This window comes from Salvelinus namaycush, chromosome 8, assembly GCF_016432855.1.
Source record: "Salvelinus namaycush isolate Seneca chromosome 8, SaNama_1.0, whole genome shotgun sequence".
Lineage (NCBI taxonomy): Eukaryota > Metazoa > Chordata > Actinopteri > Salmoniformes > Salmonidae > Salvelinus > Salvelinus namaycush.
In genome coordinates this window covers 26919017-26991105 of record NC_052314.1, presented here as the reverse complement: position 1 = coordinate 26991105, position 72089 = coordinate 26919017, and the positions used below count along the sequence as shown (strand labels likewise).

The 72089-nt window shown below is 42.0% G+C and overlaps 2 protein-coding genes, 1 long non-coding RNA gene and 1 pseudogene across 5 annotated transcripts; 3 read left to right on the top strand and 1 right to left on the bottom strand.

The window, feature by feature from the left end:
• Positions 1-24955: 24955 nt before the first annotated feature.
• On the top strand, positions 24956-25587 carry LOC120052087 (annotated as a pseudogene).
• A 105-nt stretch (positions 25588-25692) lies between these two features.
• Positions 25693-27845, top strand: LOC120051857. Its single transcript, XR_005477329.1, has 5 exons — positions 25693-25885; positions 26040-26223; positions 26430-26589; positions 26945-27013; positions 27102-27845. It is a non-coding gene; the product is annotated as an uncharacterized LOC120051857 (long non-coding RNA).
• A 2350-nt stretch (positions 27846-30195) lies between these two features.
• LOC120052569 (F-box/LRR-repeat protein 5-like) lies at positions 30196-47038 on the top strand. 3 transcript variants are annotated; one of them, XM_038999552.1, is made up of 11 exons: positions 30196-30340; positions 31540-31755; positions 33541-33636; positions 34502-34694; positions 35186-35368; positions 35532-35657; positions 37752-37900; positions 39797-39879; positions 39996-40685; positions 40844-40992; positions 45684-47038. In XM_038999552.1, the coding sequence occupies exons 1-11, from the start codon at positions 30257-30259 to the stop codon at positions 45758-45760; spliced, it is 2046 nt and encodes a 681-aa protein (XP_038855480.1). In that variant the 5' UTR covers positions 30196-30256; the 3' UTR covers positions 45761-47038. The 3 variants fall into 3 exon arrangements, with proteins under 3 accessions (XP_038855480.1, XP_038855481.1, XP_038855482.1); XM_038999553.1 differs by lacking the exon at positions 31540-31755; XM_038999554.1 differs by lacking the exons at positions 30196-30340; positions 31540-31755 and adding an exon at positions 32973-33329.
• A 9140-nt stretch (positions 47039-56178) lies between these two features.
• LOC120052086 (complement C1q tumor necrosis factor-related protein 7-like) lies at positions 56179-69586 on the bottom strand. Its single transcript, XM_038998941.1, has 3 exons — positions 69538-69586; positions 63152-63391; positions 56179-56807 (listed from the first exon to the last, which is right to left on the bottom strand). Exons 1-3 carry the CDS (start codon positions 69584-69586, stop codon positions 56179-56181), a joined length of 918 nt encoding a protein of 305 aa, XP_038854869.1.
• Between the last annotated feature and the right edge of the window lie 2503 nt (positions 69587-72089).

The following is a 72089-nucleotide window of genomic DNA, read 5'->3' as shown; positions in this document are numbered from 1 at the left end:
ATGCAACCAGTCAGAATGCTCTCGATGCTGCAGCTGTAGAACTTTTTGAGGATCTGAGGACCTATGCCAAATCTTTTCAGTCTCCCGAGGGGGATGACAGTTTGTTGGTGATGTGGACACCAAGGAACTTGAAGCTCTCAACCTTCTCCACTACAGCTCTGTCGATGAGAATGGGGGCGTGCTCGGTCCTCCTTTTCCTGTAGTCCACAATCATCTCCTTTGTCTTGATCACGTTGAGGGAGAGGTTGTTGTCCTGGCACCACAGGTCTCTGACCTTCTCCCTATAGGCGGTCTCATCGTTGTCGGTGATCAGGCCTACCACTGTTGTGTCATCGGCAAACTTAATGATGGTTTTGGAGTCGTGCCTGACCATGCAGTCATGAGTGAACAGGGAGTACAGGAGGGGACTGAGCACGCACCCCTGAGGGGCCCTCATGTTGAGGATCAGCATGGCAGATGTGTTGTTACCTACCCTTACCACCTGGGGGCGGCCCATCAGGAAGTCTAGAATCCAGTTGCAGAGGGAGGTGTTTAGTTCCAGGGTCCTTAGCTTAGTGATGAGCTTTGAGGGCACTATGGTGTTGAACGCTGAACCTGTAGTCAATGAATAGCATTCTCACATAGGTGTTCCTTTTGTCCAGATGGGAAAGTGCAGTGTGGAGTGCAATAGAGATTGCATCATCTGTGGATCTGTTGGGGTGGTATGCAAATTGGAGTGGGTCTATGGTTTCTGGGATAATGGTGTTGATGTGAGCCATGACCAGCCTTTCAAAGCACTTCATGGCTACAGACGTGAATGCTACAGTTCGGTAGTAATTTAGGCCGGTTACCGTAGTCTACTTGGGCACAGGGACTGTGGTGGTCTGCCTGAAACATATTGGTATTCCAGACTCAGTCAGGGACAGGTTGAAAATGTCAGTGAAGACACTTGCCAGTTAATCATTGCATGCTCCAAGTACACGTCCTGGTAATCCATCTGGCCATGTGGCCTTGTAAATGTTGACCTGTTTAAAGGTCTTACTCACATCAGCTACATAGACATGATCACACAGTCATCCGGAACAGCTGGTGCTTTCATGCCTGTTTCAGTGTTACTTGCCTCGAAGCGAGCATAGAAGTAATTTAGCTCATTTGGTAGGCTCGTGTCACTGGGAAGTTCGCGGCTGTGCCTCCATTTCCCATTACTTGAAGACATGAAGCTCAGTCAATACGGATCATTTCAAGAACTTTGAAAGTTTCTTCAAGTGCATTCACAAAAACCATCAAGCGCAATGATGAAACTGGCTCTCATGTGGACCGCCACAGGAAAGGAAGACCCAGAGTTACCTCTGCTGCAGAGGATAAGTTCATTAGAGTTACCAGCCTCAGAAATTGTAGCAGTTAACTCTAATGAACGTATCCTCTAGACCTTTATGTCTTAAAGTAATGACGGACTGTCGTTTCTCTTTGTTTATTTTAGCTGATCTTGCCATAATATCGTCTTGGTCTTTTACCAAATAGGGCTATCTTCTGTATACCAACCCTACCTTGTCACAACACAACTGATTGGCTCAAATGCATTAAGAAGTAAAGAAATTCCACAAATGAACATTTAACAAGGCACACCTGTTAACACATTCCAGGTGACTACCTCATGAAGCAGAGATGCAGAGTTGAGTTGCAAAGAAAAAGACATATCTCACACTGGCCAATAAAAAGAAAAGATTAAGATGGGCAAAAGAACACAGACACTGGACAGAAGAACTCTGCCTAGAAGGCCAGCATCCTGGAGTCGCCTCTTCACTGTCGATGTTGAGACTGGTGTTTTGCGGGTGCTATTTAATGAAGCTGCCAGTTGAGGACTTGTGAGGCGTCTGTTTCTCAAACTAGACACGCTAATGTACTTGTCCTCTTGCTCAGTTGTGCACCGGGTCCTCCCACTCCTCTTTCTGTTCTGGTTAGAGCCAGTTTGCCCTGTTCTGTGAAGGGAGTAGTACACAGCGTTGTACGAGATCTTGAGTTTCTTGGCAATTTCTCGCATGGAATAGCCTTCATTTCTCAGAACAAGAATAGACTTGTTCAGAAGAAAGTTCTTTGTTTCTGGCCATTTTGAGTCTGTTATCGAACCCACAAACGCTGATGCTCCAGATACTCAACTAGTCTAAAGAAGGCCAGTTTTATTGCTTCTTTAATCAGTACAACAGTTTTCAGCTGTGCTAACATAATTACAAAAGGGTTTTCTAATGATCAATTAGCCTTGTAAAATGATAAACTTGGATTAGCTAACACAACGTGCCATTGGAACACAGGAGTGACGGTTGCAGACAACGGGCCTCTGTACGCCTATGTAGATATTCCATAAAAAAATCGGCATGGCCGATTAATTAGGGACGATTTCAAGTTTTCATAACAATCGGTAATCGGCATTTTTGGATGCCAATTATGGCCGATTACAATGCACTCCACGAGGAGACTGCGTGGCAGGCTGCCCACCTGTTACGCAATTGCAGCAAAGGTAAGTTGCTAGCTAGCATTAAACTTATCTTATAAAAAACAATCAATCTTAACATAATCATGAGTTAACTACACATGGTTGATGATATTACTAGTTTATCTAGCTTGTCCTGCGTTGCATATAATCATTGTGGTGCCTGTTAATTATCATCGAATCACAGCCTACTTCGCCAAATGGTTGATGATTTAACAAGCACATTCGCGAAAAAAGCACTGTCATTGCACCAATGTATACCTAACCATAAACATCAATGCCTTTCTTAAAGTCAACACACAAGTATATTTTTTAAAACCTGCATATTTAGTTAATACTGCTAACATTAATTTATTTTAACTAGGGAAATTGTGTCACTTCTCTTGCGTTCTGTGCTAGCAGAGTGTAACGATCGTCTGTTGAAGAAGGATCGGCCCAAAGCGCAGCGTGGTAAGTGTTCATGCTTTTTATTATAACTGAACACTAATAACAAAAATAACAAAGAGAATGAACGAAAACCGAAACAGTCCTGTCAGGTGCAGAAACACAAAACAGAAAATAACTACCCACAAAGCATCGGTGGGGAAAAGCTACCTAAGTATGATTCTCAATCATAGACAACGATAGACAGCTGCCTCTGATTGAGAATCACACCCGGCCAAACACAAAGAAATACAAAACATAGAAAATGAACATAGAATGCCCACCCAAATCACACCCTGACCAAACCAAAATAGAGACATAAAAAGCTCTCTACGGTCAGGGCGTGACACAGAGTCAGGGTATATGCAGCAGTTTGGGCCGCCTGGCTCGTTGCGAACTGTGTGAAGACCATTTCTTCTTATTAACAAAGACCGTAATTAATTTGCCAGAATTGTACATAATTATGACATAACATTGAAGGTTGTGCAATGTAACAGCAATATTTAGACTTAGGGATGCCACCCGTTAGATAAAATACGGAACGGTTCCGTATTTCACTGAAAGAATAAACGTTTTGTTTTCGAAATGATAGTTTCCGGATTTTACCATATTAATGACCCGAGGCTCGTATTTCTGTGTGTTTATTATATTATAATTAAGTCTATGATTTGATATTTGATAGAGCAGTCTGACTGAGCGGTGGTGGGCAGCAGCAGGCTCGTAAGCATTCATTCAAACAGCACTTTCCTGCGTTTGCCAGCAGCTCTTCGCTGTGCTTCAAGCATTGCGCTGTTCAAGCATATCAACTCCCGAGATTAGGCTGGCAATACTATAGTGCCTATAAGAACATCCAATAGTCAAAGGTATATGAAATACAAATGGTATAGAGCAGGGGTGTCAAACTCATTCCACGGAGGGCCGAGTGTCTGCAGGTTTTTGGTTTTTCCTTTCAATAAAGCCCTAGACAACCAGGTGTGGGGAGTTCCTAACTAATTAGTGATGTTAATTCATCAATCAAGTACAAGGGAGGAGCGAAAACCCGCAGACACTCGGCCCTCCGTGGAATGAGTTTGACACCTGTGGTATAGAGAGAAATAGTCCTATAATTCCTATAATAACTACAACCTAAAACTTCTTACCTGGGAATATTGAAGACTCATGTTAAAAGGAACCACCAGCTTTCATATGTTCTCATGTTCTGAGCAAGGAACTTAAACGTTAGCTTTCTTACATGGAACATATTCCACTTTTACTTTCTTCTCCAAAGCTGTGTTTTTGAAATATTCAAACCAAATTGAACATGTTCCATTATTTATTTGAGACTAAATGTATTTTATTTATGTATTATACTAAGTAAAGATTAAAGTGTTCATTCAGTATTGTTGCAATTGTCATTATTCCAAATATATATATCAAAATCGGCCGATTAATCGGTATCGGCTTTTTTTGGTCCTCCAATAATCGGTATCGGTATCGGCGTTGAAAAATCATAATCAGTCGACCTCTAGTTTCCAGCTACAATAGTCATTTACAACATTAACAATGTCGACACTGTATTTCTGATCGATTTTATGTTATTTTAATGGACAAAAAGAATGGCTTTTCTTTCAAAAACAAGGACATTTCTAAGTGACCCCAAACTTGTAAACGTTATATATAAACGGCATGATCAAAAGTATGTGGACACATGCTCGCCGAACATCTCATTCTAAAATCATGGGCATTCATATGGAGTTGGTCCCCCTTTGCTGCTACAACAGCCTCCACTCTTCTGGGAAGGCTTTCCACTAGATGTAGGAACATTGCTGTGGGCACTTGCTTCCATTCAGCCACAAGAGCATTAGTGAGTTTGGGCACTTATGTTGGGCGATTTGGCCTGGCTAGCAGTCTGCGTTCCAGTGCCTTCAGAAACTATTCACACCCCTGGACTTTTTCCACATTTTGTTGTGTTACACACTGAATTTGAAATGGATTAAATAGAGATTTTCATTTCATAATGTCAAAGTGGAATTATTTTAGAAATGTTTAGAGATTTAATTAAAAATGAAAAGCTGAAATGTCTTGAGTCAATAAGTATTCAATCTCTTTGTTATTGCAAGCCTAAATATCGTAAGTTCAGGAGTAAACATTTGCTTGAGTCACATATTAGGTTGCATAGGCTCACTCTTTGTGCAATAATAGTGATTAATGTGATTTTTGAATGACTACCTCATCTCCGTACCCCACACATACAATTATCTGTAAGATCCCTCAGAGCATTGAATTTCAAACACAGATTAATCCGCAAAGACCATGGAGGTTTTCTAATGCATTGCAATGAAGGGCACCTATTGGTAGATTGGTAAAAAAAAGCAGACATTGAATATCCCTTTGAGCATGGTTAAGTTATTAATAACATTTTTGGATGGTGTATCAATACACCCAGTCACTACAAAGATACAGGCATCCTTTCTAACTCAAATGCCTGAGAGGAAGGAAACAACTCCGGGATTCCACCATGAGGTCAATGATGACTTTCAAACAGTTACAGATTACAGATGGCTGTGATAGGAGAAACCTGAGAATGGATCAACCACTTTGTAGGTATTGTACTCCAAAATACTAACCTAATTGACAGAGGGCAAAGAAGGAAGCCTGTACAGAATACACATATTCAAAAACATGCATCCTGTTTGCAACAAGGCACTAAAGTAAAACTGCAAAAAATGTGGCAAAGCTTCTTGTCTAGAATACAAAGTGTTATATTTGGGGCAAATAAAACAACACATTACTGAATACCACTCTCCATATTTTCAGGCAGAGTGGTGGCTGCATCTTGTTATGGGTATGCTTGTAATCAATATGAACTGGGGAGTTTTTTGGGGATAAAAAATTACCGGAATGAAGCTCAGCACAGGCAAAATCCTAGAGGAAAACCTGGTTCAGTCTGCTTTCCACCAGACACTGGGAAATGAATTAACCTTTCAACAGGACGATAACCTAAAACACAAGGCCAAATCTACACTGGAGTTGCTTACAGTACCAAGAAGACAGTGGATGTTACTGAGTGGCCGAGTTACAGTTTTGACTTAAATCTCCTTGGAAATCTATGGCAAGACCTAAAAATGGTTGTCTAGAAATGATCAACAACCAATTTGACAGAGCTTGAATAATTTTGAAAGAAATAATGGTAAAATCTTAGAGACTTACCTAGAAAGACTCACAGCTGTAATCGCTGCCAAAGGTCCTTCTACAAAGCATTGAGTCAGGGATGTGAATAGGGATATAGATAGGTGCAGTGAAATGTGTTGTTTTACAGGGTCACCCATATGGCAGCCCTGGAGCAAATTAGGGTTAAGTGCCTTGCTCAGGGGCACAGCATGATGTTTCACCTTATCGACTGGGGTATTCAAACCAGCAACCTTTCGGTTACTGGCCCAACGCTCTAAACGCTAGGCTACCTGCCGCCGACTAGTTCTCATGACAAATATAAACATGTGAAAAGCAATATCACAACATTTCACATAACTTAAGTAAGGAATATATTATTCACATTAGTGATGGAAAATTGAATAATTTCAAGAACTAGTGGTGGAGTAGCAAACACATTACACTTTGCACTGTCAAAATGTATCGACTTTTCTAAGAGAACTACATACAAGATTACTTTAAATGAATGAATAGCTAATTCATTAATTTGGGGGAAATGCTCTTTGAATTTTGAGAAGAACATTTCACAAATGATATCCTTAATTCAATAGTGCACTTATTTATTCATACAACACAGAGGTAATTTCCAATAGAAAATGAGTAGTACAGATTTGACGCAAAGGTCTGTGTAGATTAATTTAAACTAGAGCAGAGGTTAATTGAAATGTAGTACTAAAAATCATTAAACATCTGTTGGGTTTAACAAAAAAATATCCAACATTCATTTATTTGCGAAAAGATCACTTTTAAGAGATCTCCATCTGTATTAACTTGATAAAACGTTCTAACTCAACACCACATCCTGGGGCAAAAGCTTTCAAATTAGATTTGGGATCAGAGCCGAATGTCAATGAATGCTGGATGTGTGTGTGAACATGTGTGTCAGTGTATTAGCTTCTCCTCTGAGAGCTGAGATTCAGCTAATCAATGGCCTTGTGGGAAATTCAACCAAGAAATCAATTAACTTCACTCCAGTGATACTGTCAATTATGGGATAGGTGAATATGGAACAGCAACCTAGTAACAATAACTCCTTTTATCTGTCTTTTTGATCTCCTCATAAATACTACTACTATTAGAATTCCCTCTAGTATGGAGATAGAGTTTGCCCTAATAGTAGACATTGCAGGATAGAGTTAGTGGAGCTGTTGAGGGGCCTTGGACAGGAGTACGATCTATAGCTCTCATCAGGGGCCCCTCTTTCAAGTCTCTGACTTGAAAGAGTTTCATGGTTTTATTGCCATAAGGGGTAAAATGACAGCAGGTGTTGGCTGGACTTCAAGTAATAAAAAGCCTGCATTTGAAGGCTATATATGATAGACATACACAGAATAAATATTAATTCAATCATAGACATAAAACGACTAAATTACCACCTGCAGTTCTATAACAAAGAGTATAAAAAAGAATCCTAGACATACACAAAACAGTTTGTAATCTGAACATGAATTTAATTTGTTGAGATAATAAGGAGATATCAAGGTGAGTGTGACTGTGGATGGAATTCTTTTCAGAAAATCAAGACACACATTTATCAAATAGACAATGCAGAATGATGGAAGGTGATATTCTCATCATGTATGCTCCTCAATTCCACCACTTTTCGACCTCATTTTTATTATCTCCAGCACAATACCAACGTCTACATGTGTGAAATGGTGCATGTCTTTGTTGTAGAAGAACATAAAAAAAAGGTTCTACCTGATGACACCATCAAAAGTTCAAACATAAAAAAAGGGAATTTCAAACACTGAGCTTTGCAGTGATGAGGAGAGCAATAAAATACCCTCCCTCTAGCTAGTAACTTGTTGCAGGTTTTGAACATCATAGTTTTTCTAACTTTTAATCCTACCTCTGTGATGTCACAGAGAAGCATTTTTGGGGGGATCTTTCTTCTCAACTTTTTACACAGATCATAGAAATGTATCGTTTTCACATACACTACATGACCAAAGGAATCTGGACACTGGGTCATCGAACATCTAATTCCAAAATCATGGGCATTAATATGGAGTTGGTCCCCCCTTTGCTGCTATAACAGCCTTCACTCTTCTGGGAGGAAGGCTTTCCACTAGACGTTGGAACATTGCTGCGGGGACTTGCTTCCATTCAGCCACAAGATCATTAGTGAGGTCGGGCACTAATGTTGAGCGATTAAGCCTGGCTCGCAGTCTGTGTTCCAATTCATCCCAAAGGTGTTTGATGGGGTTGAGGTCAGGGCTCTGTGCAGGCCACTCAAGTTCTTCCACACCAATCTCGACAAACCATTTCTGTATGGACCTCGCTTTGTGCACGGAGGCATTGTCATGCTGAAACAGGATTGGGCCTTCCCCAAACTGTTGCCACGAAGTTGGAAGCACAGAATTGTCTAGAATGTCTTTGTATACTGTAGCATTAATATTTCCCTTCACTGGAACTAAGGGGCCTAAACGAACCATAAAAAACAGCCCCAGACCATTATTTCTCCTCCACCAAACTTTACAGTTGGCACTATGTATTGGGGCAGGTAGAGTTCTCCTGGCATCCGCCAAACCCAGCTTTGTCCGTTGGACTACCAGATAGTGAAGTGTGATTCATCACTCCAGAGAACGCGTTTCCACTGCTCCAGAGTCCAATGGTGGCTAGCTTTACACCACTCCGACACTTTGCATTGCGCATGGTGATCTTAGGCCATGGAAACTCATTTCATTAACCTCCTGACAAACAGTTCTTGTGCTGATGTTGCTTCCAGAGGCAGTTTGGAACTCAGTAGTGAGTGTTGCAACCGAGGACAGATGATTTTTACGCACTACGCGCTTCAGCACTCGGAGGTCCCATTCTGTGAGCTTTTGTGGCCTACCACTTCACGGCTGAGCCGTTGTTGCTCGTAGACGTTTCCACTACAGAATAACAGCACTTACAGTTGACCGGGGCAGCTCTAGCAGGGCAGAAATTTGATAAACTGACTTGTTGGAAAGGTGGCATCTTATGACAGCGCTATGTTGAAAGTCACTGAGCTTTTCAGTAAGGCCATTCCACTGCCAATGTTTACCTATGGAGATTGCATGGCTGTGTGCTCTATTTTATACACCTGTCTGCAACGGGTGTGGCTGAAATAACCAAATCCATTCATTTGAAGGGGTGTCCACATACTTTTGTATATATAGTGGATATAGACACTGGTATGGTGCTGGAGATAATGAATAAGAGGTTGAAAAGTGTTGGAATTGCCCTTCAAATTATCTCCTTCAGCAATCCACCCTTACACAATAAATTCTCCAATAGTTTGCTGTTACATTTGGCAAATGAACAGGTACAGATGTAGTATCTCAATTTGATCACTCTTTTGGTACTGAGAATTTTTCTGCACCGCAGGAAATGCAGATGAGCTTCGTGATTTACATAAATTCCCTGAAAATCCAAACCAACACACGGTTATATTAACAGTATTGCATTTTTCATGTAGCCTACTTTTGGCCAGCTAATAACACGTTCAAATCCCGTTGCTGCAGGATTATTTAGCTGTGACAATATATGTAAAATTAAGATCCAACATCTGTACCTCCATTTATTATAATAATAATTTATTCATTTCTATAGCGCTTTTCATAGAATCTCAAAGCACTTCAAGAGTAAAAAAACAAACAAGCAATATATCATGACAGGTCAACCAACTCTTTGAAAGCTGCATCCTCCGAAGATGGAGAGGGTCAGTTCATGGCTTGAGTGGAGAGAGCTGGTCAGAGGATGGTAGATGAAAGTGATGGAGTCTGCTGATGATCTTGTAGAGGGCAAATCTGGGAACCAGTCTGACTCTTATAGCCACTGGAGTTCACCTCTTCCACTCTGTGTAACACCCACTTGGCACTTATTTGCCACTTCAGCTCGTGGAATGTAATTAACTTGGGAAGATAAAACAACCACCTAATGCAATTCAGATAGCAGCAGACTTGAAATGGAATTCCTAAATTAGAAATGGGATGACAAACAAATAAACATGATAACAGTATAAATATTGAATGCGCTGCTTGCTGGTGGCCAGCACACTAATCTATAGCAATTTCCATCACACTCCTGGCTCCTGGCACTGGAATAAAGCTCTATTAGAGGATGGGTGAGAGGACTGGGGGAGTGAGGACAATGTACATTCTGGCTCTGTGATACACAGATAAATCACACCATTATAGGGTGTAGAACATGAGCTAGGAACAGGGCTGTATGGAATTTTTATTACATTTTTAACTTTATTTTTATTGGGATCCCCATTAGTCTGTTAGAGGATGGGTGAGAGGAATGGTGACAGCTAGTCTTACTGGGGTCTGACACATTACGAAAAAGACATTACAGACTAAATCTTTGACAATTTACATACATTTAAAAACATAATGTAGTGTGCCTATATCAGTTACACATACACGTCAGTACATGTACACAAAAAGTAGTCCACATGGGGGAGAGGCGTTGTGCTTTATTTGCTTTTTGAAAACAGGTTTGCTGTTTACTTGCGTATTCCTCCAAAGCTCAGCTGTCCTGAGTCTGCACAACTCTGTCAGGACCTAGGATCAAGAGAGACACTTAAGTGTTTTGGTTCTATATCTCTTGACACAATGATGAAAATAATCATGGCCTCTGAACCTTCAAGCTGCATACTGGACCCTATTCCAACTAAACTACTTAAAGAGCTGCTTCATGTGCTTGGCCCTCCTATGTTGAACATGATAAATTGCTCTCTATCCACCGGATGTGTACCAAACTCACTAAAAGTGGCAGTAATAAAGCCTCTCTTGAAAAAGCCAAACCTTGACCCAGAAAATATAAAAAACTATCGGCCTATATCGAATCTTCCATTCCTCTCAATTTTTTTTGAAAAAGCTGTTGCACAGCAACTCACTGCCTTCCTGAAGACAAACAATGTATACGAAATGCTTCAGTATACTTGTGAAGGTGGTAAATGACCTTTTAATGGCGTCAGACCGAGGCTCTGCATCTGTCCTCGTGCTACTAGACCTTAGTGCTGCCTTTGATACCATCGATCACCACATTCTTTTGGAGAGATTGGAAACCCAAATTGGTCTACACGGACAAGTTCTGGCCTGGTTTAGATCTTATCTGTCGGAAAGATATCAGTTTGTCTCTGTGAAGGGTCTGTCCTCTGACAAATCAACTGTACATTTCAGTGTTCCTCTAGGTTCTGTTTTAGGACCACTATTGTTTTCACTATATATTTTACCTCTTGGGGATGTCATTCGAAAACATAATGTTAACTTTCACTGCTATGCGGATGACACACAGCTGTACATTTCAATGAAACATGGTGACGCCCCAAAATTGCCCTCGCTAGAAGCCTGTGTTTCAGACATAAGGAAGTGGATGGCTGAAAATGTTCTACTTTTAAACTCGGACAAAACAGAGATGCTTGTTCTAGGTCCCAAGAAACAAAGAGATCTTCTGTTGAATCTGACAAATAATCTTGATGGTTGTAAAGTCGTCTCAAATAAAACTGTGAAGGATCTCGGCGTTACTCTGGACCCTGATCTCTCTTTTGACGAACATATCAAGACTGTTTCAAGGACAGCTTTTTTCCATCTACGTAACATTGCAAAAATCAGAAATTTTCTGTCCAAAAATGATACAGAAAAATGTATCCATGCTTTTGTTACTTCTAGGTTAGACTACTGCAATGCTCTACTTTCCGGCTACCCGGATAAAGCACTAAATAAACTTCAGTTAGTGTTAAATACGGCTGCTAGAATCCTGACTAGAACCAAAGAAAATTATCATATTACTCCAGTGCTAGCCTCCCTACACTGGCTTCCTGTTAAGGCAAGGGCTGATTTCAAGGTTTTACTGTTAACCTACAAAGCGTTACATGGGCTTGCTCCTACCTATCTTTCCGAGTTGGTCCTGTCGTACATACCTACACGTACGCTACGGTCACAAGACGCAGGCCTCCCAATTGTCCCTAGAATTTCTAAGCAAACAACTGGAGGCAGGGCTTTCTCCTATAGATCTCAATTTTTATGGAATGGTCTGCCTACCCATGTGAGAGACGCAGACTCGGTCTCAACCTTTAAGTCTTTACTGAAGACTCATCTCTTCAGTGGGTCATATGATTGAGTGTAGTCTGGCCCAGGAGTGTGAAGGTGAACGGAAAGGCTCTGGAGCAACGAACCGCCCTTGCTGTCCCCTCTCTCCACTGGGATTCTCTGCCTCTAACCCTATTACAGGGGCTGAGTCACTGGCTTACTGGTGCTCTTCCATGCCGTCCCTAGGAGGGGTGCGTCACTTGAGTGGGTTGAGTCACTGACGTGATCTTCCTGTCTGGGTTGGCGCCCCCCTTGGGTTGTGCCGTGGCAGAGATCTTTTGTGGGCTATACTCGGCCTTGTCTCAGGATGGTAAGTTGGTGGTTGAAGCTTTCCCTCTAGTGGTGTGGGGGCTGTGCTTTGGCAAAGTGGGTGGGGTTATATCCTTCCTGTTTGGCCCTGTCCGGGGGTATCATCGGATGGGGCCACAGTGTCTCCTGACCCCTCCTGTCTCAGCCTCCAGTACTTATGCTGCATTAGTTTATGTGTCGGGGGGCTAGGGTCAGTTTGTTATATCTGGAGTACTTGTCCTGTCTTATCCGGTGTCCTGTGTGAATTTAAGTATGCTCTCTCTAATTCTCTCTTTCTCTCTTTCTTTCTCTCTCTCAGAGGACCTGAGCCCTAGGACCATGCCTCAGGACGACCTGACATGATGACTCCTTGCTGTCCCCAGTCCACCTAGCCGTGCTGCTGCTCCAGTTTCAACTGTTCTGCCTGCGGCTATGGAACCCTGACCTGTTCACTGGACGTGCTACCTGTCCCAGACCTGCTGTTTTCAACTCTCTAGAGACCGCAGGAGCGGTAGAGATACTTAATGTTCGGCTATGAAAAGCCAACTGACATTTAGTCCTGAGGTGCTGACTTGCTGCACCCTCGACAACTACTGTGATTATTATTATCTGACCATGCTGGTCATTTATGAACATTTGAACATCTTGGCCATGTTCTGTTATAATCTCCACCCGGCACAGCCAGAAGAGGACTGACCACCCCTCATAGCCTGGTTCCTCTCTAGGTTTCTTCCTAGGTTTTGGCCTTTCCAGGGAGTTTTTCCTAGCCACCGTGCTTCTACACCTGCATTGCTTGCTGTTTGGGGTTTTAGGCTGGGTTTCTGTACAGCACTTTGAGATATCACCTGATGTACGAAGGGCTATATAAATACATTTGATTTGATTTTGATTTGATATGAGATGGAAGGGAGTTCCGTGCAATCGTGGGGCTGTATAGTACTGTATGTTTCCTGGAATTTGTTCTGGACCTGGGGACTGTGAAAAAAGTTGACTATGCAAACAATTTGGAATTCCCAACACAATGTTTCTTATAAAACAAGAAGCGATGCAGTCAGTCTTTCCTCACCCCTTAGCCAAGAGAGACTGGCATGCATAGTAATATTAGCCCCCTGATTACAATGAAGAGCAAGATGCGCCACTCTGTTCTGGGCCAGCTGCATATGACTCGACAATAATCAAGATAAGATAAGACTAGAGCTCACAGGACTTGCTTTGTGGAGTATGGTGTCAAAAAAGCAGAGCATATTTTTTATTACGGACACATCTCTCCCCATCTTTACAACCATTAGATCTATATGTTTTGAACATGACAGTTTACAAATTTAGTCTCTAATTTAGTCTCCTCAACTTGAAAGCCACACCATTCATTACCAGATTCAGCTGAGGTCTAGAACTTAGGGAATGATTTGTACCAAATACAATGCTCTTAGTTTTAGAGATTTTCAGGACAAATTTATTACTGTCCACCCATTCCAAAACAGACTACAACTCTTTGTTAAGGGTTTCAGTGACTTCAATAGCTGTGGTTGCTGATGCGTATATGGTTGAATCATCAGCATACATGGACACATGCTTTGTTTAATGCCAGTAGCAGGCCATTGGTAAAAATAGAAAAGAGTAGAGGGCCCAGTGAGCTGGCCTGCGGTACACCACACTTTACATGTTTGACATTAGAGAAGCTTCCATTAAAGAAAACCCTCTGAGTTCTATTTGAATCAATAGCTCTGAATCCACGATATGGCAGAGGTTGAAAAGCCAAAACACATACACTACCGGTCAAAAGTTTTACAACACTTATTGTAGAACAATATTGAAGACATCAAAACTATGAAATAACATATATGAAATCATGTAGTAATCAAAAAAGTTGTAAACAAATCTAAATATATTTTATACAGTATTTGAGGTTCTTCAAAAAGCCACCCTTTGCCTTGATGACAGCTTTGCCTTCACTATTATTCTACAATGTAGAAAATAGTAAAAATAAATAAAAACCCTGCAATGAGTAGGTGTGTCCAAACTTTTGATTGGTACTGTACTTCCATACATTTTTTCAACTGGTACCATGGGACCTTCAGACGAGTCTCTCGAGTCCTAGAGCAAAACAACATGTACGTGTTCGGGAGAGTCTCACCTTTGTACAGGGGTCATATTAGTGTTTCGCCAAAACTGTTTGGGCGCTACAAACGATTTTGTGAGAAGACCGATTTTCAGGATGTCTCATGGTCTGACAAACACCACTCTAGCTTTTTCACATTTCACCACATATGCGGAAATGCTACATAGGCAGATGTGGTGGATTGAGATGTATTCAATGCAAAAAAAACATATCTTTATTTTAAACAGACAGATTTTTAAGGTAATTAGATTTCAGCGGGGTCACGGACATCGACCTTTGGGGGGTTTTAACAGGTGTTCATCAATAATTGGAAAAAGCAATTTCATTAATGCAGCATCTGGAAACTCATAATCAATCACATCAGACCAACAAATATTTTAACATCATCCACATAAGAGTCACAGCAAATACTTTTGTATTATCTTTTATATACACTACTTTAGGCCCAACTTTTGGAACCTTGGCTTTTGTCATGTTGTATAATGATAGGAGACAGGCGCAGGAATAAGAAAATATGTGTTTTTATTTCCCTAACCAAAATATAGTACATCATGAAAATGACGGGGACAAAGCCCAAAACAAACACACACATATATATAAAAACACAGGGATGTAACCCAAACAAAAGAGCGAGGTGTAAACCTCCAATAAATACACGGCACGAGACCCGTAATACAATACACGGGAACAGAGGGCAAAACTATACACATACTAATCAGGGGGAATGGGAATGATGGTGGTAATGATCCAATTCAGTGACGCCTAGAAGGCCGGTGACATTGACCTCCAGAACTGGTGAACGGAGTGAGCAGCAGTACCGGGGGGATCCGTGACAGCTTTCCTGGATATAGCCACTATATTGTGATCACTGCATCCAATGGGTATGGATACAGATTTGGAGAAAAGTTCTACAGTGTTAGTAACAGGTAATCAATACATGTGGATGATATAGTTCCTGTAGTGTTTGTAAACACCCTGGTAGGTTGATTAATAACCTGAACCAGATTACAGGCACTGGTTACAGTGAGCAGTTTCCTCTTGAGCAGGCAGCTTGAGGAAAACCAGTCAATATTCAGATCCCCAAGAAAGTAGAGAAGTCTGTTTACATCACGTACACTATCAAGCATTTCACACACATTATCAAGATATTGACTGTTAGCACTTGGTGGCCTATAGCAACACACTAAAATAATAGGCTTTAGATGAGGCAGGTGAACCGGCAACCACAACACTTCAATAACACTTGACATGAGATCTTCTCTAAGCATTACCAGGATATGGCTCTGAATATACCGTATACAGCAACATATAGACTAGAAGCAGCATCCTCATTTTTATAGGACAATAAGGGGGGCTAGTATAATCTCAAAAGCACTTGAAAAAGAAGCTATGGGGAGTGATTTAGCCAGCATACTGTATCATATTACTCCTTAACAGAAGCCAGTAGTTTTGTACACTGATCCCCATTTCATATCCACATCAAACGCATTTAGTTTCCCTGTGAAACATAGCTGTCGCATATTGTTCTTTGTAAACTGCCTGAGAATATCTGATCAGGTGAAATCCACACTAGGGTTCTCCCACTGTGTTCTGAACACAGCTGCACACCAGTCCCTGACGGAGACAACACAGGTCCACACAACAAAGATTATAAAAAGTTAAGCGTTTATTTTTTATATTATAAAGATGCACAAGATTTTCTTTCTTATAAAATAAGAATGCTTTAAAATCAATATCATTACCATTCATTTATATCTTTACAATTCTCTTCAGAGTAGCAATCTAACGACATACCGCATAACACACACGCATAACACTCCGGTGCAGCTGCTACACAACATCCTCACACAAAATGTCATCTTACATTTTGAGCTGAAGACGGACGGAACCGGTAAGAAATTTAAAAAAAAATGACACCATCTTTAACCTTTTACTGTATGAAAAAGTGAGTAAGAAAAGGAGGTCCATCTGGTTTTTATGGAATCTTAACAAGGTTGAAAATAAGTTTTGCATGTAGAAGTTGACCTGGTTTGTATTCTGAGGATGGTGACCGGGTGGTCCTAACCTCAACGTTGTGAAGAGCACCCGACGTTCGGAGGTATAATCACCTGTTTGACCAGGTTGCTGTAGTAGACCCTTAACAGACCATTTAACATGGTGCTATTAACCATTAAAGGTACATTTCTAAATTGCTCAACTTCATATGCATCATCTCCAGCACCACCCCAACCTCAACATATGTGAAAACTGCACATTTCTATGTTTTGTAGTAAAAAAGATAGAAAACCAAGTTTCCAATGACATCGTGTGATTTTAACCAATTATGAGTAGGCATTGCCTACTAATTGGTTGACGATATCATTGGAAACCTATCTTCCTCTGCGGTTTTTACTCCAAAACATAGAAACGCGCAACTTTCACATGTTGATGTTGGGGTGATGCTGGAGATAATGAATATGAAGTATTTTTTTTTATTTTATGTTCCTTTAAGTACTGGTCTATGAATATATTCCAACAGATACAGACATAAAGATATACGTTTGACGAAACCTTCCATTTAACTTTGGTTACCAGAAAGTATTACTTGATAATACCCTTTTATATGAACATTAAGTTAGACAAGAGTGTCAGGTGTTGGAAGTGGAAGTAGGAAAAACAGACATCAAGTGTACTAGTTAGCCTATTCAATCATGCAAGTGTGCCTGGGCCAGGCTCCAACCCCTCTCAGATCCATCTATGGCCCCAACCCTCCATGCAGAGAGTCATCTACCATACGCAGTGCACCATCGGAAGACATCGGATGGCTAGTAGATTGTCAAAGGTTGCCAGCGGCTTGGACACACATCCCAATTTCATCATTATCTAAAAGACAAAGAGGAAGAGGGGACGGGGAGAGAGAGATGGGGATCATGTTAAAACCAAAGATTCATTAGATTGCAGTAGCCCGAGAGAGTCGTTGAGTACACTCAGAGCCCAGGAGTCACAGGTCAAATTATCTTTCTTCATTTGACGGGATGGGCGAGAAACTGAGCACATCACTTTCGCAGTCATATTACTAAATTGCCATTTCCATGAACCCAAGCCAGTGACCTTTGACCCTGAACACTAAAGTACAGAGGGGGGATAGAGGTCATACACTTGAATCTGGCACATGCAAAACACAAAACAGCCATACAACAGCATTCAGCAGGATCACCATTTAAGCATAAATGGAGACAAGTTGCTCGAATCTTCAGCGACAGGTTAGACTAATTCCCATTACAGACAAGTTTAAAGCAGCAGAGTAAAAGCGTTGGAAATCAGAAGCCTTCAGCTTCACCCTCCTGCCTGTGCCTAGCTCCATTAACATTACCCTCTCTGCTCTCATTGCCTAAATGAAAGGGCTTGCGGCACACACAAGATCAAATAAAAATGGATCGAACAGCAAGGCTGTTAGAGACAAACAGGCCAGCACTGGAAGTCTAGACAGAACAGTCTAGACAGCGTGGTAGGGAGGGAGAGAAAGACAAGTGTTTATTTTATCCAAAGAGTAAGAAGAGGGAACAAAACACAGAGAGCAGAGAGACAGTCCAGAGAGATTGAGAGCTTTGTCTGAAGCCTCTGCTCTCATGTCCTGGGGGAGTTCCGTTCCGTTCTGTCAGACACAAATTAAACTCTTCCCCCCTACACCTCCCCAGTGTTTGACAGCTGACTTGGCACAGGAGTCTGGTTGTGTGTGTGTGTGTGTGTGTGTGTGTGTGTGTGTGTGTGTGTGTGTGTGTGTGTGTGTGTGTGTGTGTGTGTGTGTGTGTGTGTGTGTGAATGTGTGTGTGTGTGTGTGTGTGGGGGGGGGGGGGGGGGGGGGTCTTTAGGGTGTGTTTCACATCGCCACAGTCCAAGTGACTGGGTAGAGCTGTGGGGGCGTTAGGAGAGAATAGCAGATTGGGCAGATTAGATTAAAGGGTTTAGTGGCTCTCTCACACAGTCTAGAGCTGTGGGAGAACCTGTTTTAGAGGCATTCAGCATACTGGCTCAACACAAGAATTAATAGAAGAACACATCATGCATGCCTGTGATTTAAACATGAGGGAAAATAGATCTGTCAAAACAAAGGGCAAATAAGTGAAGGTGGGATGCAGAGTGGAGAGAGACAGAGAGAGAAAAGGTCTCTGATACTAACCCTCTTGGTAGGCTCCATCAGCCATGACCAGGTGAAGGATGTTGGGGTACAGGTGCTGGTGCTCAGTCCCCAGGATGTTGTTCAGTAACATGTCGATGTTCTCATCCTCAACCTCATGAATTGCCTTTAATGGTACAATGACATGAACATTCAATTACCATCCGTAATTTCTGGACGATAGATCATAAATGACATCATGAGGGTAGAGGGTAAGCAGGTCCCATCCATACCTTGATCTTGTTGTAGGCCTCTATAAAGTTCTCAAAGCCTATCTCCTGCTCCAGGTTCAAACGCAGCTCCTCCAGACGGCTGTAGATGCTGTTCAGCTTCAACATCCTCCTCCTCACCACGGTCGTCTGGTGTTCACACACACACAATCCTATTGACAATCTGGTTCTGACTGCGTGCATTGTAACTATTGTGCGTGTGGATAAAAGAAGGATTACTAAATGTACCTGATTGCCATTCTTCATGGAGCTGGCTCTCACTGCTGTGGTGCTCCTCTTCTTCCATTCTTCATGGAGCTGGCTCTCACTGCTGTGGTGCTCCTCTTCTTCCATTCTTCATGGAGCTGGCTCTCACTGCTGTGGTGCTCCTCTTCTTCCATTCTTCATGGAGCTGACTCTCACTGCTGTGGTGCTCCTCTTCTTCCATTCTTCATGGAGCTGGCTCTCACTGCCGTGGTGCTCCTCTTCTTCCATTCTTCATGGAGCTGGCTCTCACTGCCGTGGTGTTCCTCTTCTTCCATTCTTCATGGAGCTGGCTCTCACTGCCGCGGTGCTCCTCTTCTTCCATTCTTCATGGAGCTGGCTCTCACTGCTGTGGTGCTCCTCTTCTTCCATTCTTCATGGAGCTGGCTCTCACTGCTGTGGTGCTCCTCTTCTTCCATTCTTCATGGAGCTGGCTCTCACTGCCGTGGTGCTCCTCTTCTTCCATTCTTCATGGAGCTGACTCTCACTGCCGTGGTGCTCCTCTTCTTCCATTCTTCATGGAGCTGACTCTCACTGCCGTGGTGCTCCTCTTCTTCCATTCTTCATGGAGCTGGCTCTCACTGCCGTGGTGCTCCTCTTCTTCCATTCTTCATGGAGCTGGCTCTCACTGCCGTGGTGCTCCTCTTCTTCCATTCTTCATGGAGCTGGCTCTCACTGCCGTGGTGCTCCTCTTCTTCCATTCTTCATGGAGCTGACTCTCACTGCCGTGGTGCTCCTCTTCTTCCATTCTTCATGGAGCTGGCTCTCACTGCTGTGGTGCTCCTCTTCTTCCATTCTTCATGGAGCTGGCTCTCACTGCTGTGATGTGCCTCTTCTTCCAGTCCGTTTGTGAGTGTGTGTCCTGCCTCTTCATCACCTGGATTCCCATTAGAACTCTCCTCCTCATCCTCAGCCATCCCGTTCAGCTCCTCCTCTAACTCAGCAGAATCGTCATCATCATCACCATCATCATCATCCAAAGCAGGGTTGCCGTTGAAGCAATCTCCTCCCTCTTCCTCTGGAGGGCTCCCGTTAAGACCCAGAGCCCACCTCACCACCTTCATCATCCCTCTGCTCTTCCTCGCTGCGCTCCTCTTGTAGGAGTCTCTCCATGGAAGCCCTTAGCTCCCTCAGGTCATCATCCTGATACACACAGAGAACACAGGTCATATTACTCACAGCTTCATTGTACACATGGTTTCATACTGCACAAAGCATGTTCCTCATGACACAGAGAAGTCAACTTAAGTGTCTATGTATCAAACATATACTCATGGTGTTTGTGTGTGTGTGTAGTGCAAGTGTGTCGCAGTGTCTTACTCCTCATTCTCTGATTGTTCATCCTCCTTGGCCTCTTCTTCCTCCATTGTCTCTATCTCCAGGTTGTTGTTGTTGTCGTTGTCAGGGGCAACAGCCCCGTTGACTCCTCCTGCCTCCTCTAATGAGCTGAACAGTCTGCTGAGGTCTGGGAGAGAACAGGTCCGCAGCATCTGAGGACACACACACCACACAGCCACCAAGTCACACTCCTATACACCCACCGTGACTAACTAAATATCACACATGCAAATTCTTAGCGCCAGCTCAAGACTTTCATAACTCAAAAGTTTACACCAGGATTTTTTTTGTTACACCAGGATTTTTTTGTTGTTGCCTTAAATAAGTTGTAGTGCAGCCAGGTCAGGTGCCCAGAAGCTCAAGAAACCGAATAGAATTGTAATATGTGAAAAATGCCTTTAACTACTGGATCAGCATCCCGAAATCAGGACAGTTGCTGCTCAATATGCGATATTTGACTAGAAAGGCGTTGTAAACAAAAGGCAAGTTTCCGGGACATCATTTTAGGCGGAAATTGAGATGATGGGTCCGATCATGTTTGAGGACATGGGTGTGCATGTGAGTGTGTGTGTGCGCATGCGTGAGTGAGTGAGTGTGTGAGGCAGGCCGGTGGAGTGGCCTCTGGTATGATGACACATCAGGGATGTGGAAGAATCGCATTAATAACGCTGTGTCCAGGGAGAGCCATCGCTGAAAACACACATGCAGGGCTCCGACCTGGACCTGAGCGTGCAGGCACACACACACACACACACACAGTTCAAAGTTGGAACTCTGCACAGACACACACAGTCCCTACAAAAATAACAGGGAACTTCGCCTGTCTCTCCCTGGGCCTCTCCCCGGTAGAGGTTATGAAAGATGCAGGAAGGTAAATGTCCTCTCTCTCCCATCAGGCTCTCTTCCAGAACATGCGATTAATGGGGCTGGCTCCATTCCAGAGCCCTTTATTATTAAAGACTGAATCAGAGCCTAAAAATACCACAGAACCTCCGCATTTCATCAGGCACAGTCAGAAAGGTCCGAGTACATTTTCTGAACATCTACCACAGCTGTGCATCACATCACTGTAGAGGACAGAATAATAGATCTCATATGACTGGAAGGCCCTGCGATAGACCAGCGTCCTGTCCAGAGGGTGTACTTGTACATCAAGCTGCCTCACGCTACCGAAACAGGAGACTGATCCTACGAGTCGTTCTGGCTCGCACAAGTCAAGGCTCGTACAAGGCAACTTACTTACGGGAGCGGCAAGTAACCTAGCGGTTAAGAGCATTGGGCCAGTAACCGAGAGGTCGCTGGTTCGAATCCCCAAGCCGACTAGTTGAAAAATCAGTCATTGTGCCCTTAAGCAAGGCACTTTGCCCTAATTGCTCCTATAAGTCGTTCTGGATAAGAGAGTCGGCTGAATGACTAAAATGTAAATTGTGATTTATATATGATACTGGCTGATAGAAATGAGCCATTTCATTTATTCATTTTATGAAGGAAATATGCTTGTTACTTGTGTTGTGATTGTGTACTATTATAGAAGGATGTTCAGGGACAGGGTTACAATATTAATACGACTATGAGAATGTTATTACTTCGTTATTCATAATATTTCCTTTATAATTCCACATCCATCCACTCTCTTTAGTTATTATCCCCAGTCTCCATGAGGAGAAGTGTTGTTATTCACCTTGGGGTTGTTGGCGTCGAACTGGCCCACGGAGAGGCCGATGAAGAGGGCGTTGTGGTGTTTGGAGCGGAGCGGAGTGGAGCGGAGAGACTGAGCGAGAGCGTGAGGCCAGAGAGGAGGACGAGTTCTCCATGGACGACTGGGCTGACATAAGAACCAGAGTTGCAGTACGACGGTGGGCCGGCGAGGATCACAGCTTCACAAACAGAGGTTCCTCACACACTGGCACAATAGCTATACGGAGGGAGGGAAAGAGAAAGAAAGAGGAAAAGGCAGCTGAGCATGGGACACCAGCTTCACCGAAAAGGCAGTCTAGTTGTAGCAGTGTCTCTCTCAGTTTACCTGACGATTTGGGTTGTTTCTCTGCCCTCTCCCCAACCCCCTTGGTTTCTGTTGGTGTTACTCTGCCCTCTGGTGGCCTAATAGGGAAGTCACACACAAAATACAACGCAAGTATCCATTAGGAATTCTGTATTCATAAGGCTGGTTTTGCAAGACATAATTCTTTATAATTGAGTTTCATGAACATGTCCTAAATAATCCAAGAAAATGGCTAAACTTCATTACAGTTCAAGTCACATTTTAGTCTAGAGGTTTTTAATCCAATGTTAATAATGTCAATGAAAATCACATTAGGTCACTTGGAATAGGCATATACTTGGATTAGATGTATGTCATGTCGCTCCAGTGGAGGCAGTAAACCCTCACGTTAGCAGCAGGGCCTGTTTCCATGCCTGCTCTACGCCAGCTGGGGGATTTGCAGCCCGCTTTTGGCCCTCCTCCAGGACCACTCACTCCAAGTCTGCTGGATCTGGAAAGAACACCAGAACATCTGCCTGAGTGATTTAGATGGGCTGATATATTCCACTGCCTGTATGTCTCTGGATAAAGAGTGTCAGTAACTGATAACCTGTACAGTACGTAACCCACTCACCCCTCTCTCTATAGGTTTGGGTGGCGTCTTCAGCATCTCTTCTAACATAGTCTGCCTCTTCTCCTGACCTGTCACTTCTACTAAGGTCGCCCCCACTTCCTGACCTTTGGCCTCTGTGTTCTGAATAACAGGTGCCACAGCAGGTGGGCTTGGCTCTGGGCGCATCACTTGCTTAGACCCACTCACACCACCCATCTCAGCCATTCGCTTAAAGTTGTCTTGGGAACCAATCAGAATCATTAGCAGAGTCGTTAATACTTAGGCGTCGAGTCTGTACTGGATGTGTATGGTGATAGTGAGTGTGTGTGTTGGTGGGTAAATGAAGGACTCACCGGTGAGTTTCTCTTCACAGATGCCGACGTTCCCCAGCAGCTGAGAAACGCTTTTCTGGGGACATCGTCCATCCGAATGACCTCGCCCACTGTCTGCTCTACAACACAAACAGACAGCCATTAGGATACATGTAAGTATCTAGTGTGGATGTAGGAGATATTGTCCTGGGATGCATATAGTTTATTCACCAGCGGTCCTGATACACGTCTCATCTATGGTCTGCTGAGCTACGGAGAGAATGGGTGGAGGTCCAGCCTCCCATTTCTTCCTGTCCCCACCAGAGGACAATCTCTCTTCTGGAGACCGAGCCTGAAAGCCTGGGGAAAGGGGAGAGGAAGAGAGATGGAGCTTCAAGGGATAGCGTCAAAGAGGTGAGAATACAGTGCACAGAGTAAAGATCCACTGCTGCCATTAATCCACGAACTCCAACAGGTGTTAGTCTTTTCTGTAGCGGATGAGGGTCTATTTAAGAGTCAGGTTGGAGGAAAGGCAGATGGTGTAACTCACCAGTCGTTCTGATACAGGTCTATTCTGAATACAAGAAAGCATACAGTATCACTGTGTACTTTGCTAAACTTTAAAGAAACAAAAGAAATAGAAACATACACTTCAAAAAAATCACACAAAATTGTACCTAGTAGTTCAGGGATGACTATTTCCGTTTTAAAATGAACTGGTCATTGAAGTTGTTGCAGCTCCAGTTTCTGTGGACCTTTCGTTGTTGAAGTTGACCCTATTATTAAACAAACCAATTCAGAACAGCATTCTTGGTAGCTGTGAGCAGTCAGAGAGCAGTATATATATTTTGTTGAATTCTAGCGCTAAGAGAAAATCTATAACTTATCGTTGAGCATAGCCGACTAGTACACATTCAAGCCCCAGATGGAGAACTTGATAAAAATTGCTTCTTCTTTTATGGTACTATGACGGTTCGCAAACAAAAGTACTCGATTGTAATACTTGAGTAAAAGTAGAAATGACATTTTATACATAAAATTCCTATTAAGCAAACCAGATGGTATGGTTTTATTTTTTTTCTGGAAAGACAGGGGCATGCTCCAACACTCAGACTTTAGTGAGTCTGCCAGATCAGAGGCAGTAGCGATGACGTGTTATATTAATAGGTACATGAATTGGACCATATTGCTGTCCTGCCTGAGCATTCAAAATGCAACTAGTTCTTTTAGGTGTCAGGGAAAATGTATAGGAGTCAAAGTACATATTTTCTTTAGGAATGTGGTGGAGTAAAAGTTGTCAAAAATATAAATAGGGTACAGATACACCAAAAAACAACTTAGTAGTACTTTAAAGTAGTTTTTCTTAAGTGCTTTACACCACTGGCTGCCACCTACTGTACCACACCACTCAGCTGTGCAGACAAAACAGGACATGTCATTTTTCAGAACGAATAGGAATTCAGATCGTTGCACTATACCCGAACCAGCCCTGACACCCAAGATAAACATTAGTCTCGGCCACAATCTCTAAAATGGCTGAGGCTTGTTCATTATTTGGTGAAGAACAATTCACTTGTTCAATTTGTCTGGATCTACTGAACGAGCCTGTGACCATTCCTTGTGGACACAGTTACTGCATGGGCTGTATTAAGGGACTACTGGAGTCTAAATGACCAGACACGTGTCTACAGCTGTCCTCAGTGTAGACAGATATTCACCACAAGGCCTGCTCTGAACAAAAATACCATGCTTGCAGAGGTAGTGGAAAGACTGAAGAAGACTGAAGAACTCCAAGCTGACCCTTCTCTTCCTAGTTATGCTGAACCAGGGGATATTGTGTGTGATGTCTGTACTGGGAGAAAGCAGAAAGCCATCAAGTCTTGTCTTCTGTGCCTGGCCTCGTACTGTGAAACACACCTCAAGCTTCATGACAAGCTAAACCCAGGAAAAAGACAGGCTTGAGGAAGCCTCCATACAGCTTCAGGAGAAGATCTGCTCCCAGCATGAAAAACTGCTGGAGGTTTACTGCCGTACGGATCAACTTTGTATCTGTTATGAGTGTTTGATGGTTGTACACAAAGGCCATGAAACTGCTGAAAGCACAGAAAAACAGGAAAGCTCTCTGAGACTGCTTCTACATGTTTTGTATGACTTTTTTTTTTAAGTCCTGAATTAAACATTTGAAACTGTAGCCTATGCTTCAGTATCCACACTGATAAAAAAGATAGGACTTAGTCTGAAGTCCACATAGCAAATAAACAGTAGCTAGAGAGTAAACAAAACACCGCCCTAACCTCCCAAGGTTTAAAGCACCATTCCAATGAAATCGCATATAATTTTTACTCATAAGAGTTTTGGATCTACAGAAAGAACTGAAGGATGCTCACAAGAAATTCAAGCAAGTAATCAAGAGGAAAGAGAAGGAGCTATTGCGGTTGAAGCAGGCCATGGAGTCTCTCACAGTGAGTATTGATGAGAGAACTTCAACTTCTGACAACTGAAACTCTTCTCCAACCAATCATCTGATAAGTTCAGTGTTCAGAGCTGTATGAGAGGTCTGTATGAGAAGACTGCTGCTCTCTCACCCACTCTCTATTTGTGTGTGCCTCCCTACAGTACTCAGCAAAGGTAGCTGTTGAAGATAGTGACAAGGTCTTTGATGAAATGATCCGCTCTGTTGAGAAGTGGCACTCTGATGTGAAAAGACTGATCAGATCACAGGAGATTGCTGCTGTGGGCCAGGCTGAGGAGCAGGTTGACCAGTTGCAAAAGGAGATTGCAGAGTTGAGGAGGAGAGATGGTGAGCTTGGGCAGTTGTCAAAAACAAAAGATTCTATTATTTTCCTCCAGGTAATATTGGCACTATCAAGACTCCTGGATACAATGACTCTTCATTAAAATGTTTTTTTTTTGCCAAATTCACACAGAATTCCTCTGGTACTTTGTTTCACTTTGAATTTGTCAGGATCCAACTTGTATATTAAGATTGCCTGTCTGTGTCTATAGAGCTGTCAATCAATCCTAGCCCTCCCTGGATGCGGAGACTCATGCAGCATCAATGTCAGCCAACAAGTGTCTTTTGAAGACGTGAAGAACTCTGTGGCTGAGCAGAAACAGCGATTGGAGGACATCTGCAAAGGGACCTTCGTAAAAATCTCTAAAAAAGGTTTGCAACAAACAAACCAAACTTGTCAAATCCCTTGTTACACTCAAACCATCTCCACTGACCAATCAATAGCTTTCCTTCATTTAATTGAGTAAACCTAATTAAAAAAAAACAAATTAACAGACTTCTGTATACATACCTGAATCTGTATAGAATGGCTAAATTACATTGTTATACTCACTAGGACTATATATCCATTTCCACAGTACAGGATGTTCATATACTGCAGACATCAAAGCCCAGTCCACATGAGCCAATTTTCACCACACAATTACATCAGCACAATCACAGTTTATCTTGAGACTAATGCAACATAACTTACTGTCTTTAGTTCATTATTTCTGTATCCCTCTAGCTCTACCCCAAGTAAAAGAAAAGGTTGTGGAGAGTAAAGTACCAACAACAAGGGAGGAGTTTTTGAAATGTAAGTATGGAAGACAAACAACAGACAGACAGGCAGACAGATCAATAATTTTTGTACGGGTTCATCATATCTGATTTCTTACCATCAGATGCCTGTCAGCTCACATTGGACCTAAACACCGCACATAAAAACCTCCTTCTCTCCAAAGACAACAAAGAGGCTGTATGGAAGGATGTGGCGCTGCCTTATCCTGACCACCCAGAGAGATTTGTAAACAATGCTGTAGTACTGTGTAGAGGCTCTGTCAGGCCGCTGTTACTGGGAAGTTGAATGGAGTGGAGGACAGGTTATTATGGGTGTTGCATATAAAGGGATAAACAGAAAGAAGTGTCCTAGTCATGATCATTTTGATTGGATTTTAAACTTTCATGAACAGACCTGGAGTTTGGATGTGTTTGGTCGCTGTGTTAAACAGACTAAACAACTACCTTTTTGTCCCTCTAAGAAAATAGGGCTCTACTTGGATCACAAGGCTGGATCGCTAACGTTCTATAACATTACTGACACAATGACCCTCCTCTATAGAGTACAAACTACATTCACTCAACCACTCTATCCTGTTTCCTGGATAAAAATACAGTCCAGGATGAAATTGTGCCGCATGAAATAAATGAAAATGATTATTACAAAAATATGATGCTTTTGTGAAAGCAAGGCTAGACAGAACGTGCAGTGTAGCAAACAAGGAAGTTTGAAATCCTCTTTTTACATTGAAAAGAAGTATGGGGGTTTGTCTGTTGGGGATTATAAACGGCACCCACTTCTAACGGCAATCATTTACACCAAATTATACAAATTAAATGCTGTATGAGTAAGAAAGAAGTATACCAATTGCATATAAGAATGAATAAGAAATAAATTAATAGTAATATCTGTGTCAATGTTCTTTAATTCTCAAAAAGCAAAGCTTATATTTGAGAATTTAGGCCTCAGGCTATACAACATTGGTTATAAATCTTCTTATTTATTTATTTAGTATTTATTTATTATAAAACAGATATACTGTACGTTCCAATGTGATACAGAGTTGCTGAGAATTAATAACTTAAGATGTCTCACCAAACTAGACTAGTAGTACATGATGATACAGTAAAATGAAAATGCCCATCACCTCACCTGCACAAATAGTTGAATAGTTGGGGAGGACCGTTGCCTACTGACCCACACTAGAAACGACATGTTTTATTTTAACCTTCATTTAACTAGGCAAGTCAGTTAAGAACAATTTCTTATTTACAATGACAGCCTAGGAACAGCGGGTTAACTGCCTTGTTCTGGGGCAGAACGACAGATTTTTACCTTGTCAGCTCAGGGATTCGATCTAGCAACCTTTCGGTTACTGGCCCAACGCTAGGCTACCTGCCGCATCAAATGTAAGTCAGTCCAGCACACTCTTTGCCAATAAAAAGCACAAACTTAGAAACTAAGATTTATTGAAATAAATAACAATGTCCGATGCAGTGTAGTTCATTTCTAAAAATCCATAAGAACCTGATGAATTATCTACAACAGAAAAATATTTATATCAAAGCAACACCAGAGTTTTCAAAAACACCCATCTTTGGCAACGCCATAGAGATCCTATTAAATTATTAGCTACACGGAACAAAAATATAAATGCAACATGCAACATTTTCAAAGATTTTAGTGAGTTGAAGTTCATATATGGAAATCAGTCAATTGAAATAAATTCATTAGGTCCTAATCTATGGATTTCACATGACTGGGAATACAGAAATGCATCTGCTGATCACAGATACCTTTAAAAAAAAAGTAGGGGCGTGGATCAGAAAACCAGTCAGTATCTGGTGTGACCACCATTTGCCTCATGCAGACACATCTCCTTTGCATAGAGTTGATCAGGCTGTTGATTGTGGCCAGTGGAATGTGGTCCCATTCATCTTCAATGGCTGTGCAAAGTTGCTGGATATAGCGGGAACTCGAACACACTGTCGTACACGTCGATCCAGAGCATCCCAAACATGCTCAATGGATGACATGTCGGGTGAGTATGCAGGCCATGGAAGAACTGGGGCATTTTCAGCTTCCAGGAATTGTGTACAGATCCTTGCGACATGGGGCTGTGCATTATCATGCTGAAAGATGAAGTGATGGTGGCGGATGAATGGCACAACAATGGGCCTCAGGATCTCGTCACAGTAGCTCTGTGCATTCAAATTGCAATCGATAAAATGCAATTGTGTTTGTTGTCCATAGCTTGTGCCTGCGCATACCATAACCCCATCACCACCATGGGGCACTCTGTTCACAACGTTGACATCAGCAAACCACTCGCCCACAAGATGCCATACACGCTGTCTGCCATCTATCCGGTACAGTTGAAACCGGGATTCATCCATGAAGAGCACACTTTTCCAGCATGCAGTGGCCATTGAAGGTGAGCATTTGCCCACTGAAGTTGGTTATGACGTTGGTTATGACGCTGAACTGCAGTCAGGTCAAGACCCTGGTGAGAGCGATGAGCATGCAGATGAGCTTTCCTTAGATGGTTTCTGACAGTGGGTACAGAAATTCTTTGGTTGTGCAAATTCAGTTTCATCTGCTGTCAGGATGACTGGTCTCAGATGATCCCGTAGGTGAAGAAGCCAGATGTGGAAGTCTTGGTCTGGCGTGGTTACACGTGGTCTGTGGTTGTGAGGCCTGATAGACGTACTGTGAAATTCTCTAAAACAACGTTGGAGGCGGCTTATGGTAGAGAAATTAACATTCAGTTATCTTGCAACAGCCCTGGTTAACATTCCTGCAGTCAGCATGCCAATTGCATGCTCTCTCAACTTGAGACATCTGTGGCATTGTGTTGTGTGACAAAACTGCACATTTTAGAGTGGCCTTTTACTGTCTACAGCACATGGTGCACCTGTGCAATGATCATGCTGTGTAATACATTTCTTGAAATGCCACACATGTCAAGTGGATGGATTATTTTGGCAAAGGAGAAATGCTCACTGACAGAGATGTAAACAAGTGTGTTTTTGAGTTAAGATTTATGTGCGTATGGAACATTTCTGGGATCTTTTATTTCAGCTCATGAAACATGGGACAAACACTTTACATGTTGCGTTTATATTTTTGTTCAGTGTAGTATTCTAATTCCTAATTCCAACGCCACCGAATCTGTCACATGACAGTGGAGTGCGCATGCCCATTCTGACTTCACCAATGCTAAGCTAACCAGTTAGCTAGCGTGCAACGTCAGTGCTGACTAGTGTTTATGGAGTAAGGATGGCACCTTTTCCCGACGAGGTGGATGTTTTTACTGGCCCACATTGGCGAATGAAACAGTTGGTAGGACTTTACTGCGAGAAGGTGTGTATGGAGGAATATGAATTGAGAATATGCTCAAAAAGCTAGCTATCGTCTGCTGCTATCGCAGTGGTTTAGCTAGCCTGAGAAATGGGTGTGTTTTTGGCATAGTTTTTGGCATTAGTTAGCTACAGTATATCAGTCGCTGGCTAGTTGGGAAAGGTCTCAACCAGTTTCTTAGCAAGCTAACCTAGCTAGGTAATGACAGGATAGCCAGTGTAGCTAACTTGGCTATTTAGTAGGTAACAAACACTTTAGTTCTAGCTAGTTACGTGGCTGCCGAAGACGAGTCTGAAGTTTTCTAGCCCTTTTGTTATGCAACACGATATCTTAGCTAGCTAGCTAGCTAAACCATTACAGTGTGGCTAGCTAGTTAATATTGTTTTCCCTTTACCTAACGTCATAACATGGCATGAGCAAAACACAATACAATTCATGCATAACTTAGCTAGCAAGCTAAGTTACTTTGTGCCCATCCAAGCAATGAACAGCGGAATGAACGGTTCTGCGGGCATTAATCAATCAAATGTATTTATAAAGCCCTTTACACCAGCAGATCTCACAAAGTGCTTATACAGAAATCCAGCCTAAACCCCCAAAGAGTAAGCAAGGAATGCAAATGTAGAAGCACGCTGGCTTGGGAAAAACTCCCTAGAAAGGCAGGAACCTAGGAAGAAAACTAGAGGAACCAGGATCCAAGGGGTGACCAGTCCTCTTCTGGCTGTGCTGTGTGGAGATTATAAGAGTACAGATCCAGATCGTTCTTTAAGACGTCAAATAATAATCAGTGGTTATAGAGGGCAACATGTCAGCAACTCATGAGTAAATGTCAGTTGGCTTTTCATAGCCAAGCACTCAGAGGTCGAGACAGTAAATGCGGTGGAGAGGGAGAGAGCAACAGGTCCGGTACAAGTTAGCACATCCAGTGAACATGTTAGGGTTCCATTGCCGCAGTTAGAACAGCAGAAACTGGATCAGAGTATGACCATGCAGACTGGGGACAGCCAGGAGACGCATGATCCTAGGGCTCAGGTCCGCCGAGAGAGATGGGAGAATTAGAGGGAGCATACCTAAGGTCACGTTAATGAGGCTTAGTTCCACTCATACAGGCATGTCCACAGTTCTGTTGCTATGGTTGTGTGCAGGTATGCTATTACGATCTGAGAAACTTTGACATGTTATTTATTTCCTTTATACCACAGCTGTCACAGACCAACTTCTCCAACAACAATGACTTCCGCTCATTTCTTCAGTCACTGTGTGCCACCTTCAAGGAGTTCAAGATGCACGAACAGATTGAAAACGAGTGTATCATCGGCCTGTTGCAACAGCGCAGCTGCACAGTGTATAACGTGCACTCCGATAACAAGCTCTCAGAGATGTTGTCCCTGTTTGAGAAAGGGCTGAGAAGCGTTAAGGTGACTCCACTAATGATATCAGCAAAAGTACTGCCACCAACATAACATTTATGAAGACTCACAAATAATACCTTTTGCTCCTTGGACTTTGTGTTGTGTATCACTGAGTCATGTCTGCACTGAAATGATAGCCTATCCCTGTAGTGATTCAGCCTTCAGACATGTCATTTTAACAACAACACGTTGTTGGATAAGGAAGGTCTTGGTTTCCTGTAACTGAGAAACGCTCAACACTGTTCTCTTATATCGAGGCGGAGTTTAGTTTTGATAACTGGTTGCGGGATTTACTAGCAACAATGTTGAGTCACCATCAGTCGAGTCTTGTAAAAATGTCAATTCTGAAAACACTTACCTGTACCTTTGTTTGTCCTGTACAGCTACAGTCCTTCTGTTTAGCGAATACAACCACCGACCTTTTCGTCGTTGCTTGTACTTACTATCCGGTATCCTTGGGATCTCCCAACCCTAAACCCTAACTTTAACCCCTAACCTTAACAACTTAAACTTAAATGGGGTAGGGACGTCCCAAGGATTCCGGATAGCACAGACCCAATTGCATCTCGGCTTACGTAGTACGAGCAACAAGGAAAAAGTTGGCGGTTGTAGTCGCTAAAGGTTAATTAAAAGTATGAATTTCAGCACCCCGCGGAAGGACTGCAGTTGTATTGGACAAACATAGGTATAGGTAAGTGTTTTCAGAATTTACATTTTTACAAGAATCGACTGATTGTGGCTCAAAGATGTTGCTAGCAAATCCCGGGAACAGTTAACCAAACTCATCTCCGTCTCGATATAAGACAACTGAGTTGAGCGTTCCTCAGCTAGGTTTCCTGTTACCTTTTTTATTTTTTACCCCTTACATTAGTGAAACTGGTGTTTCTAAACTCAACACATGATTGAACAATAATAATTATGCCTCAATTCCTTTAAAGGGAATCTGTTCAATTCTTGGCATTATTTTGGAAAAGCCTAAATGGACTTTCCTGACCTGCAAAACGTCAGTTTTAGATTTTGGTTGGTCGTTTTACTGATCAGGAATGACCTTATAGCCTCTCCTCGTTATGCTGATTGTATACAGTAGCCTATATTTGGTGTTAGGAGGAGCTGTATTTTGTAGCTTGTAGGGAGCACCAAGCAGGACACAAATTGCATGGGCCTGTGAACATTACAGGGAGACTCTGTTTATAGATGCCACAAGCTGTTTTGAGAGAGAGAGACTGCTGGCCTATTTTGGTTCCAGGCAGAATTGTTTCTGTGACCCGGTTCCGGAGCTTTTGGAGACAAATGTTGTAGCCATGTACAAACAAGAAATGGCCTGTCCTGGATGGTGCAATTGTGTACATTTTAACATCTGCTTTGAGTCTGTCCCAATCATAATCTGCTCTTACCAAACGGTGGAATTTCCTTTGTAAGAGCAGAATTTGGAAATCTGTACTTGGTCTTCAACCAGGACAGGAAATGTTTTAATTTCAGCTCAGATAAACAAGACTTTGTTTAATTGTTTGTAAATGCAATTATAATACTTTTTGGTTAAGTCTCTGCAGATTCATCAATGGAATATTGGATGAAAAAAAGTTACGGGTGGTATTTTTCAGTTTCGCCTGTTAATAATTTTCTTATCCTACAAGTGAAAGTATTTGTTAGAGTATTTTATTGGTCTGTTCACTCTTGAGTGTTACGATTGTGTGGTTTGATTTGACTGAAGCTGAGGATTGATGGCATTTATTTAAGTTGGGTGAATGACAGTCAGTCGTGTATGATGTCATGATTACGATATAATTGCAGAGCGAGTATGAGCAGCTGAACTATGCCCGGCAACTGAAAGAGCGACTGGAGGCATTCACACAGGACTTCTTACCCCACATGAAGGAGGAGGAAGAGGTATGATTAAATAATGTAATAATTAAGTTGAGGTATTCGGATGTAGGACTTACTGTGTAAATGATTAGGTCACACTTTATTTGGATAGTCCATCTGTTGATCCTCTACATATGGTCATACGATCAAAAATTGATCTGTTGATAAGCAACTGCTTGCTAAGGTTAGGGTTAGAATAAGGGCTAAGTTTAAGATAAAGGTTAAGGTTACTAGATGGACTATCCAAATAAAGTGTTACCAATTATTAATACATGTTTGTTATATAGTGTTCTGTCCATGAATGGGTACTGTCACAAAACCCATAACTAGCCTACAGATATTGTTGCACTCACTTTTAGTGGTCCTAGGCCTAGTTACATGGTCTGTAACCTGAATGAATGTGTGCATTTGTGAGAAATAAGAGTATGTGCCCAGCTCTGTCTTGACTCCTTTGGGTCGGCGAGCACAAGCGGTTTATTAGTTGTTCAGATAGTAACGAAAATAACGTACAAAACCGAAACCTATAAACAGGCATGCCCAAACTAGACTCAAAATCAAACGAAAAGCCTCATGGCTGCCAAACAAACCCAGCAGCATCAAGGCTTGTAAACTGGGACACTGACTGACCATCACCCTAATTGTCAGCACATGATGTGCTAATCAACCAGACTCAGCATCTGGACAAGGATGCTGCTGCCTCCTGGGGGAATGGAGTGTGTGGAAGTGTAATCTGGATAGTGTGTTTTGTCTATGTCCTAACAGTAACCTTCCCTCCATATCTTAACAGTACCAGCAAATAAGATATTCTGTTCAACTGTTGGTCTTTTTGTCTAGCTCATAATAATGGATTGCTTTATATGTGTTTGTTATGTAATGGGGTCTATTCCAGGTGTTCCAGCCCATGCTGATGCAGTACTTCTCCTATGAGGAGCTGAAAGACCTCAAGAAGCAGGTGATGGCACAGCACTGTAGCCAGCAGCGATGGGACTGTGCAGCAGAAGTGCTGAAGGGGCTCAGTCTGTGGAGCCAGGCAGAGGAGCTGCACAAGGCCTTCAAGTATGCTGACCACGAGAAAACTGATGGTGAGTCACAGACCCCTTTATTGCTTTCTCTAGAGTGCACACCTACATCTTGGTGACGGCTATGATTCACCTGTATTCTCCCCAGCATACACAGCCTCCTCCATATGACATCTATCGCCATGCAATCCCTTTACCTAATATCTCCTTCCGCAACACACTTCTCAACTTCAACTTAGTCATAACTACGCTATATTGGAGGATGTGGTCAGTACATTAGGAAATGTGTTGGCCAAATTTCCCAGAACCAAATGTTTGTCGAGGTGTGGCTTTAATGCTTACCAAAACCATTTCTACAGACGGCTGAATCACACTTCTGTTTCTGTGTTATTGCTGTGGTCTAGCAATTATTCTTATTCTTTTTACCCCGAACTGTAGAGGAGCATTACTTAAGTAACTTTTCATAAGCACTTGAGTTCAGTATGTATTGTACACTACACGACTATTTAAAGAAAAAAAAAGAATACAAATAAACTCTGGTTATCAATCCTCAGAACTAGAGAAAGAGCTGTGCTCCACCCACATCTCCCAGCTACCTACAGAGATCCTGCTGCATCTGTTCCGCTACCTGGGTCCTGAGGACCTGTGTCACTGTGGCCAGGTGTCCTCAGCCTGGTCCGACCTGGCCAAGACCGGCTCTCTGTGGAGGCACCTCTACCCTGTACGCTGGGCCAGAGGTACAGAGATATCAGTGTTGACCTTTTATACTTTTATCCTCACTGATGGTGAAGCAGTCAACACTGTAAAAGCTGCCAATAAAATATTTTGACACTTGTTTTTCCTCTTAAAGAAATAAGACACTGATAAGAAATAAGACAGTGCCATTTGTCTGTTTCCCAGGGGATCACTATCGCGGCCCCCCAGCTGATCTGAATCAGGAACCGGATGAGGAGTGGGTGAAGAGTCTGCAGGATGAGGGCAAGGCCTACCAGGAGTGGGATGAGGATGCAGATGTGGATGAGTCTGGTGAGCTCTTTCAGCCTCCTAACTAGAGGTCGACCGATTAATCGGAATGGCCGATTTAATTAGGGCCAATTTCATAACAATCGGTAGTTTTGGACTGTAGTCTTTATTTTATTTTTTTACACCTTTTATTTAACTAGGCAAGTCAGTTAAGAACACTTATTTTCAATGACGCCCTAGGAACGGTGGGTTAACTGCCTTGTTCAGGGGCAGAACGACAGACTTTTACCTTGTCAGCTCGGTGATTCGTTTTTGTAAACCTTACGGTTACTAGTCCACCGCTCTAACCACCTGCCTTACTTTGCACTCCACGAGGAGCTTGCGTGGCAGGCTTGACTACCTGTTACGCGAGGGCAGCAAGAAGCCATGGTAAGTTGCTAGTTAGCATTAAACTTATCTTATAAAAAACAATCAATCTTAACATAATCACTAGTTAACTACACATGGTTGATATTACTAGTTTATCTAGCGTGTCCTGCGTTGCATATAATCGATGCGGTGCCTGTTAATTTCTCATCGAATCACAGCCTACTTCGCCAAACGGGTGTGGATTTTAACAAGCGCATTTGCTAAAAAAGCACTGTCGTTGCACCAATGTGTTCCTAACCATATACATCAATGCCTTTCTTTAAAATCAATACACAAGTATATATTTTTAAACCTGCATATTTAGTTAATATTGCCTGCTAACATGAATTTCTTATAACTAAGGAAATTGTGTCACTTATCTTGCGTTCCGTGCAAGCAGTCACAGTATATGCAGCGGTTTGGGCCACCTGGCTCGTTGCGAACTGTGTGAAGTCCATTTATTCCTAACAAAGACCGTAATTAATTTGCCAGAATTGTACATAATTATGACATAACATTGAAGGTTGTACAATCTAACAGCGATATTTAAACTTAGGGATGCCACCCGTTAGATTAAAATACGGAACGGTTCCGTATTTCACTGAAATAATAAACATTTTGTTTTCGAAATGATAGTTTCCGGATTTGACCATATTAATGACCAAAGGCTTGTATTTCTGTGTGTTATTATGTTATAATTAAGTCTATGATTTTATATTTGATAGTGCAGTCTGACTGAGAGGTGATAGGCAGCAGCAGGCTCGTAAGCATTCATTCAAACAGCACTTTCGTGCGTTTGCCAGCAGTTCTTCGCTGTGCTTCAAGCATGGAGCTGTTTATGACTTCAAGCCTATCAACTCCCGAGATTAGGCTGGTGTAACCGATGTGAAATGGCTAGCTACTTAGCCGGGTGCGCACTAATAGCGTTTGAATCGGTGACATCACTCATCACTTGAAGTAGTTGTTCCCCTTGCTCTGCAAGGACCGCGGCATTTGTGGAGCAATGGGTAACGATGCTTCGAGGGTGGTTGTTGTCGATGTGTTCCTGGTTCGAGCCCAGGTAGGGGCGAGGAGAGGGACGGAAGCTATACTGTTACACTGGCAATACTAAAGTGCCTATAAGAACATCCAATAGTCAAAGGTATATGAAATACAAATGGTATAGAGATAAATAGTCCTATAATTCCTATAATAACTACAACCTAAAACTTCTTACCTGGGAATATTGAAGACTCATGTTAAAAGGAACCACCAGCTTTCATATGTTCTCATGTTCTGAGCAAGGAACTTAAACGTTAGCTTTTTTACACATATTGCACTTTTACTTTCTTCTCAAAACATTTTGTATTTGCATTATTTAAACCAAATTGAACATGTTTCATTATTTATGAGGCTAAATTGATTTTATTGATGTATTATATTAAGTTAAAATAAGTGTTCATTCAGTATTGTTGTAATTGTCATTATTCCAAATAAATGTTCAAAATCGGGTATCGGCTTTTTTTGGTCCTCCAATAATCGGTATCGGTGTTGAAAAATCATAATCGGTCGACCTCTACTCCGAACGGTGTCAACCCCAGTCAGTCTAATGTGTTTGTCAGGAGTACATCTAAAGGATTGATCCAGGGAAAATGCATAGCTTGATTGAAGTGACAGTGTTTACAGATTTGGATGAACTGTTAGGGCGGTTTTCCGGACGTCTTGTCCTATTACCTCATCTCTGGTGTACCCATTTTCTCCCTTGTTTAGATGAGACTTGTGAAGACTCATTGGCTATAAGCTCAGCTCAGAGGGAGAAGATGCTACTGAATGAAATGATCCAGAACCTTCTGCCAGCTGTGGGTTCCTCTGTCAGGTCCATCGTTCTGGCCTACAGCTCTACGGTCTCCAGTAAGATGGTATGAATATTTATGATCATATGCCTAGAACATCAATAAAGCAGTGCTACTAATACAAAGCTTCCTATTCTCTAAGTAATGAGAGAAGCTGGCGTGTGAATGAAGGATGTTTCAGACTGACTAGGCTCTACATGGCAGAGTGTAGGTTAATGATCTGTATGTATACAGTACCAGTCAAACATTTGGACACCTCCTCATTACAGGGTTTTTCTTTATTTTTGACTATTTTCTACGTTGTAGAATAATAGTGAAGACATCAAAACTATGAAATGACACACATGGTATCACGTAGTAGCCAAAAGAGTGTTACACAAATGTTTTATATTTGCGATTTGCCTTGATGACAGCTTTGCACACACTTGGCATTCTCTCAACCAGCTTCATGAGGTAGTCACCTGGAATGCATTTCAATTAACAGGTCTGCCTTAAGTTAATTTGTGGAATTTCTTTCATAATGCATTTGAGCCAATCAGTTGTGTTGTGACAAGGTAGGCGTTTATGCAGAAGATAGCCCTATTTGGTAAAAGACCGGGTCCATATAATGGCAAGAACAGCTCAAATAAGCAAAGAGAAATGACAGTCCATTACTTTAAGACATGGTCAGTCAATCCTTCAAGTGCAGTAGCAAAAACCATCAAGCGTTATGATGAAACTGGCTCTCATGAGGACCACCACAGAAAAGGAAGACCCAGAGTTACCTCTGCTGTAGAGGATAAGTTAATTAGTTACCAGCCTCAGAAATTGCAGCCCAAATAAATGCTTCAGAGTTCAAGTAACAGACACATCTCAACATCAACTGTTCAGAGGAAACTGCATCAATCAGGCTTTCATGGTCAAATTACTACAAAGAAACCACTACTAAAGGACACCAATAATAAGAAGAGGCTTGCTTGGGCCAAGAACCACGAGCAATGGACATTAGACCAGTGGAAATCTGTCCTTTGGTCTGATGAGTCCAAATGTGAGATTTTTGGTTCCAACCGCTGTGTCTTTGTGAGACGCAGAGTAGGTGAACGGATGATCTCCGTATGTGTGGTTCCCACCATGAAGCATGGAGGAGGTGGTGTGAGGGTGCTTTGCTGTTGACACTGTCTGTGATTTATTTAGAATTCAATGCACACTTAACCAGCATGGCTACCACAGCAATCTGCAGCCATATGCCATCCCATCTGGTTTGTGCTTAGTGGGAGCATCATTCGTTTTTCAACAGGACAATTACCCAAAACACACTTCCAGGCTGTATAAGGGCTATTTGACCAAGAAGGAGAGTAATGGAGTGCTGCATCAGATTCATGGTGGGGTGGCAGGTAGCCTAGTGGTTAAAGCGTTGGGCCATTAACTAAAAGGTTGCTGGATCGAATCCCTGAGCTGACAAGGTAAGATATCTGTCGTTCTGCCCCTGAACAAGGCAGTTAACCCACTGTTCCCCGGTAGGCTGTCATTGTAAATATTCATTTATTCTTATCTGTCTTGCCTAGTTAAATAAAGGTTCAGTATTTTTTTTATTTATTATCATTTGACCTGTCCTCCACAATCACCTGACCTCAACCCAATTGAGATGGGATGAGTTGGACTGCAGAGTGAAGGAAAAGCAGCCAACAAGTGCCCTGCATATGTGGGTACTCCTTCAAGACTGTTAGAAAAGCATTCCAGGTGACTACCTCATGAAGCTGGTTGAGAGAATGCCAAGAGTGTGCAAAGCTGTCAAGGCAAAGGGTGGCTACTTTGAAGAATTTAAAATATAAAATATATTTTGATTTGTTTAACTGTCATTTCATAGTTTTGATGTCTTCACTATTATTCTACAATGTAGAAAATAGTAAAAATAAACAAACTCTTGAATAAGTAGGTGTGTCCAAACTTTAACTGGTGCTGTATGTGTGTCTGCTGCCATAGGTGCGTCAGCTCCTTAGTCTCTGTCCTAATCTCACCCACCTGGACCTCACTCAGACTGATGTCACAGACTCCGCCTTTGACAGGTATGCCATCCATAGCCAGACCAATTATGCTGAAGACTACAGGGTATGATTAACTATTGAACTTGTCTCTCTTCTCCCCTAATTGATTTGATTTCTTTTCACTTCTTTTCTGTCAGTTGGTCATCTCTGGGGGCATGTCCGTATCTTGAGCACCTGGACCTTTCAGGCTGTGAGAAGATCACTGACCACACCCTGAAGAAGCTGTCCACCTCTCAGAAACGATCTGACCGGCAAGCCAAGCTTCTGAAGAGCCTGCCTCCCATCAGTCTGCTGGACGAGCGGAGCCTCCGTTTGGCGGGGGGCAGCCGGCAGGCCCTGATCTTCAAGCGGCGTACGGGGAGACGGTTCAGCAGCCCCTCCAGGGTCTGGGTCCTGGACCCTTCGGAGCTGGCCGACATCGAGGATGCAGCAGAGTGGAACCGCCGCGGGGGAGTGTCTACCCCTGAGGGGCGAGGCTTTGTGGCGACGAAGCCAGGAGGTTCGTGTTGCTGCAGGAGGAGTAGGAGGCGGGGCCTCAGGACAAGCTATAGCACCTCCTACTGGCAGCAGCAGTATGGGCTTGGGGAGGCCTGCTGTGGCCATTCAACCTGCTGCACTGGTGAGATGGCCCTGAGGACTTATGGAGGGCTGCAGTGTTTGTCTTACACCACCAGGGGCAGTGCAGGCGCAGAGTTTTGGACTAAATGCTCCTCTGGGGGCCAGCGGTGCCTGGAGCTTTACAACAGAACTGATCAGTCAGACGCTCGGCGCTCGCTGAGATTCCTCAGCCTCTCTGGATGCTATCGGGTTACAGACCTGGGCTTGAGGTAAAACTGCTTGGGATGCTGCGCTTCAAAGAAACGACAAACATGCATATGTATTATACCTGTGGATAAATTCTGTACATTTTTTTTGGTTTACTGATATTGACTGTGAGTAGGTACAAATGATTGTGTATTATATACTCTAAGTGTGTGTGTTTCAGGGCGCTGTCTCAGCGTGGAGGTCTTCCTCTCCTGGAGCATCTGAACCTGTCTGGATGTCTCCTCATCACTGAGGTTGGGCTACAGGAGCTGGTGTCAGCTTGTCCTGCCCTCAATGATGAACACTTCTACTACTGCGACAACATCAACGGTAACGCACACACACAAAACGCACAACATTAGGGAAAACTGGGAAAACACCCTCGTATCAGGCAACGTATTCATACAAGGATATGAGTGATGCACAATTTTATACATTTCTTGAATTTAATTTATTTTACAACACAAAACGACCACATGTGGACACAAAACGACCACATGTGGACACAATGCATTTAAAATGATTGGGGATGCCACAACAACGTTTAACAACGTACTTCCATTGTGGTCTTCTTATTAACGATTATGTAGAGTAACCCTTTTTTCCCCCAATTTCTGTCTAAAATTACATATCTAACTGCCTGTAGCTCAGGACCTGAAGCAAGGATATGCATATTCTTGATATCATTTGAAAGGAAACACTTTGAAGTTTGTGGAAATGTGAAATTAATGTAGGAGAATTTAACACATATCTGGTAAAAGATAATACAAACAAAAAAACATGCGTTTTAAAATGCAAGAGAAAGGCCATAATATCATATAGGAGTTTAGGCCACCAGATGGCAGCAGTGTGTGTACAAAATGTCAGACTGATCCAGTGAATCATTGCAATACTGCACAATATTTTCTATCAAGTCTGCCCAAATATGCCGAATTGGACAATTGATACGTTTTCAAGTACATAACTATAGAGATCATACAAACATGATATGGTAATACAATATATAAGCTTACACACTCCTAAATAATGTCATACATGATGGATATTTAGCTTCCCTAAAGAAAAAACACTAACCTTCACACATCTAGATGGTCGAGCGGGGTGGGTGTGGAGCCAGAGACAGCAGGGGTTGAAATTGTAGAACCCAGTTCCTACATTTGAATATAAAATTTTATTTTATCAAATAAAACTATGCTACATTTTATGTCTGGGACCCTCAGGATAACAAGTCAGAGCAAGATTACTGAATATTAGACAGTGCAGTTAGATTAACAGGAATTGAAGCTTTCTGCCCATATAAGTCATGTCTATGTCCTGGAAAGTTTGCTGTTACTTACGTCATTCTAGCCACATTAGCGCACATTAGCAACAACTGTCCCGGTATAGGGACAACGATCCTACGGGATCCTTAAGAGGTTTTAATAAAACTAAGAAATTGATTATAACGCTATTGTAGAGTTCGTTCATGTATTGTGCCTACTCATGGTGAAGACTGGTGCTCATGCTGGCAAGTAACAACCCATGTGAGTTAGATCAGGGGTTCCCAAATGTTTTTGCTTCGAGACCCACCAATTGAGGTGTCTGAGTCGCAACCCACCATAAGGGTTGAGCACTGAAAAAACATACACTGACCAAGAATAAGTAAAAAAATATAATCTTGGCAGCGGAGAGAACATTTAGCAGTTTTAAAGCAAATTTCCTGCAATTCTGAACATTTTGGCATGGAGCTGAAAGAACATTTAGCTGTTTTTAAGCTAGTATCCTGCATTCTACGCATTTTGACATGGCTAATGCTGTGTTGTGCTCTAACATTGATTTTGTTATAATGGGGGTCTGATTGTCTAACTTATTTTGTTGATTGTAAGTTCTGAAAGATTATTGGCAATTACACTGAAAAATGTTTTTCCTCAAGAAATTGTATTTAAACAAATCTATAAAAATGCTATGCACAAAAAATGTTATCCTGCGCCTCTCTGAGGCATGTAATGCCAGGTCATTTAGTTTTGGCTGTGGATTGTATTAAAGGTGCAATATGCAGAAATCACTCTGCCATTTCCTGGTTGCTGAGATTCTAATAGTTTGTCTAATTTTAGTTTGTGACAAAACAAGCAATGTATAGTGTAGAGAATATTTTTACCATTTAAACCGCTGTGAAATATCTTTTCAATAACAGAAAATATTGGATTTTCAGCTGTTTTGAAGCTGGTGTACCAGTATATATACACCTGTTCTGAAAGGCCCCAGAGTCTGCAACACCACTAAGCAAGGGGTACCACCAAGCAAGTGGCATCATGAAGACCACAGAGCTTTCCAAACAGGTCAGGGACAAAGTTGTGGAGAAGTACAGATCAGGGTTGGGTTAAAAAATATATCAAACTTTGAACATCCCACGGAGCACCATTTTAAATCCATTATAAAAAAATGGAAAGAATATGGCACTACAACAAACCTGTCAAAACTCACGGACCAGGCAAGGATGGCATTAATCAGAGAGGCAACAAAAAGACCAAAGGTAACCCTGAAGGAGCTGCAAAGTTCCACAGCAGAGATTGGAGTATCTGTCCATAGGACCACTTTAAGCCGTACACTCCACAGAGCTGGGCTTTACAGAAGAGTGGCCAGAAAAAAGTGACTACAAAATATCTCAAAGGTTACCTGTAAACTTTGCCAAAAAATTTCTAGCTACTTTTGTAATACAACTTTAGGTATTTTTTAACGTTAATAATCGATAAAATGGAAGACGGGATGATCTGTGTTCAATACAGGATTAAAACCAACTATAGCCAGCTTTCTGGTCACGCGCTTCTATCTAACAGGACACTTAATGTGACTTTACCTCAACCAATTTCTCAAGACTGTTGACATCCAGTGGAAGCGGAAGGAACTGCAAGCAGGTCCCTTAGAAATCTGGTTTCCCAATGAAAACTCATTGAAAAGTGACCTCAAAACAATCAATGGTTTGTCCTCGGGGTTTCGCCTGCTAAATAAGTCCTGTTACACTCACAGACATGATTCAAACAGTTTTAGAAACTTCCAAGTGTTTTCTATCAATCTACTAACAATATGCATATCTTCTGGGGATGAGTAGCTGCAAGTTGAATTTGGGTATGCTTTTCATCCAAATGTGAAAATTCTGCCCCCTATCCTAGAGAAGTTAAAGAAAAAAATAACCAAACATGTTTGTTGTTCGCCAAAAGGCATGTGGGAAACGCTATGTCTGGCGCAAACCCAACACCTCTCATCACCCAGAGAACACCATCCCCACAGTGAAGCATAGTGGTGGCAGCATCATGCTGTGGGGATGTTTTTCATCGGCAGGGACTGGGAAACTGATCAGAATTGAAGGAATGATGGATGGCGCTAAATACGGAAATTCTTGAGGGAAACCTGTTTCAGTCTTTCAGAGATTTGAGACTGGGACGGAGGTTCACCTTCCAGCAGGACAATGACCCTAAGCATACTGCTAAAGCAACATTTGAGTGGTGGGCCTAGTCAAAGCCCAGACCTCATTCCAATTGAGAATCTGTGGTATGACTTAAAGATTGCTGTACACCAGCGGAACGTATCCAACTTGAAGGAGCTGGAGCAGTTTTGCCTTGAAGAATGGGCAAAAATCCTGGAAAATCCGGGGCGACTCCGAGATGCTGGCCTTCTAGGCGGAGTTGATAAGAAAATGCCATATCTCAGACTGGCCAATAAAAAGAAAAGATTAAGATGGGCAAAATGATAGACACTGGACAGTGAAACTCTGCCTAGAAGGCCAGCATCCCGGAGTCGCCTCTTCACTTGACGTTGAGACTGGTGTTTTGCGGGTACTATTTAATGAAGCTGCCAGTTGAGGACTTGAGGCATCTCAAACTAGACACTAATGTACTCGTCATCTTGCTCAGTTGTGCACCGGGGCCTCCCACTCTTTCTATTCTGGTTAGGGCCAGTTTGTGCTGTTCTGTGAAGGGAGTAGTATACAGCGTTGTATGAGATCTACAGTTTCTTGGCAATTTCTCGCATGGAATAGCCTTCATTTCTCAGAACAAGAATAGACTGACAAGTTTCAGTAGAAAGTTATTTGTTGCTGACCATTTTGAGCCTGTAATCGAACCCACATGCTGATGCTCCAGATACTCAACTAGTCTAAAGAAGGCCAGTTTTATTGCTTCTTTAATCAGGACAACAGTTTTCAGCTGTGCTAACATAATTACAAAAGGTTTTTCTAATGATCAATTATCCTTTTAAAATGATAAACTTGGATTAGCTAACACAACGTGCCATTGGAACACAGGAGTGATGGTTGCTGATAATGGGCCTCAGTACGCCTATGGAGATATTCCATGAAAAATCAGCTGTTTCCAGCTACAATAGTCATTTACAACATTAACAATGTCTACACTGATCAGAAATACAATTTTATGTTATTTTAATGGACAAAAAATGTGCTTTTCTTTCCAAAACAAGGACATTTCTAAGTGACCCCAAACTTTTGAACGGTAGTGTATATAACTCGCATTTCTATGTGAATTTGGTCGCAGGATTAAAGAATCTCTCTATGGGGCTTATCCGGAAAGACTAATAATGAATGTGCTTTGATAACCCTCTGTTATAACAATCATACCTAACCTCACCTGGCTGTCCAGCACATTTCCCAGTGTAAGTTATGTAACAGTCCTGCTGATCTTGTGAGGTGCAAGGTAAGTGGGCCTTTAGGTAGCTAGTCGGCGAAATACATTTACTGTTAAGTGTCACAACTTAATGTTTAACTCCATAGTGTAAACAGTACCTTTTGACATTGTTTCTTAACCAGTCGGAAGAGTGGGCGGTAGCCCTACTTGGGAGGAGTTACATTTCCTGTTAATAGGTGCATTGGTTTTAACTTGACCAGGCCATTGGAATTTGAGACCATTCCATTGGCCCTGAAGTGCAAACTCCGCCCAGCCGGCGCACCGGCAAGGTAAAACGAATGGGCACAGCAGTACATAGCCTATGAGTGAGTGATTGACTGTTCTGACTGTGGCCTCTCTCTGCAGGTCCCCATGCTGATACGGCCAGCGGCTGCCAGAACCTGCAGTGTGGCTTCAGGGCGTGCTGCCGCTCTGGAGAGTGACCTTTGACCTAACCTTACTCTTTATGAAACCCCCCCACCCCCATCTGCACTTTAATCCTCACCTGGGAACATGCCATTCATTGTATTTTGTCACTTCAGATAGTTTCTACATGAAATGTTAAGTAAAAAGTAGATTCCTGACATTGCCATTTCTATCTGTATTTCTTGGAAACACATTAATTTAGAAAATAAAATATATGGGTGTTGGATGAAGTATCTGCAAATGTATATTCTGGTTACTTATTTTTGTGGTTTTGAGAAGGTGATTTGTTTTACACTTATGTTTGAGTTGCAAAAAAGCAGATGGTATACGTGAGTACTTGTTTCTGTACAACCGGTATCCTGTCGTTTCTGACTAGTTCCACCTCCTCTGCTCCTACTTGCTTGTTTTAGATCACCAGTTTGCGATTACTGTAGTCTTACTTGGTTTATTGAAAATAGAGAAGTCAGGAACATCAGATTATTCACTGTTGTGATGTGAGGTCCCTTCGTAGGAAAATAAGCACCCACTAAATGATTTATTATTACACACAGCTGACATACATTTTAAAATATACATTTTTGTTGTAAATAGTGGTGATTCACACGGTGGAAGATGCTGTTGCAGCGTAATGGGGTTTGTCAGTGACGGTTAAGAATCTGAGGGTGCTGCACATTTCACTACCAGAGACCACACACATACACATTCAACAAAGTTTAAAATGGTATATTGGTTGTGGTCCTCTTAACAATTTATGTATATTAATAAAACAGAAATGTATGATAACGCTATTGTAGAGTTCCTTCATGTAGTGTGCCCACTCATGGTGAAGACTGGTTCTTATGCTGGCAAGTGGCAACCCATGTGAAGTTAGATCAGGGGTTCCAACACTTTTTTTTGTTTTGAGACCCAGGTGTCTTGAGGCGCAACCCACCATTGAGCGGTGTGAAAACATACACTGACCAAAGAATGAGTCAAAAATTATCTTGGCAGCAAAGTTTTAAAGCTAATTTCTTGCAATTCTATACATTTTGGCAAGGAGCTGAAACAACATTTTGCAGTTAAGATAATTTCCTGCAATTTTAAGCATTTTGACATGGCTAATTGTGTTCTTGTGCTCTTACATCATAACAAAATCAATGGGAGCCTGATTGTCTAGGTTTAATTTTGTTGATTGTAAGTTCTTAAAGATAATGGGCTATTCTAAAAAAATATTTAGGTCACCCTGGTGGTCAGTTAACTGGTAGAATTGTGTCAGATGGGTACAGGCATTTTAGGAATAAAGAGTTATTGTGGTTTCTGGCTGCAGTATCTCTGATTTCAACCTTTAAAATGTCTTTCACAATCCTTATTTTTTTCCTTTGTGGCTGGAAACATTAGATTGTTCTGATTTAATATTTACTTAAGTATTTTCCCTTTGTCACTGTTCTTCACTGAATCAACGGTAAGGACTGTGAAATTCACCCACATTCACATAAGCACTCCCAGGGCAGAGGGTTACAAAACAATCAGATATAGAATGAACAAATGGAGCCATTTTGAAAAATAGTCCCTACTTTGAAACCCACTGTGATTGCTATACATAGCACATCCATTGTCAGGAGACAAATAGCCAGTTCGAACAATCTGCATGAGAAGTTCTATTGGTTATGTGCAATTTCAAAAGCAGAACAATAAAATTAACTTGGATTTTAAAAAGTGTTGCTGTATGTGTTAGAGGATTCAAACAATAGTAGTATTTCACATAATTAAGCAATAAGGCACGGAGGTGTGGTAAATGGCCAATATACCACAACTAAGGGCTGTTTATCACGATGCAACGCGGCGTGCCTGTATTCAGCCCTTAGCCGTAGTATATTGGCCATATCCAACAGACCTCTGAGGTGCCTTATTGCTATTATAAACTGATTACCAACATAATTAGAGCAGTAAAAATAAATGTTTTGTCATACCCATTGTATACAGTCTGATATACCACAGCTATCAGCCAATCAGCATTCAGGACTAGAACCACCCAGTTTATAAAGTTCATTATAAACTGGGTGGTTTGAGCCCTGAATGCTGATTGGCTAAAAGCCATGGTCTTTTTAACGCCTCAAATTACGTTGGTAACCAGTTGATAATAGCAATAAGGCAACTCTGGGGTTTGTGGTATAGGGCCAGTATACATATGTAACGGATGTGAAATGGCTAGCTAGTTAGCGGGTACGCGCTAGTAGCGTTTCAATCAGTTACGTCACTTGCTCTGAAACCTATTAGTAGTGTTGCCCCTTGCTCTGCAAGGGCCGCGGCTTTTGTGGAGCGATGGGTAACGACGCTTCGTGGGTGACTGTTGTTGATGTGTGCAGAGGGTCCCTGGTTCGCGCCCGTGTCGGGGCGAGGGGACGGTTTAAAGTTATACTGTTACATTGGTGCCGTGACCCGGATCACTGGTTGCTGCGGAAAAGGAGGAGGTTGAAAGGGGGGTGAGTGTAACGGATGTGAAATGGCTAGCTAGTTAGCGGGTACGCGCTAGTAGCGTTTCAATCAGTTACGTCACTTACTCTGAAACCTATTAGTAGTGTTGCCCCTTGCTCTGCAAGGGCCGCGGCTTTTGTGGAGCGATGGGTAACGACGCTTCGTGGGTGACTGTTGTTGATGTGTGCAGAGGGTCCCTGGTTCGCACCCGTGTAGGGGCGAGGGGACGGTTTAAAGTTATACTGTTACACATACATACAGTGGGAAAGTATTCAGACACATTGACTTTTTCCACATTTTGTTATGTTACTGCCTTATTCTAAAATTGATTAAATTGTTTCCCCAAACCTCAGTCTACAAACACTACCCCATTTCTGGAGTTTCTCTCATTCTTCTCTGCAGATCCTCTCAAGCTCTGTCAGGTTGGATGGGGAGCGTCGCTGCACAGCTATTTTCAGGTCTCTCCAGAGATGTTTGATCGGTCTCAAGTCCGGGCTCTGGATGGGGCCACTCAAGGACATTCTGAGACTTGTCCCGAAGCCACTCCTGCGTTGTCTACGCTATGTGCTTAAGGTCGTTGTCCTGTTGAAGGTGAACCTTCACCCCAGTCTGAGATCCTGAGCGCTATGGAGCAGGTTTTCATCAAGGATCTCTGTACTTTGCTCTGTTCATCTTTCCCTCAATCCTAACTAGTCTCCTAGTCCCTGCCCCTGAAAAACATCCCCACAGCATAATGCTGCCACCACCATGCTTCACTGTAGGGATGGTGCCAGGTTTCTGATAAGAGAATTTTGTTCTCCATCTCTTTAGTTTATATAGGTAGTGTCCTCTGATAGTCTTGGTGGTAGCCACTGATACCTCGTGTCATTACGGATCCTCTACTATCTCTTCTATCTCTTTAGTTTATATAGGTAGTGTCCACTGATAGTCTTGGTGTCACTGATACCTCGCGTCATTTACGGACCTTCTAATATATTCTCTAATATTCTTTAGTTTAGTTTGGTACTGCAGATACCCGGTGTCATCACGGACCCCCTTCTACTGCTTCCTAGGTGGCTCTTCACCCAATTCCTTCCCTTTATTTGCATAGAATACTTCATTCCCTTTAAAACTTTTCTCTACACAAAATTCTAAAGATAGGTCACCGGGTAAGAATGCCCTCTACGGGAATTTAAAATCAACACCTAAACTACACAAAAACAATAAAATATATTTCTGAATGTAGCGCAAGCGTCAATTCCCCAAATTCGTGAATAAAGCGTTACTGACCTTCTCGTAGACTGGGAAAAGCAATGTAATTTGGATCTCTTCACCACCTCTGTCGTGTACCAGTTCACCACTGGGAGGTCAGGTCTTTGTCTTACGGATCCTGGATCCGCCCGTGCACGGTTTACAGCAGTTCCTTGGGACGACAGAGGCAGGTATTGAGATCCGGCTCCGAATGACCAATTGATAAGAGAATTTTGTTCTCCAGGTACATAACCCAATTTAATTATATTACTCAGTCTGCAAACCAGAATTTGTAAGATCCTGGTCGAATGAAACAGATGGAGGCCCAGCTAAAATAGATAGTCAAAAAGGTTTATTCACGGGAACGTTCTAAAGTTAAGAATACAAAACAATACATTTTATACTGACTTCTCACGCCCACACATTCACACAACCATACGCACACACATACACACAAACAGATGCACACACATACACACAAACAGACGCACACACGTCTTGCTACCCAGCCGACAGAGATTAGTGACCTTGTCCTTGAGACGTACTCCCTGTTCTCTCCAAAATCTCTAGTCAGGTCGGCACCAAGCTCAGACAGTCTGTGTTTACAATACCATAAAGACATATTGTCTTTACTCTAATTCTGACTAGGACTACACATTTATTGATTATGATTTTATACATTCTAATCAATTCCATACAATTATATGTTTCAGGGCGGAATAAACTTCAGTTAGTGCTAAATACGGCTGCCAGAATCCTGACTAGAACCAAAATATTTGATCATATTACTCCAGTGCTAGCCTCCCTACACTGGCTTCCTGTTAAGGCAAGGGCTGATTTCAAGGTTTTACTGTTAACCTACAAAGCATTACATGGGCTTGCTCCTACCTATCTTTCCGATTTGGTCCTGCCGTACATACCTACACGTATGCTACGGTCGCAAGACGCAGGCCTCCTAATTGTCCCTAGAATTTCTAAGCAAACAGCTGGAGGCAGGGCTTTCTCCTATAGAGCTCCATTTTAATGGAATGGCCTGCCTATTCATGTGAAAGACGCAGACTCGGTCTCGAACTTTAAGTCGTTATTGAAGACTCATCTCTTCTGTAGGTCCTATGATTGAGTGTAGTCTGGCCCAGGGGTGTGAAGGTGAACGGAAAGGCACTGGAGCAACGAACCACCCTTGTTGTCTCTGCCTGGCCGGTTCCCCTCTCTCCACTGGGATTCTCTGCCTCAAACCCTATTACAGGGGCTGAGTCACTGGCTTACTGGTGCTCTTCCATGCCATCCCTAGGAGGGGTGCGTCATTTGAGTGGGTTGAGTCACTGATGTGGTCTTCCTGTCTGGGTTGGCGCCCCCCCTTGGGTTGTGCCGTGGCGGAGATCTTTGTGGGCTATACTCGGCCTTGTCTCAGGATGGTAAGTTGGTGGTTGAAGATATCCCTCTAGTGGTGTGGGGGCTGTGCTTTGGCAAAGTGGGTGGGGTTATCCTTCCTGTTTGGGCCTGTCCGGGGGTATCATCGGATGGGGCCACCTGACCCCTTCTGTCTCAGCCTCCAGTATTTATGTTGCAGTAGTTTATGTGTCGGGGGGCTAGGGTCAGTCTGTTATATCTGGAGTATTTATCCTGTCTTATCCGGTGTACCTGTGTGAATTTAAGTATGCTCTCTAATTCTCTCTTTCTCTTTCTTTCTTTCTTTCTCTCTTGGAGGACCTGAGCCCTAGGACCATGCCTCAGGACTACCTGGCATGATGACTACTTGCTGTTCCCAGTCCACCTGGCCGTGCTGCTGCTCCAGTTTCAACTGTTCTGCCTGCGGCTATGGAACCCTGACCTGTTCACCGGACGTGCTACCTGTCACAGACCTGCTGTTTTCAACTCTCTAGAGACAGCAGGAGCGGTAGAGATACTCTCAATGATCGGCTATGAAAAGCCAACTGACATTTACTCCTGAGGTGCTGACCTGTTGCACCATCGACAACTACTGTGATTATTATTATTTGACCATGCTGGTCATTTATGAACATTTGAACATCTTGGCCATGTTCTGTTATTATCTCCACCTGGCACAGCCAGAAGAGGACTGGCCACCACTCATAGCCTGGTTCCTCTCTAGGTTTCTTACTAGGTTTTGGCCTCTTTAGGGAGTTTTTCCTAGCCCCCGTGCTTCTACACCTGCATTGCTTGCTGTTTGGGGTTTTAGGCTGGGTTTCTGTACAGCACTTTGAGATATCAGCTGATCTAAGAAGGGCTTTATAAATACATTTGATTTGATGAACTGTCCTGTTACATAACAATCACCTTTTGGAACAGTGAGCTCATTCTGACATCGCATGCATAAAAAACTCATGCTGGGGCATCTCTCTCTCTCTCTCTCTCTCTCTCTCTCTCTCTCTCTCTCTCTCTCTCTCTCTCTCTCTCTCTCCCAAACCAAACCAAGCTTTTCCAAACCTCCCATCCTTACCCACCCTTGCCCACCTGAACCAAGCTTGTCCCACACTGTCGCCATTGTCACATTACTACAACACAAGCTAGCTAACATTGTCACACTACAACAACAAAAGCTAGCTAGCATTACTAGCTTTAGCGTGGGAAAACTACTGCTTGCGCCACTAATTATTTTATCTTGCGCATTCAGTAGAAGGCTTAGACATGTCACTTTCTTTTTTAAATGGTCCCACCCATTGCAAGTCAAAATGTGACTGGTTGCTTCCACTGTCACTCCAAAATTCTGCTCTAATAGAGTTGAATGGCAAAGGCCTTCTGCCCAGCTTCTGAATGCCTAGCCAATGAATGGCTGAGCTAGCTAGCTAGATTTTTCTACCCAGAGAATAACAAAAAAATTACGAAAAGAAAATAATATATCTTTCGTCTCTCTGTGTTTAACCATTTTCTTTTAATTCACAAGAGGCGTTATGTATCTGAACGAGTGAAACAGCATCTCTCTGACTCAGTATGTGTAGGCCATCTATCTGATGCTGTCTGTTGTATGACATTGTTGCCAACCGTAGCATTGAATGCAAGGGAAGCCATTTGGCTTCTCTTGATAAAAAATAAACAATAATAATAATAGACAATCAGCGTTGAGCTAAACTGAGTGAGTTCAACTGTGAATGGTCCTGGTCTCCCCCCCACACATCCCTCATGTCTGTACAGATTTATTTCCATTTTTATGAGGTAACAGCTCCTCCATACTCACCTGCATCATTTTTATGTGATGAGAGAAGCAATATTCTCTGATGGTAAACAAGATAACAGGAACATAAATTCTTCAAAAATTATTGAAATCATGCCAAAAAACACATGGGGAAGATTTCAACACATACTGCTCTCAATCAGCTGGACCAGACCACAATGATAATCTATGGGTAGTAGAATTAGATGACTTGATTACGTGGCTGCAGAGTCAGACTATTTGCCATATCTCTAGTGTTTTGCTGGGATATTATAGAGAGAGTGAAGGGTAATGATTGTGCTGATAGGGACAAACTGGTTTATTACAGTCAGTTTCCAATGATAACTTTAACATGTGTTACATTACACTCTCGGTATTGAGCATTTATATCATATATTCTAAAATGTGTTACATTACACTCTTGGTATTGGGCATTTACAGTTGAAGTCGTAAGTTTACATACACTTAGTTTGGAGTCATTAAAACTCGTTTTTCAACCACTCCATACATTTCTTGTTAATAAACTATAGTTTTGGCACGTCAATTAAGATATCTACTTTGTGCATGACAGAAGTAATTTTCCAACAATTGTTTACAGACAGATTATTTAACTTATAATTCACTGTATCACAATTCCAGTGGGTCAGAAGTTTACATACACAAAGTTGACTGTGCCTTTAAACAGCTTGGAAAATTCCAGAAAATTATGTCATGGCTTTAGAAGCTTCTGATAGGCTAATTGACATAATTTGTGTCAATTGGAGGTGTACCTGTGGATGTATTTCAAGGCCTACCTTCAAACGCAGTGCCTCTTTGCTTGACATCATGGGAAAATCAAAAAAAATCAGCCAAGACCTCAGAAAAAAAAATTGTGGACCTCCACAAGTCTGGTTTATCCTTGGGAGCAATTTCCAAACGCCTGAAGGTAACACGTTCATCTGTACAAACAATAGTACGCAAGTATAAACACCATGGGACCACGCAGCCATCATACTGCTCAGGAAGGAGACGTGTTCTGTCTCCTAGAGATAAAAGTACTTTGGTGCAAAGGATCTTGTGAAGATGCTGGAGGAAACAGGTACAAAAGTATCTATATCCACAGTAAAACGAGTCCTATATCGACATAACCTGAAAGGCCGCTCAGCAAGGAAGAAGCCACTGCTCCAAAACCACCATTAAAAAGCCAGACCATGGTTTTCAACAGTATGGGGACAAACTGTTTGGCCATATTGACCATCATTATGTTTGGAGGAAATAGGTGGAGGCTTGCAAGCTGAAGAACACCATCCCAACTGTAAAGCACGGGGGTGGCGGCATTATGTTGTGGGGTGCTTTGCTGCAGGAGGGACTGGTGCACTTCACAAAATAGATGGCATCATGAGGGAGGAAAATTATGTGGATATATTGAAGAAACATCTCAAGACATCAGTCAGGAAGTTAAAGCTTCGTCGCAAATGGGTCTTCCAAATGGTCAATGACCCCAAGCATACTTCCAAAGTTGTTGAAAAATGTCTTAAGGACAAGAAAGTCAAGGTATTGGAGTGGCCATCACAAAGCCCTGACCTCAATCCCATAGAAATTTTGTTGGCAGAACTGAAAAAGCATGTGCAAGCAAGGAGGCCTACAAACCTGTGTTATCTGTGTTAACTAACCTCCAGACAAGCTTCAAAGCCATACAACTCTCCTTCCGTGGCCTCCAACTGCTCTTACATACAAGTAAAACTAAATGCATGCTCTTCAACCGATCGCTGCCCGCACCCGCCCGCCTGTCCATCATCACTACTCTAGACGGTTCTGACTTAGAATATGTGGACAATTACAAATACCTAGGTGTCTGGTTAGACTGTAAACTCTCCTTCCAGACTCACATTAAGCATCTCCAATCCAAAATTAAATCTAGAATCGGCTTCCTATTTCGCAGCAAAGCATCCTTCACTCATGCTGCCAAATATACCCTCGTAAAATTGACTATCCTACCGATCCTTGACTTCGGCGATGTCATTTACAAAATAGCCTCCAACACTCTACTCAGCAAATTGGATGCAGTCTATCACAGTGCCATCCGTTTTGTCACCAAAGCCCTATATATTACCCACCACTGCGACCTGTATGCTCTCGTTGGCTGGCCCTCGCTTCATATTCGTCGCCAAACCCACTGGCTCCAGGTCATCTATAAGTCTTTGCTATGTAAAGCCCCGCCTTATCTCAGCTCACTGGTCACCAAAGCAGCACCCACCCGTAGCACGCGCTCCAGCAGGTATATTTCACTGGTCACCCCCAAAGCCTACTCCTCCTTTGGCTGCCTTTCCTTCCAGTTCTCTGATGCCAATTACTGGAACGAATTGCAAGAATCACTGAAGCTGGAGACTTATATCTCCCTCACGAACTTTAAGCATCAGTTGTCAGAGCAGCTTACCGATCATTGCACCTGTACACAGCCCCATCTGTAAATAACCCATCCAACTACCTCATCCCCATATTATTTTTTTGCTCCTTTGCACCCCAGTATCTCTACTTGCACTTTCATCTTCTGCACATCTATCACTCCAGTGTTGAATTGCTAAATTGTAACTACTTAGCCACTATGGCCTATTTATTGCCTTACCTCCATTATCTTACCTAATTTGCATACACTGTATATAGATTTTTTTTCTATTGTGTTATTGACTGTACGTTTGTTTATTCCATGTGTAACTCTGTGTTGTTGTTTGTGGCGCACTGCTTTGTTTTATCTTGGCCAGGTCGCAGTTGTAAATGAGAACTTGTTCTCAACTGGCCTACCTGGTTAAATAAAGGTTAAATATTTTTTTAAATAAAAAATAAATAAAAACCTGACTCCGTTACACAAGCTCTGTCAGGAGGAAGGGGACAAAATTCACCCAACTTATTGTGGGCAACTTGTGGAAGGCTACCTGAAACGTTTGACTCAAGTTAAAAAATTTAAAGGCAACGCTACCAAGTACTAATTGAGTGTATGTAAGCTTCTGACCCACTGGGAATGTGATGAAAGAAATAAAAGCTGAAATAAATAATTCTCTGCTATTATTCTGACATTTCACATTCTTAAAATAAAGTGGTGATTCTAACTGACCTAAGACAGGGAATTTTTACTTGGATTAAATGTCAGGAATTGTGAAAAACTGAGTTTATATGTATTTGGCTAAGGTGTATGTAAAGTTCTTCCTACTTCAACTGTATATCATATCTCTGCACTGGCTGTATAGTACTTGTGCCTTCAACACTAATATTATTCAACTCTAATACTATTCAATACTTTGAAAAGAGAGTACAGGGTAGATTCATTACTGACTGAGTGCATATCATTAATTGTATTAATGAAACATCACTTTGAGATACTTAGACATTTTTCTCCAAACAAACATTGTAAACAAACATTTAAAAAATATGTTGTTTCTCACGCCACAATACATAAGCTCATACACACACGCTTGCATACATGTACACCCACATAGCTATATAGAATATAAATAATACATGCTGAAATATAGATGCTGTAAATATGTCAAGGGGATGCTACCAACTCAGTCCTCTCAGTCCTTTATTGAGCGTTATAAGTCACTATGCATAGTCCTCTGCTAGTGAGTCCAGGTAGTTTGTGTCTGCATAGAGCAGGAATCCAGAGAACAGGCTGTCAGACCACCCTGGGTCTGCAAACAGGCCATTCTGGTCCTTGAAGAAGATCTCCAGCCACACCTCGTCTTCTGGGTTCAGGAACATCACAAGCGACCCAGAGGCCACGTCATGGTTCCCTGTGTTGGCATCAAATGTCTTGATGCGGTACTGCCCGTTCTGCACCAGCCCGATGGCCAGATGTTTGTTAGCCAGGGTGATGTCATAGGAGAAGTAGTAGATGCCCGGGTAGGCGCAGATGAACTTGCCCGTCTCTGGGTTGTAGTGGCCGCCCTCATTGAAGAGGACCTTGTTGAACTTGATAGGTTCCTTCTCAGCAGGGTAACTGCTGGTGATTCCCACAGAGAAGGCTGCTTTAGGCACCAGGCTGCCACACCTGCAGATGCCTGCCGTACCCAGTGGTCCACGCTGGCCCTTGTCCCCTTTCTTCCCAAGGGGCCCTGGTGGCCCTGGTCGGCCCCCGTCCCCGCATTCTCCATCAGGACCTCTCTTCCCCCCTGGACCCCGGACACCCTGTTCGCCACGTTTACCGGTTGGGCCAAGTTTCCCCTTTACCCCTGAAACAGAGAGATACAGTTGGCGATCAGACTGACTGTAATTCTAGCTGTGTATTGCCTTTGACACATTCTATAACAGTTATGGGTATCACTTTAGACCAGCATTGATGACCTATTTGTAATATGAGTAAGATGATTCCCTGTGCATGTTCAACCATACTATTAGTGAATAGGCTCAGTGCCTCACATCCATCCTCGGTTATTATGTCACCCTTGGAATCCGGCCACAATCAACAGTATGTTTGACAGTGATTCACTGACTGGTGTACAGTGTGGTGAGATCTGTGATTGTATCAAACCAAACCATCACACAATACATTTTCTTGGAGCTAGGAAAGAATGGACAGGATGCATGTGTGTGCATGTACTGAATGTCTGCAAAAATGAGTGCTATTCTGATGTGTGTGTCTGAGAATGCGTCTATGTGGATTTGAGCCTGACATTTACGGCTCATTGATATAGTATGTTTGCATCTGATACTAATGCAGGATTTATCTTAAAGCCAGAAGGCTAATTATACCGTGACAATCTGGGGTCTCTATTTTTTTCAAGGTACTTCCTGTTTGTGCATGTGCTTTATTTTTTATGGGCCTAATAGTAAAGACATATATTTTAAGGGTAAACGTGTTTTACCTTTTAATATGACATAAACACAACCAGTCATGATGTTTTCATCTGATTGTCAATTCACTTCAAAAAGTAGGATACCTGTGTGTCCAAACAGTGCACTGTGCACCCGCCATTTGATGAAGGGAAAGAAACATCTGTTACATTTTAAAGTTTAGTAATTCAGCTGATGCTCTTATCCAGTGGTGTAAAGTACTTAAGTAAAAAATACTTTAAAGTACTACTTAAGTAGTTTTTTGGGTATCTGTACATTTGGCAACTTTTACTTTTACTTCACTACATTCCTAAAGAAAATTATGTACTTTATACTCCATACATTTTCCCTGACACCCAAAAGTACTCGTTACATTTTGAAAGGAAAATGGTCCAATTCACACAGTTATCAAGAGAACATCCCTGGTCATCCCTACTGCCTCTGACCTGGTGGACTCACCAAACACCAATGTTTCATTTGGAAATTATGTCTGAATGTTGGAGTGAATCAGTCAATAAAAAAACAAGAACATTGTGCCATCTGGTTTTCTTAATATAAGACATTTGAAACAATTGATACTTTTACTTTTGATACTTAGGTACATTTTTATCAATTCCATTTACTTTTGATACATACGTACAGTTGAAGTTGGAAATTTACATACACCTTAGCCAAATACATTTAAAATCAGTTTTTCACAATTCCTGACATTTAATCCTAGTAAAAATTCCCTGTCTTTGGTCAGTTAGGATCACCACTTTATTTTAAGAATGTGAAATGTCAGAATAATAGTGGAGAGAATGATTTATTTAAGCTTTTATGTCTTTCATCACATTCCCAGTGGGTCAGAAGTTTACATACACTCAATTAGTATTTGGTAGCATTGCCTTTAAATTGTTTAACTTGGGTCAAACGTTTCAGGTAGCCTTCCACAAGCTTCCCACAATAAGTTGGGTGAATTTTGGTCCATTCCTCCTGGCAGAGCTTGTGTAACTGAGTCAGGTTTGTAGGCCTCCTTGCTCGCACACACTTTTTCAGTTCTGCCCACAAATTTTCTATAGAATCGAGGTCAGGACTTTGTGATGGCCACTCCAATACCTTGACATTGTTGTCCTTAAGCTATTTTTCCACAACTTTGGAAGTATGCTTGGGGTCATTGTCCATTTGGAAGACCCATTTGCGACCAAGCTTTAACTTCCTGACTGATGTCTTGAGATGATGCTTCAATATATCCACATAATTTTCCTCCCTCATTATGCCATCTATTTTGTGAAGTGCACCAGTCCCTCCTGCAGCAAAGCACCCCACACCATGATGCTGCCACCCCGTGCTTCACGGTTGGGATGGTGTTCTTCGGCTTGCAAGCCTCCCCCTTTTTCCTCCAAACATAACGATGGTCATTATGGCCAAACAGTTATATTTTTGTTTCATCAGACCAGAGGACATTTCTCCAAAAAGTACGATCTTTGTCCCCATGTGCAGTTGAAAACCGTAGCCTGTCTTTTTAATGGCGGGTTTGGAGCAGTGGCTTCTTCCTTGCTGAGCAGCCTTTCAGATTATGTTGATATAGTACTCGTTTTACTGTGGATATAGATACTTTTGTACCTGTTTCCTCCAGCATCTTCACAAGATCCTTTGCTGTTTTGGGATTGATTTGCACTTTTCGCACCAAAGTACGTTCATCTCTAGGAGACAGAACACGTCTCCTTCCTGAGCAGTATGACGGCTGTGTGGTCCCATGGTGTTTATACTTGCGTACTATTGTTTGTACAGATGAACGTGGTACCTTCAGGCGTTTGGAAATTGCTCCCAAGGATGAACCAGACTTGTGGAGGTCTACAATTTTTTTTCTGAGGTCTTGGCTGATTTCTTTTGATTTTCCCATGATGTCAAGTCAAGAGGTACTGCGTTTGAAGGTAGGCCTTGAAATACATCCACAGGTACTCCTCCGATTGACTCAAATGATGTCACTTAACCTATCAGAAGCTACTAAAGCCATGACATCATTTTATGGAATTTTCCAAGCTGTTTAAAGGCACAGTCAACTTAGTGTATGTAAATTTCTGACCCACTGGAATTGTGATACAGTGAATTAAAAGTGAAATAATCTGTCTGATAACAATTGTTGGAAAATGACTTGTGTCATGCACAAAGTAGATGTCCTAACCGACGTGCCAAAACTATAGTTTGTTAACAAGAAATTTGTGGAGTGGTTGAAAAACGAGTTTAATGACTCCAACCTAAGTGTATGTAAACTTCCGACTTCAACTGTATATTTAAAACCAAATACTTTTAGACTTTTACTCAAGTAGTATTTTACTGGTTGACTTTCACTTTTACTTTAGTAATTTTCTATTAAGTTATCTTTACTTTTACACAAGTATAACAATTGAGTACTTTTCCCACCATTGCTCTTATCCAGAGCGACTTACTGTTAATGTATTCATCTTAAGATAGCTAGGTGGGACAACCACGTATCGCAGGCATAGCAAGTAAACTATTCCTCAATAAAGTACAGTAGCGATCAGCAAATTCAGCTATCAGCAAAAAGTGTAATGACATTCGGCAATTGTCATTAGGCCTAAACTCTTGTAGCCTGAATTAATTGATGCTTCTTGCTGACAAATGAACCTTTTTTTATAAAGAAATTGTCTGTCCCGAGCTCATTGGCATGGGAAACTGTGAGGGCAAGGTTGAAACAATGTTGCAAGTTCGCTAGGGGGCTGGACCCAGCCCAGCTAGCACTTCTGTTTCCTTGGAAGTTGTAGGAACGTAATGCTTTTGGTTTCCCATTGGTTCTGGGAACGAAGCCATAAGTTTCCTGACTGGTCAAATTAAAAGTTTTGTAAATGTTCTGAGAACTGAAGTGAACATTTTTCCTGTTCTGGGAATGTTTATTTTTAGGTTGCAGAGAGGTTCTGAGAACATTTTACTATGGTTCCCTGAAAGTTTTTGGAATAATGTTCTGAGAGCATGTTTCAATAACACTGCTAACTTAGTTTGGGTTAACTTTTATGAACTCCAAGCATAGATAGGAAACATAACATTTGATTTGCTTAGGCAATAATCAATCAAACACATTTCTTTTTTATTGTGGCACAGAGTCAGTGAGATTCAAACCTATGATCTTCTGTTCGCTATCAAAGTCCACTGTGCCACCAAGATGGAGGTAGCATGCCATGGTTTTTAACTCATATCGCTATTCATTTTAGTCTATTCAAAAAGACCCCATTTCAAAGGAAACAAGGACTCATTAAGATCAGGTGTGGCCAATTAGTGGGCGCGGCCAACACACCTGAACACACTTAAGAAGACAGAGGATAGAGAGAGTTTTATTGATGCTGAGAACGGAATGTATATGGTTTTAAATAACATTCTTAGAAAGTTCTCTGAACGTTACTAAAGTGTTCCTTTGCTTTTTGTGAATAGTTTTCTTAACGTTCTCTGAACAATTTGAGAATATGACTTTAAATAGAACTATGAGGAAACCTGTAGGAAACATTATGCTGAAGTACTGAAATTCCCACAGAAGAAAGTTGTTTCTTAACGTTCTCGGAAGAGCTCAGCAACTATACTGCACCATTCCCAGAGAGTTGTGGTAAGGTTGTATAAAACATAACCATAGGACAACCACGCTCTCACCAAGCTCTAGGAAACAAATGGTTCTCAGAAGGTCAGGTTCTAGCTGGGAGTTGATAATGTGTCAAGTTGCTAGCGTGCTGGACCTAGTCAATACAATGTTGCAAGTTTGCTAGAAAACTCAAGACAGACAGAGAGAGAAACAGAGAGATGAATGCGATTGAAATAACCTGAACCAACTGTAACTGATTTAAAGGATGACACTGAAGTTGGGGGTGTTCGTTTAATTTAGAAGAAGCTTTTATTTTCATATTTACCACTGTAGCAGTCCAAAATTTGATTTGAAACAAATAGGAGAATGGTTAGAGACCCCATCAAATTTGACTTTTGTTGCATTTAGGGGAGCTCATGTCTCAAGTACTTGACTTAAAGCCATGAAGTACTTGGACGACACTAACAGAGGCAGTGATTTAACTTTGTTTCAGCTTCTATGACAGCGCTGACCCATATAAAGTCTTGGACTGAATCACTCCAAAGCAGGAGAACCAGGCGTCTAACAGTGGGGAAAATATAAAAACACCCCAAATAAAAGGAGACTGCCTGGGAAGCTGAGACACATAGAAATCTTGGATTTAAACCACACCTCACACACAAGTTTTGATTTAAACCACACATAACTTTATCTGTCTGGCTCATGGTCTGCCTGGTGAAATATGGCTGTGTAAGACATACAGTACATTCGGAAAGTATTCAGACCCCTTCCCTTTCTCCACATTTTGTTACTTTATAGCCTTATTCTAAAATGCATTAAATCCTCCCCCCCCCCCCCCCCCCCCCATCAATGTACACACAATACCCTATAATGAAAAAAACATGCATTTTTGCAAATGTATATATATATAAAAAAAACTTAAATATCACATTTGCATAAGTATTCAGACCCTTTACTCATATTTTGGAGAAGCACCTTTGGCAGCGATTACAGCCTTGAGTATCGGCACACCTGTATTTTTGGAGTTTCTCACATTCTTCTCTGCATATCCTCTCAAGCTCTGTCAGTTTAGATGGGGAGCGTTGCTGCACAGCTATTTTCAGGTCTCTCCAGAGATGTTCGATCTTGTTCAAGTGCGGGCTCTGGTTGGGCCGCTCAAGGACATTCAGAGACTTGTCCCGAAGCCACACCTGCGTTGTCTTGACTGTGTACTTAGGGTCGTTGTCCTGCTGGAAAGTGAACCTTTGCCCCAGTCTGAGGTCCTGAGCGCTCTGGAGCAGGTTTTCATCAAGGATCTCTCTGTACTTTGCTCCGCTCTGTACTAGTCTCCCAGTCCCTGCCGCTGAAAAACATCCCAACTGCATGATGCTGCCACCACCATGCTTCACGGTAGGGATGGTGCCAGGTTTCCTCCAGACGTAACGCTTGGCATTCAGGCCAAAGAGTTCAATCTTGGTTTCATCAGACCAGAGAACATGTTTATCATGTTCTAAGAGTCTTTAGATGCCTTTTGGCAAACTCCAAGCGGGCTGTCATGATCCTTTTACTGAGGAGTGGCTTCCGTCTGGCCACTCTACCATAAAGGCCTGATTGGTGGAGTGCTGCAGAGATGGTTGTCCTTCTGGAAGGTTCTCCCATCTCCACAGAGGAACTCTGGAGCTCTATCAGAGTGACCATTGGGTTCTTGGTCACCTCCCTGACCAAGGCCCTTCTCCCCCGAATGCTCAGTTTGGCCGGGCGGCCAGTTCTAGGAAGAGCCTTGGTGGTTCCAAACTTCTTCCATTTAAGAATGATGGAGGCCACTGTGTTCTTGGGGACCTTCAATGCTGCAGAAATGTTTTGGTACCCTTCCCCAGATCTGTGCCTCGACACAATCCTGTCTCGGAGCTCTACGGACAATTCCTTCAACCCCATGGCTTGGTTTTTGCTCTAACATGCACTGTCAACTGTGGGACCTCATATAGACAGGTGTGTGCCTTTCCAAATCATGTCCAATCAATTGAATTCATCACAGGTGGACTCCAATCAATGTTGTGATGATACTGCCAAATCTGGCCATGTATTGTATTACATGTTGATAGAGCTAATGTAGACAATACATAAATATACAGTATGAGTCAATATGTGAACTGTGTGGATGTTTTATGGAGTTATACAAGGTCAGTACTGTACCTGCTTCACCCTTCTCTCCTTTCTCTCCCTTCCTGCCATCTCTTCCGTCTCTTCCTGGGATTCCCATATTCCCATTTTCCCCTGGAGGCCCGTTTGGGCCAGGTTTACCTGGTCTCCCTGGCAACCCCAGAACACTGCAGATCAGACGAGGCGGAGCTCCTTTCGCCTTGGCCTCCAGCGGCTGACCAATCACACACTGGCAAAGAAAAGCCACAGCCACAAACAGCCACATCCTCATCTCTGTAGAGGGAGAGGGAGAGGGAGAGGGAGAGGGAGAGGGAGAGGGAGAGGGAGAGAGAGAGAGAGAGAGAGAGAGAGAGAGAGAAGGTATGTAATACACAACCTCAAACATCCACATTCACAAACAGATGAATGCTCTGATAATGGTAGTGTGCATATTAATCTAACAAAACTGAGAACTTTCTTCTAAGTTCTAAATTGAGGAACAGCCCAGTTTAGATTGCAGTTATTAGATACGAACAGAAATGAAGACAAAACAGTTTCCTGGCGGGAGAGGAGCTAGTTCTAGTGTCAGCTAGCCAGACAGACTTGGATACAATTGTAGGGACTAGATATAGGCATTAGTCACAGCACTATAAAACACAGCAGATTCCCCTGTAAAACAACACATGCCGTAAACAGAGCGACAAACACTGAAAGATTAATCAAGATTACACACCTCAACACTTCTGCTGAACTACAGCCACAGGGCCAGATGTGGGTCCTAATGAACAGCGCTGAGTTTTGGACTCTTTCTCTCTCTTTCACACAATCTCTCTCTCTCTTTCTCTTCTCTGTTGTCAGCCCCCCAGTCACAGATCATGTTTTAGCGGATGCAGTGAGAGAAGCCTTGCCTGGTTCCAAGCCAATACTTTAGTTATGACAATAGCCAAAACAACTTTGTCAGAGCAACCCAATCGGGAAATAACCTTCTAGACACACACAGAAACACAGCCATGTTATCTGCTCTTGGATCCACTAAACACTGACAGTATGCAATAGCAATAATAAAAGAGTGGATGATTGCGCTAAGCAGCAATGAGATCAGTGATGATTTAGAAAGAGAGAGAAAGAGATGGAACTTAGTTCTGTAAGGACTGGGGTGCAATGGGCTGTATGGAAGGGACATAAGAGACCACATCATGGACGCCTCTTTCCCTCTGGCACCCATACTGTATCTGGATACTATTTGCTAAAATGTAATAAGTTATAAGGCCTAAATCATACAAATTAAGTTAGACTTAGTTACACACCAAAGGAAAGCATAATTGACTAGGGTTGTTAGATATGTTATGTTAATAACATTAATTATATTCCATGATAATAATACTGTAAAGAATATGCAAAAAACATGTATAGCGGTAATTGTAAGCAGCTGTGGGAAAACATATTTTGAGTTTACTCCAGCTTCAGCACTTATAATATAGTTAATATATCAGTAATGTAACAGAAACCTGAACCATAGATTCAGACAGGTACAGATGTTTTTGAGATCTGGATAATGTTCACACCTGTAATTCTGCTGTTGTTGTTTTTTGTTTGTGTCTGCTGTTTGTGTATGTATGGGCATCTGGGCGTGAACATGTTAGGTCTGTGTCTCTGTCTGTGTTTGTACATCTGCTTCACGTCAGTGTGTCTCACTAGTGCGTTTTTGGGGGGGGATATGTGTATTCTAATGTGTGTTTTGGTCGTAAATATGGTTTACTTCCCATTACACATTGGGTTTCCATGGCTTCTAGTAAAGAAGATGTCAGCTAAGTTTGTTGTCAGATATTAGAGATACAGGATGAACACCATATAATTAGGACTTAGAATATTAGAATGCACATGAACATTCTTATGATGGTACAAAAGGTCAACTATTTTGGTAACGGAGTTGGTAAACCAGTGGTCAGCTAGTGCTGTGATAAGTTATTGTGTAAAACATAATCTGCACAGTATGTTTGTTAGCTAGCTAGTCAGCCAGTCAGGGTTGGGTAGGTTCCTTTCTAAATGTAATCCCTTAAAGTTACTAGTTACTGTCCAATATTGTCATCAGTAGCCAATTGTAAGTTTTGGATAACGTAATCGAATTACGTTCAATTACTTTCCCCTTAAGAGGCATTAGAAGAAGACAAAAAGGATCCATCAAATGCATTTGGTGTGTCATCATAGTGGTCTCTGACTTGTGGTTAGATTCGCTCATGTGGAAGAAACTTAAACTTGCATCTTTTTCCAATGCTGATTTGAACGTCATTGAGTAAACAGAAAGGTGTCATCATGTATTTTTTTTCTCGCAAACATCCTTTCTGAATTTAAAAATAATCCAAGAAGTAATCATTTAGTTTTTCAAAAGTATCTGTAGCCTAATCTGATTACAATATTTTTGCTAGTAATGTAACTGTGCATTCAGAAAGTATTCAGACCCCTTTCCTTTTTCCACATTTTGTTACGTTACAGCCTTATTCTAAAATTGATTAAATAAATGTTTTTCCTCATTAACTTCACTAGGGTAGGGGGCAGCATTCGGAATTTTGGATGAAAAGCGTGCCCAAATTAAACTTCCTGCTACTCCGGCCCAGAAGCTAGGATATGCATATAATTAGTATATTTGGATAGAAAACACTCTAAAGTTTCTAAAACTGTTAAAATAATGTCTGTGAGTATAACAGAACTGATATGGCAGGCAAAAACCCGAGGAAAATCCAACCAGGAAGTACTATTATTTTGAAAGGATGTTTTTCCATTGAAAGCCTATCCACCATACAAAGACTTAGGACCCAGTTCACGAGCTCTGTGGCTTCCTCTACATGTGGCCAGTCTTTAGGCATTGTTTCAGGCTTTTACTCTGAAAAATGAGGGAGATACAGCATTTTCAATCAGTAACCAGTGGAAATTTCCAGCCATGAGTCCTGCACCTGATCAGGAACGCGCCTTTCTTGTTTCTCTTTTTCTATTGACGAAGCTTTTGTCCGGTTGAAATATTATTGATTATTTATGACAAAAACAACCAGAGGATTGATTTTAAACATCGTTTGGCATGTTTCTACTAACTTTTATTGTACTTTTTTAAACATTTTCGTCTGGACTTAGTGCACGCGCCTTGAGCATTCGGATTACTGGACAAAACGAGTGAACAAAAAGGAGGTTTTTGGTCATAAAGAGGGACATTATCGAACAAAACAAACATTTATTGTCTAACATGGAGACCTGGGAGTGCCACCAGATGAAGATCATCAAATGTAAGTGATTAATTTTAATGCTATTTCTGACTTTTGTGACATCTCTCCTTGGTAGGAAAATGGCTGTATATTTTTCTGTGGCTAGGCGCAGACCTAACATAATCGCAAAGTGTGCTTTCGCCGTAAAGCCTTTTTGAAATCTGACATTAAGGAGCAGTTTATCTTTATTTGTATGTTTAATACTTGTATCGTTCATCAATGTTTATGATGAGTATTTCTGTAATTTGATGTGGCTCTCTGCACTTTCACCGGATGTTTGTTTGAGACCATGCATTTCTGAACATAACGCGCCAATGTAAACTGAGATTTTTGGATATAAATATGAACTTTATCGAACAAAACATACATGTATTGTGTAACATGAAGTCCTATGAGTGCCATCTGATGAAGATCATCAAAGGTTAGTGATTCATTTTATCTGTCACGCCCTGACCATAGTTTGCTTTGTATGTTTCTATGTTTTGATTGGTCAGTGTGTGATCTGAGTGGGCATTCTATGTTGTATGTCTAGTTTGTCTATTTCTATGTGTTGGCCTGATATGGTTCTCAATCAGAGGCAGGTGTTAGTCGTTGTCTCTGATTGGGAACCATATTTAGGTAGCCTGTTTTGTATTGTGGGTTGTGGGTTATTGTTCCTGTTACTGTGTTTCTGTGTTCACGTTACGGGACTGTTTCGTTGTCGTTTGTTTGTTGGTTTTTTGTTTTGTTCAAGTATTCGATTAAAATCTCACCACGCTGCATCTTGGTCCTCCTCTCTTTCTCCCAACGACGATCGTGACATTATCTCTCTTTCTGCTTTTTGTGTCTCCTCTCTTTGGCTGGAAAAATGGCTGTATGGTTTTCTGTGACTAGGTGCTGACCTAACATAATCGCATGGTGTGCTTACGCAGTAAAGCCTTTTTGAAATCGGACACTGTGGTTGGATTTACATGAAGTTTATCTTTAAAATGGTGTATAATACTTGTATGTTTGAGGAATTTTAATTATGGGATTTCTGTTGTTTTGAATTTGACGCCCTGCAATTTCACTGGCTGTTGTCGAGGTGGGATGCTAACGTACCAGAGAGGTTTTAATCTACACACAATACCCCATAATGACAAAGCAAAAACAGAAATACCTTATTTACATAAATATTCAGACCCTTTGCTAAGAGTCTTAAAAATTGAGTGCAGGTGCATCCTATTTCCATTGATCATCCTTGAGAGGTTTCTACAACTTGATTGGAGTCCACCTGTGGCAAATTCAATTGATTGGACATGATTTGGAAAGGCCTGTCTATATAAGGTCGACAGTGCATGTCAGAGCAAAAACCAAGCCATGAGGTTGAAGGAATTGTCTGTAGAGCTCTGAGACAGGATTGTGTCGAGGCACAGACCTGGGGATGGGTACCAAAACATTTCTGCAGCATTGAAGGTCCCCAAGAACACAGTGGCCTCCATCATTCTTAAATGGAAGAAGTTTGAAACCACCAAGACTCTTCCTAAATCTGGCCGCCCGGCCAAACTGAGCAATCAGGGAGGTGACCAAGAACCCGATGGCTCTGACAGAGCTCCAGAGTTCCTCTGTGGAGATGGGAGAACCTTCCAGAAGGACAGCCATCTCTGCAGCACTCCACCAATCAGGCCTTTTTGGTAGAGTGGCCAGATGGAAGCCACTCCTCAGTAAAAGGCACATAACAGCCCGTTTGGAATTTGCCAAAAGGCACCTAAAGGACTCTCAGACTATGAAAAAACAAGATTCTCTGGTCTGATGAAACCAAGATTGAACTCTTTATCCTGAATGCCAAGTGTCACGTCTGAAGGAAACCCGGCACCATCCCTACGGTGAAGCATGGTGGCAGCATCATGCTGTGGGGATGTTTTTCAGCGGCAGGGACTGGGAGACTTGTCAAGATCGAGAGAGATGTGAACGGAAGAAAGTATAGAGAGATCCTTGATGAAAACCTGCTCCAGATCTCAGACTGGGGCGAAGGTTCACCTTCCAACAGGACAACGACCGTAAGCACACAGCCAAGACAATGCAGGAGTGGCTTCGGACAAGTCTCTGATTGTCCTTGAGTGGCCCAGCCAGAGCCCGGACTTGAACCCGATCGAACATCTCTGGAGAGACTTGAAAATATCTGTGCAACCTGACAAAGCTTGAGAGGATCTGCAGAGAAGAATGGGAGAAACTCCCCAAATACAGGTGTGCCAAGCTTGTAGCATCATACCCAAGAAGACTCGAGGCTGTAATCGCTGCCAAAGGTGCTTCAACAAAGTACTGAATAAAGGGTCTGAATACTTATGTAAATGTCATATTTCAGTTTTTAATACACTTTTTAATACATTCTCCAAAAAATATAAAAAACTTTTTTTGCTTTTGTCATTATGGGGTATTGTGTATAGATTGATGAGGGGGGAAAACAATTTAATCCTTTTTAGAATAAGACTGTAACGTAACGAAATGTGGAAAAAGTGAAGGGGTCTGAATATTTTGCGAATGTACTGTACATGTAAGCCTAATTAGTTAGGCTACTCTCCAACCCTGCAGCTAGTTTTAGTGGGATGATCCAATATTTTTTCAAATTTACTGCCAATATGCCAGCATTCCATAAAAACTATGCAGTCAACACAGCCAGACACTTGCTGAAATCAGTTGATGATAGGACAGACAAGTTGTAAATTCAAAAAGTACTAATATTGTATCATATTTTAACACACAGTTTTCCAAGAAAACAAATATTGAGACATTTATTGTCTGTTTGCATATATTTTAGTCACAACTTGATCTGTTACACCTGTATTTGTGCTTGTCTCCACCCCCCACCTGGTGTCTTCCATCTCCTCTCATTATTCCTTGTGTATTTATGCCTGCGTTTTCTGTTTGTCTGTTGTCAGTTTGTCTTGTCCCGTCAAGTTCTACCAGCGTGTTCCCATGTTTCCTGTGCTCTAGTTTTTGTTTTTCTTAGTCTTCCCAGTTCTGACCTTTCTGCCTGTCCTGACCCTGATCCTGCCCGCCGACCTGTACCTGCCTGACTGATTTGGATTACGACCCTTTGCCTGTCTTGACCTACCAATTGCCTGCCGTCCTGTACCTGCCTGACTCTGATTTGGATTACGACCCTTTGCCTGCCTTGACTTACTTTTTACCTGCCCCTTGAACTATAAAAAACTCTGAGACTCGTACTATCTGCCTCCTGTGTCTGCATCTGGGGCTTAGTCTGAGCCTTGATCATTTTAGAGGCTGTTATACAGACAATTGGTATAAAACCTGTGTAAACCCTATTTATAATTGTATGATAATATTTTAGGTTGACAATAGTTAGGCTATATTACACAATTTCTGATATATCATATGCCTTACTTTCCTGCATAAGTAAATGCAGGAAATGCATCACCTATGCCTCTACTGCCATTCATTCCAATTAGACTGGTATGGATTTCTCCCTGACCAAGATGGCTGCCATTTTCATACCATTCTGGAACTTTGAGGGTTAATGACATAGCTGCTCTAGTAATTTAATAGGATCTCTATAATGAACACTCCGCCCTGAAGATGGAAGACTTAGAACTTCATGATCAGGGGAATCATAACCCATAGGACATAATATAAATAATCTGTATAAAACAGTCATACTTTATTCTCACACATGCCAATGCTTTATAGTTGAACACACGCACATACGCGCATGCACACACGCGCACACACACACACACACACACACACACACACACACACACACACACACACACACACACACACACACACACACACACACACACACACACACACACACACACACACACACACACACACACACACACGCGTGATGTGCGTCCTGGGGGTCCTGGGGCCTCATTTATCAATATTACAGAGAAACTATTCTAAAATACTTTGTACAAACGGAGTATAGAACATTCATACGCATAGAAAAAGTGTGATTTATCAAACAATCCTTCGAGCGTCATACACACACGGTAGGAGATCACCAATGATAAATGCCAATTGTTCTCAACCTCAGTGCTCGTACAAGGCCTTGGCTAGGGAAGGGTTAGCTAAAAGGGTTAAGGTTTGGGTTAGGGAAAGGGTTAGCTAACATGCTAAGTAGTTGCACAGTAGCTAAAAAGTAGTAAGTAGTTGAAAAGTTGCTAATTAGCTAAAATGCTAAAGTTGTCCGTGATGAGATTCAAACTCGCAATATTTGGGTAACCATCAGTCTTATGTAACCATGCCAAACATGACATATCATACTAATTTGAATGTCCAGGATTTACATTTACTATGTTACGTCTAGTCTATGAGACCAGGCTGGAAATGCATCACGTCTCAAATCTTCCAACAGATGAAGACAGACATCTCTCATTCAATTTCCCATTATCTCAGTCTTTTATAGTATTTCAACAATGGTTTCACTTTCACACATGCCTCTAATTGAACTAATGACTGTATTTTATATGGATTATTATTGTAACAAATGCCCTGATGTGGTCTAATTATATGATATAGCCTGTCATGTTGCACGAATTGACAATGGAAATCAAAAAATTTAACTCTCACAAATTCACATATTTTCAACATACAATATACATTATTTTCCCCATTCTCTATTCTACCCTTGACAAACAGTTCCCTTATTCCACCACTGGGCAATGTGCGTATGCATGGTCATGGCTGTGCATACATTTATGCACACTCTCAAGCAAACGTTCATATTGATAAATCTCACACTTTGCGTGGAAATGATCCCATGCATGGTTTACACACAGATTTGTGCCGTTTATATATTAGTTTTTCATACAGGTAGACCTACCTCTATTGTACTGATGTAGACTACTACTATTATAAATGTTTCTAGCCTATTACATTTTCAATCAAATCAAATGTTATTTGTCACATACACATGGTTAGCAGATGTTAATGCGAGTGTAGCGAAATGCTTGTGCTTCTAGTTCCGACCGTGCAGTAATATCTAACAAGTGATCTAACAATTTCACAACAACTACCTTATACACACAAGTGTAAAGGAATGAAGGTGAGTAAATATGGAGGTTTACTATGAAGGTGAGTAAATATGTTTTTAAGTGTAATTTTTTAAATTTATACCAATTATTCCAGGCACTTTGTATGGTGTTTATTCGTGTGGATCCAGCAGTCATGCAAGTGTAGCAGATAACATTGATTGACCCGGCCTACAGTAGGACTCTCCATATCACGCAAGTGTCAAGGATGTGTAGGCTATGCTCGCCAAATAGGCTACACAGCAATTGCTAAATGCTTTTGGGAACTTCGGCAGAAAAAGTTAACGTAGATCCAGCGAGGAAAAAAAGACAACGTCGGAGTTTAATTCAATAACAGAAAAGCTGCGAAATGGAGAGTTGAAAATAAATAGAACGGAGGTCCAAAACAGTAGCCTAATGTTTGGGAAAGATTTGGTGAAGTGGTAAAAGAGGATGATAGTACACTATGTTATGTGTGATGATTGTAAGGCGCTATACACATTTGACACTCACACGATTGGGACTTCAAAATGGCCAGCCAAGGAAAATGTAGGCTACTGGTTCAGATGGGTTATATGGAATACAAGCCTGAAATCTGGACACTGACTGTAGGTCTATAACTTCTCACATAGCATAATTTAATATGAACTCATGCACAATTAAGCATTTCTTAGAGTAAAATGATACACCAAATGTACATTTTGACTGGGGAACAGGAGGGGAGAAATTTGATTTCTTTCT

Bases quoted from the DNA above. Each gene is read 5' to 3' on its own strand.
- LOC120052569 (XM_038999552.1), top strand. From the start codon at position 30,257: ATGGCACCTTTTCCCGACGAGGTGGATGTTTTTACTGGCCCACATTGG. The intron at 37,901-39,796 runs GTATGAATATTT...CTGCTGCCATAG, and splicing joins CTACGGTCTCCAGTAAGATG to GTGCGTCAGCTCCTTAGTCT. The intron at 40,686-40,843 runs GTAAAACTGCTT...TGTGTGTTTCAG, and splicing joins GTTACAGACCTGGGCTTGAG to GGCGCTGTCTCAGCGTGGAG.
- LOC120052086 (XM_038998941.1), bottom strand. From the start codon at position 69,586: ATGATCAAGGCTCAGACTAAGCCCCAGATGCAGACACAGGAGGCAGAT. The intron at 63,392-69,537 runs GTACGAGTCTCA...CTCCCTCTACAG, and splicing joins GCAGACACAGGAGGCAGATA to AGATGAGGATGTGGCTGTTT. The intron at 56,808-63,151 runs GTACAGTACTGA...TCTCTGTTTCAG, and splicing joins AGGAGAGAAGGGTGAAGCAG to GGGTAAAGGGGAAACTTGGC.